The sequence below is a fragment of the Lottia gigantea genome, assembly GCF_000327385.1.
Source record: "Lottia gigantea unplaced genomic scaffold LOTGIsca_126, whole genome shotgun sequence".
Taxonomy (NCBI): Eukaryota; Metazoa; Mollusca; class Gastropoda; family Lottiidae; genus Lottia; species Lottia gigantea.
Window position 1 is genome coordinate 452,854 of NW_008707351.1, and position 72,089 is coordinate 524,942.

General features: G+C 31.6%; 4 protein-coding genes across 4 annotated transcripts in view; 2 read left to right on the plus strand and 2 right to left on the minus strand.

The window, feature by feature from the left end:
• Window positions 1–4,068: 4,068 nt before the first annotated feature.
• LOTGIDRAFT_172073 (hypothetical protein) lies at window positions 4,069–11,826 on the minus strand (the record flags this gene model as incomplete). Its single annotated transcript, XM_009048656.1, has 11 exons — window positions 4,069–5,453; window positions 5,748–5,850; window positions 6,138–6,232; window positions 6,590–6,738; window positions 7,091–7,206; window positions 7,421–7,660; window positions 7,847–10,211; window positions 10,657–10,698; window positions 10,888–11,210; window positions 11,531–11,561; window positions 11,801–11,826. 11 exons carry the CDS (start codon window positions 11,824–11,826, stop codon window positions 4,069–4,071), a joined length of 4,875 nt encoding a protein of 1,624 aa, XP_009046904.1.
• A 4,137-nt stretch (window positions 11,827–15,963) lies between these two features.
• Window positions 15,964–21,379, plus strand: LOTGIDRAFT_172074 (hypothetical protein; the record flags this gene model as incomplete). The annotated part of the gene is made up of 8 exons (XM_009048657.1): window positions 15,964–16,790; window positions 18,283–18,440; window positions 18,799–18,945; window positions 19,408–19,563; window positions 19,851–19,972; window positions 20,433–20,521; window positions 20,804–20,976; window positions 21,354–21,379. 8 exons carry the CDS (start codon window positions 15,964–15,966, stop codon window positions 21,377–21,379), a joined length of 1,698 nt encoding a protein of 565 aa, XP_009046905.1.
• A 3,150-nt stretch (window positions 21,380–24,529) lies between these two features.
• LOTGIDRAFT_63645 (hypothetical protein) lies at window positions 24,530–28,376 on the minus strand (the record flags this gene model as incomplete). Its single annotated transcript, XM_009048658.1, has 7 exons — window positions 24,530–24,612; window positions 24,792–24,912; window positions 25,932–26,048; window positions 26,299–26,349; window positions 26,943–27,043; window positions 27,465–27,703; window positions 28,264–28,376. Coding segments are annotated over 7 exons (825 nt in total), but the record flags the coding sequence as incomplete, so codon positions are not given.
• Window positions 28,377–64,949: 36,573 nt separating this feature from the next.
• Window positions 64,950–72,089, plus strand: part of LOTGIDRAFT_138446 (hypothetical protein) — a gene marked incomplete at both ends in the record, with an annotated part of 8,790 nt that continues 1,650 nt past the window's right edge. Inside the window, 3 exons of the mRNA XM_009048659.1 lie at window positions 64,950–65,112; window positions 67,589–67,685; window positions 69,673–69,797. Coding sequence (XP_009046907.1) covers window positions 64,950–65,112; window positions 67,589–67,685; window positions 69,673–69,797 — 385 coding nt within the window. The remainder of the gene's footprint in view (window positions 65,113–67,588; window positions 67,686–69,672; window positions 69,798–72,089) is intronic.

The following is a 72,089-nucleotide window of genomic DNA, read 5'->3' on the forward strand; positions in this document are numbered from 1 at the left end:
TTGATAATTTTAAGGCGTGGTAAATAATATTTATATATGGGTTACCCAGTTTCAATAGCAAGTTTATTTTATTATCATGTTTCAGTATATCACATTAATGATTTTGTTAAATTTGTATTCAATTTTATTCGATTTATATATGATATGTTTATCTAATATAGCATGAATTCATTGTTATTTTGTTTCACAGTGATAATGTGAAATATGACATTTATTTTATGTTGTTGTTATCTCTTGGTGATGTGTTATTTATCTGATATTAAATTAACCTTCATTCTATGTGTTCGTGTATTTGATAATCAATTAATTATCATTTATTGAAATTGAGATTACATGTATGGTGTATGTTTTTGTTTTTCTTTTTATAAATCTGATATTGAATTCAATTTTATTAAAAGTTTCATAATATATTTAATTTTGTTGTTATCTTTTCATGTTATAAGATATTAATTTAATATTCAATTCAGTTTATGTTTTCATGTCTGTGAACTTATGTTATGGTATTATTGTATCAATTGTTATTATTATATTCCAGACGTGATAAGATAGTAATCGAAATCCGAATAATTTTGTTGTCTTTTTATGTAATATTATAAAATCAGTTTGCTATAATTTCTGATGCTAAATTTATTTTATTAATATATTTTAATAATACTGCATTTGTATCTACCGATTTATGTAATTGTTATTAAATAATTAAAGGGACAGATGCACCGTTTAGAAAAATACTAAAGTATCATCGAAACAAAAAAATGGCGCATTGGTCCCTTTAATGCCCACTTTATGTCGTTGATATATATAACTTAATATGATTTTCATATGATATACATATATATTCATTTGTAGTGATTTGAGTTAGTTTTATTAAGCTTTTAACTATTATCGAAAGGAAAATTTTTAATTATAATCTTTTATTTATAATTAGTTCATTATTTAAAATTTGATCGTTTCGGTATACATATATATATTTTCACTTCAGTTTAAACATCTTACAACACTCAGTTGTGAGTGGTATTGTCGTCTGTGTCTAATAAGTGCCACGGGTTCGAGTCCCTTCGAAGTAAAATGAAAAAGAAATATGTAGCCACAGCCAGTGTTTTATAGAGTCGACCAATTCCACAGAAATCAGGAAAAATTGTAACAGACAGGTTTGCAAATCGCGTGTTGTGTTATTCCATGTTGAATCAGAAAATGGTGGTAAATCTTAATGGCAATTCTAGAGATATGCACGCACGTCAACACGTGTTATTAACGATATAATATGATGATAAAATAAGATGATTAGCAAGATATTAAAGTAATAATTTGAACAGACAATACCTAAATATAATCAATGGGAATCCAGACAGCCATTTTTTTTATCAAGCTACAACAAGGAATTGAAATTGAAAAGATCACAACCAAAAATTATACGTGTTTAGCAGAGATAATATAGAAAAATTGAAAGCACGAAAACTTAGAAAAAAAGTTTATTGCGGAATCTTTTCAAATTTAAAACAAATTATTTCCCTTCAACGAAATAGAAGTAATTTTTTGCCGGAGAAATTCATATTCTTATATGACAATGATTGGGCAAATCCGAGAAAGTAAGCAATTGCTTAGAATCTTTTGATATATCGTAGCTATTTACGCCCATACAAGTCTTTTTAATTGATAAGAAAAATTCCATTGCCCGAAGGAATGATTCTTTGCGTCAATTACCAACTTCAAACAATAAGCGACTGCCTTCAACACAATTTACATATACTTACTTACATATACTCAATAAAACCTAAAAAAAATACCGCAAATTTTGATAAAACAGTTAGAGATAATTTTAGAATGAAAAGCCTTTAGAATTTAACAAATATTGATCCAATGTGTACCTACCAAACAGGTAAAAATTACAAGCATCAAAAACTCCTTGAAAACTTCGCCCTTTTTCCTTGTTCGGGTAAATCCAAATTCATTTTGATACCTTGAAAATATTTGTTAACAAGCAAAAGGTTACCGTTTATGTCGTGCGCCAGTGAGACTGACAAACACTTTATTCGATCTAACAAGGATGTTGAATATTGAACCTTGTAAAAAGTCGAAGTTTTCAACGAAGATTTTCGATCTTTAGCGCTTGTCGCCATAATAAAACTGACACTGATATCCGTCTGTCAATTTTTCTTATTGATTGTCAATTAAAGGGAAATAACTACATTTTAAAAACACAACGGATTTTTATCGTAATACTGAGTTTGTATTCTTTCTCCTTCTACACAATGTAAAATATGTAGAATAGTTAAAGGGATTGTAAACAGCAAAGAAGTTTTCTCTAAAAAGGATTTTTTTTTGTATCTGGCACACTGATAGCATCAACTTCCAATTTTCAGTCAGACATCTGTGGTTCCTGCAATTCCACAAAATATAAGTGTTTGATGATGCCACTAATTGTAATATCTAAGAAGCCCCTTTGCAATTAAAGACTTTATAAAACACTTGGTTTTATTGTTCCTGTAATTCCAATAAAACCAAGTTTCATTTTGGTGGTATCCATTTTAGTCTAGACATTTACGCACTCAGATAGAAGCTTACCTCATCAAGTTCTGTAAGATGAAATACTAATCAACCTACATTGTTGAGTTTTAAAGGACTGATAGGTCAAGGTGGTGCCAGTTCTATTACTCCACAATAGCAAATCATATCCATGGCCCAGGGATTACAAGGAAAGCTATAAAACACATTTTATATGGTTCAAGGATTGTATTCATTTCATATACAAATAAACATTTACACAAAATATAAACATCATTATGATACTTTTTACAAATTGCTGTATGATAAAGTATAGTGATACGACATATATTAAACATTTTACAAAATTTAAACTGAATCCAAGCAATACACATACATTGATTGAAGAAGTATTCAACGGCAATTGAATAGTTCAAGTCTATCTGAAAGCTGATGTATAATTTATTCATGATTACAACTGGAATTATTCCTATATACTTGAAAAAAAGTGACTTCAAAAATAAAGATTTGAAAACTGTTTGACACAGTTCATAATATGAACATTTGACTGTAGAGTTTTTTGTTTTTTTTTGTTAAATGTAAATAGGACAAAACATCAAATTTTTCTCAACTCAATCTTTATGAGGTTTGTTTTTCAAAAAATAAATACAAGCACAATTTCATTTATTTACAATTTATTTAATCAAACGTTATTCTAAATGCCTTGATAAATAGATTATCTTGTTAAAAGTTTCATCTCTTAATTCATTTTGTTAATTAAATAATACCTTATTGCAAATTTTTTTTTTATCTGTAGATTTTCATTCTTGTTTAACATAATAGAGGAAAATATCCCCAATAGTTCCTTAGAAAAGCCTTTATGTCTTCATATAAAAATATATTTGGTAACAAAATAAATGTACATTACTTTTAAGTAGATGAAGCAACCTACTAACCATTTTCTTGTGTCTTTGTAATTTCAAACAAAATCATACCTAGTGCATAATAAAACAAAAAGTGATTCAAGTTTCTGAAAAACATTTAATACACTGGTCATTTTACATTATAGTTTATTTACAAAATAGATATCAAATGGTCTTTTCAGGATTTTTTTTTTTTGGAAACATCATACACAATGCAATTTTCTTTGGTTGATATTGTTAACATAAGATAATCAAATAAGATTTTAATAAAATATTTGATACAAGAATCCCAAGTTGTAGCAAGTCCATAGACAAAATAAATTCGCGAATGTTCTTGTATTATGTTATACAGATAATTTTAGTAATTGAAATGGAAATAACTGGACAAAGATTTAAAAAAAAAAAAAAAAAAGAATTGTTCATCCATGAATTTATGCCCAATATTTTAAATGCCCTTATTTATTTGTATTATCTTGATCTTTTTATAATGGTATTCTATTTTCAGAAAAATTTGTTTTTCTCTTTTGAAATATTTTCAACTGAACAATGTGACCAGGATGAGAAAACTGTCTGACAAGTTGATGACATGATTAATAAATTAAGATGGAGATCATAAGCACATAATGATGAAAGCATTGATAAAATATTTACAATCATGGAAAATTCACATCAAAATACTATTAACAGCAGCATCTAAATCAGTCTCATCCTCTTCATCAGAGTTATTTCCCTTCCTATGTTCTTCTTCACCACGAGAGGAGGAATAGCTGTCCTCATCTTCCTCCTCCTCTTCACTCACTTCCTGACTATTATAAGAGTTCGATTGACCAGCAATATAATCTTCAGTATCCTCTTCGTTGTCTAAGATGCTATCAATAGCACTCTGCATTTGATTGCTTAACAAGGCATTGGGTTGATCAGCTACATTGTCTGAACTAAATGACGTATTAAAATTGTCGTGTTCTGATTGGTCAAAATCAGACAATTCTGTTGATGATATTTGACGTTGATATGATGCACTGGATTGAGAAATGGACTGAATTTCATTTGGATTTACAGACAAGAATTCTTGAGATGTTTGAGAGTTAGTAAAATGTTCGGAGGTTGTATACGTCTCTGTCGTAGATATAATACTATTTAAATCACTGTTAGATTGAATTATAGTCGAGGGGTATGAATCAGATATCATTGCACTTTCCTCCTCACCGTGAAGCCCTGATAATCCTAAACTAGCTTGATATGCAGGACTTTCAGAACTATAGGTGGCACTTTCAACAGAGTCCACAATATCACCACGATCACGCCCCGACTGATCATTGCATAAACTTTGTGTCAAGTTTTCACCCATATTTATTGTCATACTATTTAATGTTTTTGATTCGTCTGAATGTCGATGAGAAGGTATCACAGGTGATATAGAATGATCAAGGTCTTCCACCATACTAACATCACTGATGTCAGTATGGGGCATATTAGTCATGTCGCGACTTATTAAAACACTATCTTTATAGTCTTCATATGATTCATCTGAATGCTGAAATGAAGTGTCATGATGAGGATCTGAGGAGTCTGTACCCTCCCCACTGATGTCAATATGTAATGGATTTTTCACATCCGAATTTTCCAGTTTAATTTTAGTTTTCAATGAAGCACGGAACACTGAGGAAGATGTTTTAGATATTAGAGAATCACCTCCATTATTACTTTCCATATATTCACAGTCCACTGGTTCAGATTTTATAGACACCAAAGGAGAGTTGGCTTTCTCACTTCCAGAATCTTCATTAGCTAAACTACTCACAAAACCTTGACTATGTTTTCTGATCAGTAACTTCATAGTTCCACTTGACGGCGAGTTTTTAAACACTGGTTCCTCCTGTTTAATATCAGGCACCACTATACTAGGTTCCGACTCATCAGACGTGTCTCTTACACTACTTTCATCTTCAAAACTTGATTCCTTCTTAACTACTTTATCTTCATCAAAACTTTCATCTGACTTAGAATCCTTGGACTTCAAATATTTCATTGGCATAGGTTCAAATGATTCTGCAATAATAATTATGAAAAATATATGTAATAATCATGAAAAGAAAAAATTGCTGTATTTTGAGTTGAATTAATTGAATGAGATGTATGTGTTACCCAATGTATGTAGTTGTCTCCAGATATTACATGCCGTTGCCCATCAAGAAATGCCATCCGTATCTCAGAAAATATTCAAATTGTCAATCTTACAGATATTGAAACTTGTCAGATAGTGTTGTCCATTGTGTTCAATAGCAAATTTCAAGCAAAGGGATGGGCGAGACAACAAGAATAAATTTTTAATTGTCAATTTACCTGGATCTTCTTCCACCTTCCTCTTATCTTCTTTAATACAAGCAGTTAAATCTTGGTGTAACATTCTCTGTATCATCACCATTTCAGCTGATGGTTTTTCTCTCTGATAAATAATAAATAGTTACAATGTTAATCACATTGCAGAACTTACAAATATACAATAACATTTTCTATTGTTTTTTTTAGATCTGTGTTCGCCGATTCCATAGACAAATTGATTAGTGAAATGAAATAGAAAATTTCATTCAGATTTTCAGTGCCATACAATGTGAATTGAGAGGCAGCAACATTGGCATACTCTTTTTGACTTCCGTTGTTTGAGGGATCTGTAATATACAGTGTACAAGAAAGATTCAAGATGCTTGTAAATCTAGAATTTTTAAACCTTACCATACTATCATTCAGTAGTAGAAGTCTATATTTATCCATCATACTTCTACTTTTATTTAATAAATCTTGTGCTCTTAACTCCATCATATGCTCAGCTAAGTAAACAAATAAATACATATTCTAATATAAATGATTGATAAAAATAATGCATAACTTTCAATATAAACCCTGAAAAGATTCTAGCTCACCGTCAACATTAAAGCTTTCAAATCCATGTGTCCAGAATATATGTGATATATAGAAAGACATATACAGAAACGGTGAGTAAAATTCCTAGTTTGGGATATTTTTGAAGGAATCGTGTAATTTTCGTACATTTATCATACTTCTGAAGACTAGTCACATATATTCAAGACTAAAATCAACCCCCCAAAATGCTGCACCTGTCCCTGTCTGTTTATTTTAGGCTCAGAAGCAATTTGCAAATATAGAAATATCAATGTTTTAGATACCTTTATCATGTTCCTCCTGTGATGGACCAGACCATTGAAACACATGATACCTCAATAATCTACGACAAGCTTCACGAGAATTCTTAAACGGTGTCTTTGTATCTGGGGCTACAGCATTTTGTTGATCTTTGCTCATTTGTTGATGAATTCTAGAACATTATATCACATAGTTTATAAAGCAAGATATTTCTAAAAAACATTTCAAGAAATTGAGAGAAAAGTTTTTTTCCTTTCTTTGGTTGAGATTCCTTCCCAGGATTTAGCCATTGTATTTTATAAATTGAGGCTCCAAACCATCCGAAAAATATTTTTACCCCATCTAAAGGTACTTTAAAAGCATTACAAAGGTATTTTCAAAACATGTTTTCTGTAAGCTTTACTACATACACAAGATGAAAATTAATCAGGAAACTCAAGATAATATGTCCAGGAGTGGATATTATAACCCACCTAGAGCTTAAGTAGGTAAATTGCAGAAGAAGGAATATATTGAATACTTACAATGATGCTTTAGGTATTTCTGGTGCAACCATTTTAACCCTATTAGCAGCTACAGGGGTAGTGGATTGTGGTTGTTGACCAATAACCTCAGATTTAATGGGTGTTCCAGACACTTGCTGTAAAATATAAAAGAATTACCTCAGGACAATAGATTTAATGGAGATAAACATAGTTTAACAAATACATTCAATCAGACTGGCTGGTTTAAAAATTATGGAATATATAAGCATGTGAGTATACATGCCAACTTGTACTCTTTTTTACTGGTACCACATCAAAAGTTACACCAGTTGTAAAAAAAAAATTCAAGAAAAAATTCACAACAGTTACCTGAACTGCCAAAGGAATTTTGGAACCACTTTGTCCAACAACAATGTTAACTTTTTGAACTTGTTGTTGAGCAGCAGCTGCCTGTAATGCTTGAATCTGTTGTTGTTTCTGTTGTAATTTCAGTGTTGACTGATGCTTCAAAAATTGTTCTTGTTGCTCTATTGTCATCTTTGATAAGCTCAATTGAAGTTTGTCCTTCTGTTGTGGTGTCAAGTTTAAAGTCAAGAGCTGATTACCAATCTGAAAATAGATGATGATTTTTAAATGCTGCATTTGTGACGATAATAATTAAAAATAAATGAATGTCTATTTGTTAACACAAGTCAACAGAATCTTCATGGACTGTATGTATTCAAGAATCGCTATTAAAAAGAATATGTGCAAAAGAGTACTACAGAATATTACCTATATGTGAATTCTACTAACCTTTATTTGAGTAGGGACAGCAAGAGTAGCATTAGCAGGTATTGGCAGTTTACCAGTGGGTGCACTAGCTACAGGAGTACCAGTTGACATTATTGGACGTGGAGCAGCCACACCATGAGCTGGTTGTATTTGTACCAGATTCTTTGAAGCAGGTATGTTTGATGTTACAAGATTAGAAGATAGTTGTGGCTGTGCAACAGAAAACTGAACAGCATTATTGGTAGACTGAAGTTGGAAGCCAGAGTTGTCTATTGACTGAAGATTTTGGACTGGTTGGAGGACATGTTTGACTGGTGTGACTTGCTGGACAGCTGGAGACACTTGAACAACTGGAGATGGTGCTGTTTGTGACTGGGTCATTTGAGCTATTGGTGGTTGACCAACCATTGGTAAGATCTGTTGTTGTTGGACAACAGAAGAATTCTTCATCTGATTCTGATTGGAATTCATAAGTTTCTGTTTCAGCATACTTAATCTCTGAAGTTGTTGCTTTTGCTCCATTGTCATTGATTTCAAGCCCATCAGTCTCTTTATGTCTGTTTCTATTCTCTGGAGATGTTGACTGGTATTTGTTGTTTGCTGGATGACAACATTCTGCTGTTGCTGAACAACTGTTGATCCCGACTGGCTCAAAGTGACCACTTGATTCAAATTTGAGGATTGAAATTGGTTACTCTGAATAAAGGTGGGTTGTGAAACACTACTCATCACCTGCCCTCCCAAAGATGTAGATGCCATAGTTAAAGAATTTGATGTCTGAACAAAAGACTGAGAAATGGTAGTTGTTACAATGGTGCTCTGAGCAGTACTAAGAGAACCAATACCACTATCTAAACCAGCAATGTTGGACGTTTTTTCCAAAATGTGTGGAAATTGGGATGCAGGTTGAGATGTGCTAGATACAGAAGTCACCTGCTGAGCTTGTTTCTTTGATTTTGATTTTGAAGGTTTTTTAACTTCAACAGGTGGTGGTGTTGGTGTAGGAGTTGGACTAGGGTCACTAAAAGTCGATCCATTTTCAGTTATTCCAGATAAACTCAGAGCTTGTGTCAGAGGGTCAATGGCTTGGTTTGATGATACCGATGATGAAACTTTTGTGTTAGTTTTAACAGAGCTGGAAATTTGCACTGACTGTTGCATTTGTTGTTGCTGTTGAGTGGGTTGTTGGATGATAAACTGACCACTAGATCCCATCTGAACCCCTTGCAAGTTGTTTGAATTAAAGTTAGCAAGCTGTTGAAGATTAAGATTTTGTCCAGCCAAATTTAATGTAACGGCCCCAGGTTGTTGTGCCAGCTGACCACTTGGAGTTACAATCTTCATTTGTTGTCCACCAGCTAATACTTGCTGAAACTGCAAGTTTTGTCCAGAAGGCTGACCAATGATTTGCTGCTGAATTTGTTGGGGCTGGATAGCTTGTGCTGTTTGACCAGGTTGTTGGAATATTATATTTGGCTGAACACTTCTCAGAATTATATTTTGAGGCTGACCAGGTACTTGTGCCCTTTGAATAAGTATCTGCTGACCCTGACCACCTCCCAAGTTGACAAAGCTGTAATTGGGTTGGGCAGTCTGTGGTTTATCTTGCTGTGGTGCTAATCTAATCACATTTCCTAAATTTTGCTGATTCTGAATGATGGGTTGTCCAACTTGGTTGGATTGCACAATATTCTGCATACCAGCCAAGTTTATTTGCTGTCCCTGAAGTTGGTTGTTTGGAATCAATATACTCTTTCCCTGGGCAGTCTGTATGATTGTTCCTTGAATATTCATAGGATTCTGCATTGTAACTGGAACTGTTTGAACACCTTGCTGTCCCATATTTTGAGAGTTATTACACAACACATGAGCAACGTTTAAATTCACAACATTGGGATTTTGAATCACTGCATTTTGAGTATGTACAATATTTGGTGTAAGATTGGACTGGCCAGTCATAATACTGTTTGTGTTTGGACTAGGATTTGGAATTAGACCCTGTATAGGCAGTGAGTTAGCTATCTGAACTTGTGCCCTTGACTGAAGATTGTTATTATTTTGATTAAACTGCATCATATTAAAGTTGGGTGCTGGACTACCAGAGTGACTGGGTGGTCGACTGAGATTATTAGCACTAACTATAGATGTTGGTGTCTGTATAGGAGTAATCGATCTCGAGACTAAAGGAGACATGGCTGGTGCTGGACTACAACTAGGAGTTACACTACGTGATGTTAATGGAGAGTTAGCTGAGAATGGTGAGGCAGCTGGAGCTGGACTTGATCTTGGTAGCTGTTGGACTGGTTGTGAAGGTTGAGTCTGAATGGTTTGTACCGGAGGTGTTGGTCCAGTACTGGAGGATTTGATGATAAACTGAGGCACTGAGCTAAAAAAAGAACAGAGATTGGAAATACCTGGTACAAGTAAAGATATAAATCTTATAACATTGCCATATTTTGCATTTAAAATTGTCTCAGCAATGAAAAAGAATTGGATCTTCTTTATCAGATCAAAAACTATACAAAAATCTACTATCAACTTTTAGGTTTTGATACCAACTTGTTAGTAAAAACCGAGAAAGAAAATTAAATGTGTAAATAATAATAAAAATAGTGTTTTGTTTGTGAAATTGTAAGTGATAATATCACCAAACAAAGTGCATTATAACCAAACCATAAACCTGTAAATTATCAATCACCGTGCAAATTTCCCTCAACCATGTGGAATTCAAAATAAATTGGAACTAATATTTTTGCCAAACAGCAATGATTGAGAATTAGTCTAAGACTGTTAACCAACCAAATTAGTAAAAATAGTTTACATTAACGTACTGAAAACCTTTTTTTCTGTATTTGGCATGACGAAATGAACACCTGTAAATCAAAATATGAAATGATCCTTAAAAAAACTAGGTCTGGGTTTTCCATTCTGTTACTAAGTATCTTCAATTCTTAACATAACCTTGAAATGTAAGGATACAAAGAATATTTGGTTCCAGAAAGAGAGCTGAGCATACTCAGTTGAGATAGAGAGTAAAACTTTCAAATGTTAAAAATACTTACCCTTGAAGTAAGCCAGCAGGATTTGAAACTTGACCTTGTCCAGCTGGTATATTAACAACATTTGGAAACTGTTGTACAAACATAGGTTGTTGACCAGTACCAATAACTGTTGTACTGGTTTGTCGTACTTGCTGTTGTGAAACATTAGCCGTGGTTGATACAGATTGAGGTACATGGTTTTGAGATACTTGAGCAATTGAGGATGGCAGAACATTGGTGGTTGTAGTGATAGAAGCTGAAGACCTATCTTGAAAAACACCTTCAGCAGATGAGATAAAGTCATCAGCCCAAGAAAATCCTTCTCCATCTCCAAAAGATGGAATCTACAAATAATCAGTGGAAACATTTGTTACACTCATGTCTACACATTTACATTCTAATTTTCTTTATATAAGCTTAGATAAATGTCACCCATATATTTCATGTGACAGTATGACAACCCCCATTGAAAATGTTGAAATTAATAAATATTCTAGAATGTTATATTATTGAATAATATTAATGCTACTAATTCACAATGGAAGTATCCTTTATATACACTGAATATCAATATAATTCAAGCTTACGCATTATGAACTAAAAAGTAACTATATATTATTGGCCAATTCAAAAAGAATATATCATTTATAATAAGTCTACTTACCGATGTACTGCCTTCACCAAAAAATTCATCTCTGCAATCAAGAAATATATCAATTAACTTTCATTTCATTGAATTAATTGAATTGACATCAAACATGCAAAAGATCTAAATGATCAATCATTTTTTTATCAATTCCTTAATCAGTTACATTTAATATAGGAAGGGCAGATAATATACAATTGACTATTTACTGAAATACTGACAAATTTTCAAGTTTAAATTGAATTCCATGTAATCATTACAAAAATATCTTATGAATGATTTACTTACATGTTAACCTCAAGGCCATCCTCCATTTCAGAAGGAGCTGAAAAAATTTAAATTTTAGCATGAATTATTGATTATTCTTCTAATGTATATTTTCCATAGATATTTGGGGGTCAGGGATAAAACATTTCCACAATACATGCCAGTGAGTCTTCAAATACATTTTAGAATTTAGTTCATGTTCAAATTATTTCTATTCACAAGGTCTAAATAAACAAAACTTACGCATCGGTTTTTAAATTTTGAACCTTTTGCTCCACGACCATACACCTCATTTTCTATACCCGCCTTCATCCTACAATGACCAACAATGAAAATATGGCAAATAAACCCCATTGGCATTTTGAACTTGGTAGTTGGAACTAAGAAAGCATTCAATAAAAGCTACAAGTTTCATATACACCAAATTGAGATCACTTATTGACAGCAGGTTATCGATAACAAATTAATACAAAATCAATGAGCGAAATATTTTAATTGAGAAATCTTCTGTACTTCATAAATAGCATGTCCACATATTTAATTCAATTCTAGAGTGTTTCGAACTACACCTCTTCACTTTTAGAGGTATATTCGTGATATTGCTGCTGACTGGTTATAAACAATAGGTCTTCCAATCGGAATTCATTCTCGTAATCAATTATCGGCTAGCACAGTAAAAATGGAGCCCAGGGGATTCTAAATACTCATGTAACTGGTGAAGACCACATTGTCACTGAGAATTGCTTAAAAGTAAAGCTTTATTGCCGAACGTGTTGTGTTTACACTGAATTTAACTAGTTCCCAAACGACTTTAGCCTCGATCACAAAGTCGCAGATTATTGACAACTCATGGTGTACAAGACTACTGTTTAGACCAGTAAAAAATGCAATAGACCAGAGAGCAGTATGCCCCTATTGATGGACAACATAAAGCTGGCTTTTTGTGTTTTCAGCTTACAGCCGGCTTTTTCCCTTTGTGGAAACACAGTTTATATATTGGCATGCAGTTTTATGTATTTAACGCTCCAAACCACAAATACTGATAGAAAAGAAGCAGAGTAACCCTTTAAATTAATATTCTAGTTTTTTCAATGAAAAACTTCTTTTAATAGTTATTGGCAAATAATCTGTGAAGTTCATTGAATAGAGCATATTGTCAACACTCTATTTAAATTATGACTAATATACTAATGACCTAGTGATGTTGAAAATAGTCTATTGTCATACCATTATGAGCTTATATCAACGTCACAATGTAATATGTCTAACCAATGTCACAATTAATGTCAACAGTCTAACCAATAAGACAGCTCGAAAGACAAGGTAACACACCCTTGTTAAGTCCAAAAAAGGCTTTTTGTTCATAATAAATTGTAAGTTTACTGGTATCAAAAGTGTCTTAATGACAATATAACAGTTAAAAGTAATTTTGGTTGTACTTCTGCCCTGCAAAATGTGGTCTAAATAGTACAAATTCCTTCAAATCAGACAGTTCAAATGTACTTTTATTGAGAGATCCAGAACACTAAGATCAACTGATACCGATACCTCTCTTTGAATGATACAGGAACGATAATTTAGTGTATCAGGAACACTGGAATTGCACCATTCACAGTTTCAGTCAGACATCTTGCAATTTCATTATTTTTCCCTTAACAGTTTGAAAGTAGCAATGACCATTAGATATTTTCAACAGCTTTTGCGATAGTGTCATCATACAGTTAAGCATTAAAAACTACCATGTAACAGGAACTACAGGCATTCCACAGAAATTTGGAATGATAACTAGAGAAACCATAAATAAACCAGATACAAAAGATCTTTTTAGTTTATAATTTTTCAACACTTTACCCGGTGACATAAAATTTCCATTACCGATAAAGAAGTTTTTACCAAGAAAAAAGCTTAGGTTAAAAGTTCCAAGGGATTCTGAAAATATAGTAAGCATGTTAGCCAAAACTTTTCTACCAAATACCTATTACAGCCAATTATTTCTGGATTCAGTACCTATTTATGTGTATAGAAACCTTAATAATGTTAAAAGCTAGATTAGAGGTAATTTATTGAAATAAAATTGACCTAGTAAATTCCAATATTGGTCTGAATAGTTAGGATAACCTTTATCCTACTTTACTGTATCAGTAGTATACATACATAGTTTCTAATTCATCTCCCAGTCAGTAGACTTTGGGTAACCTTTCCCCAATGCATTTAAATCTGCCTACTATTTGAACATTCACATTTATGTAAAATAAATTTTTTTACTTTGTCCTAAATATGATACTGGTCTTACAGATAAGTTTACTGCATGTTGTTCATATTGGCTATAAGACAGATTTTTCTATGCAACATAAATTTCGTTGCCTCTGGCCACTTTATGTTAGGCCTACTTTTAAGACAGAAAATGGTATATATTTAACAGATGTAGGTGGGATAACAATTATATTACAGTGGATAAATAATCCTTTGAGACTACACGAAGACATTATGAATGAAAGCATGAAGTCTGTCAAATGTTGTATTGTCATAGATCTACTTCTTGCTTGGCGGGATTTTTTCGAGTATTATCTGTCAAAATCTAAGATACTACGCAATTATAAAATTATTTTCTTATTAATCAATGAACACAAAACACATTTTACTATGAATGAATTAATAAAGGAAGGAATGGGGGTGGCTGGGCAAATTGAATTCTTTCGCACGATGGCGTCTGGTTTGTTAAATGCCAGACAAACTCTACAGGTTTTCAAGCTTGTCGTTCTCAGCTATATGACCTCATACACTATAATGCATTGATGCAAGAAATGGAAATGTCACTTCTACAGCTCTTTGTACGTGTCACGCTTGCAAAAAATGCATAAATTTCGAGTAAACAGGATGACAAAACTGTCATTTACTCCTGTTTGAGCTTGAGAACACGGCTTTACCCTGCAAATTTTATCAGCGAAATAATATTCAGAAAACACTCACCGTCATGTAACGTGCCAATGATTAACGGGGTTCTCATTTTACTGCGCAGGGGTAGATTTGACCTTTTGACCTTTGAATTGACTATTCGTTTTTTTCAATTTTTGAAATATTTAGCGATCGAATTTGGATGAATCTTTGTACAAGTGATCATTAGAGTATATTTGAGAAATCTGTCGCAGAATTTATACACGAAAAGGCTTGGGACAAGCAAATTCGAGGTGAAAATACCTATGAAATGAATACGCAAATATGTGTGACGTCATATGGCGTGACCTCAATCGTGGTGATTTGACAAGTGGAGGTCCAAAAATAGAAACTAGAAGGTGGACTTTTCATTTTGTCCCTCCTTATTTATTTTGATCATTTATACATTTATATCGACAAAATAGACACTCAACGAGTTTATTAAGCTTTCATAAAGGAAAAATAAACGTGATAAATGGTTAACCGTGGCGATTCGATGAAAAGTTTGCGGATATCTTAGTAAATACGCATGATTTGATGACGTACCCCGCATATAAATATTGATTGATATACGCCTGTTGACATAGGTATACGGCCATGGTATATGGCCTATAATATGACATAATCTCATATGTTCGTATATTTAATAGTCATAATTAGCAATAATATTTCCAAACATGCACACGTAAACTAGTAACGTAATTGCATAGAGCCAGGTGACTTTGTTATTAAAATTACATAAAATATGATTTATATTAAAGCTGACATGCCCTATTAGAATCAAATTCAAAAAATTTGCATTTTTTTTTTTGCTAAGTGAAGCTGTCACCGAAAATAAGGTTTCTCTTATGAGACAAAAAATTATGCCCATCACATTTAAAACAAGACAGTTTTCAACTGATATTCAGAGCTAATGTAAGGGGATACGGCCAATAACACTAAAAATTTGAATGCATGTCTACCCTGTATGCTTATGTGAAGACTGCAATAATTTTCCTCTTTTAATTTTAGGCTGTACCATGTAGATAAAATAAATGAATTAAATGCTGTGTCCATTTAACAACAGATAGTAACATAATAGCAGTGAGTTGCCATTGATACCAAACATAGCAATCACCTACTTCTACAAATCAGCTGAATCACAGCCAATAAATAATTTGTGATGAAATGTAGCTATTCTTACTTTATTTACAGAAGTTAATGGTTTCTGCTAAACGGGAAGTTATTACCTAGTTCATACCATATACATAATGACCTATAATGAATATAAATCAAACTGTATGATATCAGTGTATTTATATTCTGATAATAAGGTTGATGGAAGCTGTAGTGGGGTGATTCTTGATAAGAAAAATGGTTTAGTTCTTACAAGTGCTACTGTTCTAGCTCCATTGGCAGCTAAAAGCCCAAGTTTGATATCCTCACTTGAGTCATCTTATTTGCCAGCTATCAATGAAAATCTTCTCACAGTTGAAGTTTATCTAGAAAAAGAACAGTTACCTAAAATGCAAAATACTAGTGTCCAATCAATTAAGAAATCAACAAATCAACCAATTCACCAATCAAATGATCAATCAACAACATTTTCTATATGCAATTCCAATACACTTGACAGAATTACCTGCCACAAAAGTAAAATAATTCAGATATTTTCCTGTGATAATTTTGATAAAGCATTTAGTAGTTTGTTTGGTGGTTCCTGTTGGACCTTCACTTCTGAAGATGACAAAAAAGACAGTTCTGCTATCCAGGAAAAGGATTTAAACAGCATTCAAGAGTTGCATCTTAAATTTATTCCTAAATTCATCTTGCTCAAAATATCCACTATTCCACAAGACTATTATTTAGCTGAGGACTATCTACCCCAAATTAATCAAGACATTCTAAACCCCCATGATCTAATTAAAGTTTGTGGCACTCCTTTTGGGAACCTTAGTCCAGAAGTGTTTATGAATTCTTGGAGTAATGGAATTGTTAGCAATGTGTATGGGAAGAGGAATTGCCTTTTACTCACAGATGCAAGATGCGTTCCTGGAACAGAAGGGGGTGGAGTTTATACCATAGAAAATGGAATAAGGTAAGGGAGGACTTTTTAATAAAATTATGATTTTCGTCAACATATTTATGTTTTAGATTTATTGTGCGATTTACTACAAACATCATAATGTACATGTTTTAACTTTATGTGATTTACTACAAACATCATAATGTACATGATTTAAATTTATTTTGTGATTTACTACAAACGCCACAATGAACATGTTTTAGATTTATTGTGTGATTTACTACAAACATCATAATGTACATGTTTTAACTTTATGTGATTTACTACAAACATCATAATGTACACGATTTAAATTTATTTTGTGATTTACTACAAACACCACAATGAACATGTTTTAGATTTATTGTGTGATTTACTACAAATATCATAATGAACATGTTTTACATTTACTGTGTTATTACTACAAACATCATAATGAACATGTTTTAGATTTATTGTGTGATTTACTAAAAACATCATAATGTACATGTTATAGCTTTGTGTGATTTACTAAAAACATCATAATATACATGTTTTAGATTTATTGTGTGATTTACTACAAACATCACAATGACCATGTTTTAGATTTATTGTTATTTACTACAAACATCATAATGAACATGTTTTAGATTTAGTTTGTGATTTACTACAAACATCATAATGTATATGTTTTAGATTTACTGTGTGATTTACTACAAACATCATAATATACATGTTTTAGATTTACTGTGTAATTTACTATAACTATCACAATGAACATGTTTTAGATTTACTGTGTGATTTACTACAAACTTCATAATGTACGTATTTTAGATTTACTGTTTGATTAACGGTGTTCTCAACGAGTTGACTTGGCAATGTTGTAGAGGAGTTAACTTTAGTTGACTAGTTAACCAACAAAATTTTGTTGACGAGTTGACATGCAGATGAGTTGACTGGTAATCTGATTAACTACTGGTACATCATCATAATGTACATGTTTTAGATTTAATGTGTGATTTACTACAAACATCATAATGTACATGTTTTAGATTTTTTGTGTGATTTACTACAAATATCATAATGCACATATTTTAGATTTATTGTGTGATTTACTACAAACATCATGTTGTACATGTTTTAAATTTTTTGTGTAATTCACTACAAACATCATAATGTGTATATTTGAAATATATTGCGTGATTTACTATAAACATCATAATGTGTAAGTTTGAAATTTATTTGTGTGATTTTTAACAAACATCATTATATTTATTATTTAAGATTAACCTTGAGATTTACTACAAACATCATAATGTATATGTTTTGGATTTATTGTGTGATTCACTACAAATATAATGTACATGTTTTGAATTAATTGTGTGAATTAGTACAAACTTTATGTAGAGGGCTCTGATTGATTGTATGCGCTGTTACAAGAAAGGTGGCTATTGAGTCATAATAAGACACAGTTCATAAAAACTTGAATTTGTGAAGATGCCCTTATATATGCTATCACTGAACCTCATCATGTTATATTTTGTAGGAAACTAAGTGGAGTAGTTGTTTGTTCTCTATGTTGGAAAAATAATGAATGGGTTGGACTATCTATTATTTGTTCTATACAGGAGATACTAGATACATTGAACAGAAAGCTCAGTGTGATTATTCCTGCAAGTTCAAAACAGTCACTTCAAAGACATGGTAATCACCATTTTTATTGTATCTTTCTTTTTCTTTGATATGCAAAAATTATCTAGTAGTATGAATGCAACAATAAACTGGGACTCTGTGTGCACATTGACAGCTTGAAATTATATATGCCACAATTCTCTTGCTGAACTGTGTACATTGCTCATTCCATGGTGTTGCCTACTGTCATTATCTCCATGAGTGGTAGAAAAGACTCCCTTTTCACTTCATTATTTCATTATTGCAATCATGGTGATAGCTTTTTTAAAATTCAGTTAAATTCATAGATGTGGACATGACTTTAAGCCAAGCTCTTCAAGGCAAAGCTCTTCAAAATAATATGGTGATCTCAAGAGGCCATTTTTTTCAGATCTCAGTAATGCAGCAGTAAAAGCTACATTAAAAAGAATTGTATTAGTTAAAGTTGGTACTTCATGGGGTAGTGGTATTTTAATAAATATTAATCCTGTCTTAGTACTTACTTGTAATCATGTTGTCAAAGATTCATCATCACCAGGTAAGATTCCAATTCATCATAGTTTATTTTGAGGAAATTGTAAAGGTATCATACATGTATTGTATACAGAAGTGTTTAGAGGCTGCAAAGAAACTATACACCAAGATATATAGAAATGTGTCCCTTAACGTATCTGAAAATTTTAAATAAAAATATCCAGCCGGTAACGCCAAAACTATTTAAAACATTACATACGTTAACATAAACTTTAAAAGTTTATGATTTTTGGAAGCTGCAAGAAAAATTACTGTACGGATTTAAGTACACTAAACACCTAATTGTAGAAAAAAATGTCTCCGATGTATTCGTAAGGTTTCGACTAATAATATTGAGCAATTATTAAGCCAAACCACAAAACTCTATATAGGTATATAAGTGGCTTCAGTTATTTGAAATTCAGCTCTCTCAAATATTTGGATGACTGCATTCCTTAAAATTGGTTATTTTACTTTTTGCTTACAGTTCATGTAAAAATAGGTATTAATTGTCCGCTTCTGAAAGCAAATATAGTTTATCAACACCAACAGGGAGTACAGTTTGATGTAGCCTTATTACATAAACAAAAAAAATGTAGAATATCAAACCAAGAACAGTTGGAAATAGCTTCACCTACTGAAGGTATACATATTTTTAATTTTAATTATTTAAAACTTGAATCTGATGTGATAAATTTTTCAGTTTTTCAGTTTTGATTCATGTCAAAGTATTTTTGCATTAATTGAATAGTGCTGTTATAGTCTGGTCAAGTTTCCTATGGGTAACTTGATCCTCAGAAATTGGGCGTGTACAAGGGATTGGACTCCTCTGCTTAATGATCCCTTTCGAATTTAGCATCTATTGTATCTATGTGATATATACCTGAGCAGCCTGTAAACAAAATAGTTGCTGGTGATCTATAATTACAGGGGAGGCAGTATTAGCTATAGGATATGGTGTATTTAGTTATGATTATAATATACAACCTTCTATAACATCTGGTATAATATCTAAAGTTTTATATTTTAACTCTAGTCCAGTCCTAGTACAGGTCAGTTTAAATATTTTTTGTTGTTTCATTAGTGGTGGCGCCATTGGGGGTATGAGGAAAATATATTTTTTACCCCCAAATAAAATAGGCCTTTACTTCATCAACGAAAAATTTCTAATTATGGTTCAAATTTTTGCGCTTTCAATTTCTCGATGTCGAGACTTGTCCCCTCCCATTTAGTCCGTCTACATTCTATTTGCAACCACAGGCTGGAGCTGCCTCTGTTTATCCTGTGTGGCATTTATAACCTTAACCTGCATTTGATTTGCAGTACGATCAGCTGCGTATTTAGGCTGTATTTTGGGGCCACCCCTCTCCAAATCTGAAATCCTTCGGCTTCTGACCCCCAGCCAAAAGGAGCTCTGGCCATTAGGGCCCTGTTTTAGAGATACACCCTCCCTCAGGTTTTTTCTATGCCCCTGAGTACCAATTATTGTCAATATAATCTTGTCTATTCTAGACAACTTGTGCCATACATCCTGGAGCTAGCGGTGGTGCCTTAATCAATCAATCAGGACAATTACTGGGTATCATAGTAAGTAACACTAAGTAAGTATTTAAAACCAGTTTTAGAAAGAAATTTTAGTGCAAGGTCTCTCAGTCATTGAATATACAAGTTTAAATTCAGAGATTTTAAATGCTTTAAAAATAGCATTGTGTGCCAATAAAAAGCTTATATTTTGATAGTCGTAATTTATAAGGTTACTTCCTCTTTTGATATTAATGTTGCAACAAAAATATTAACAAGAATCTTTATATTGTTGAAGGTTACAATTGGTTTTTATGAAGCTAACATATACTTTAACTAACTTCAGTCTGAACATTTTTCAGAGATATAGAAACAGGAGCTAGTTTTCCTCATATTAGTCTATGTATACCAGTAATAACAATCTGGCCAGCAATAAAACAATATCTTCTAACATCTGATATAACTAGTTTAAATTCATTACAAGTAAATAATAGATATATCAGAGATGTGTGGTCTTTAGAAACACAGAAAAAATGTAAGTTTTATATCTATATTTTAATTTATAACTAGTGCTCAATAGAGAAACTGGTTATTGGTTCAAATTTAATGAAAATGACCTAGGATTTTGACATCCTAACTTGGGCCAATCATGACAGTGAAAGCAGGAAATCTGTTCAAAGTTTTATCTAAGAGTAAAATTGATTTTAGAATATAAACGTATATTTACTTGTGTGTAAGTTAGCTATTTGAGCACAACATTATTAAGTAATATTCAATTAGCATTTGAGAAGAAAACATACTAGCTTTCTATTACTACTCCAAATGATAAAGGAGGGTTGAATTCTTTTGACTTTGATATATTTTTTACTATTTTACTTTTTTTTTGATGATGTTTTGTGATATACATTTCAGATAGTGTAGTTACCAGTAAATTATGAGGATGAAATGTTATACTGTTATATTAAATTTGTTTTAATTATTAAGTTGTTTTGCCTTTGCTGATGTAATTACAGCAAACTTCATAAAATAAGACAAAACTTGGGAAATGGGAAAAGAAAAATAAAATATAATCTATTTGATAAATAAAGATTCTCCATATAATTTACAATGATAAACAATTTATGTTAACAAATCATATAACATTATATGTATATCAAATCTATGCATGAAAATTACATTACTTTAATAAGAGATGGTTAAATCATCACAATAGGTACCAGTAGTGTAAGTCTTGACAGCACAGCTCATATTCCTGTCCCCAAAACGGATTGACCACTCAGATAGATAATTGATCACATGGCTTGTACATTAAATGACCAGCCAATTGAATTTAATGACTTGTTCATAAATCATGCAGCCAACTGAATTAAAAGGATTGTACATAAATCATGCAGCCAACTGAATGAAATGGCTTTTACATAAATGAAGTACAAATCATGCAGCTAACTGACTTAAATGGCTTTACAAAAATCATGGAGCCAACTGAATTAAAATGCTTTACATAAGCCATGCAATTTAATTAAATGGTTTGTACATGATTCTTGAAAGTTGAAATCAACCAAATTATATAGCTTCAGAATAAAACATGTAGCCAACTGAATTAAATGGCTGATACATAGAACATGAAGCCATCTGAATTAATGGGTTAACTTATATGAAGCAGTTAATGTAATTAAATGGCTTGTACATAAATCATGCATCCAACTGAATTATATGGCTAGTACATAAATCATGCAGTCAACTGAATTAAATGGCTGGTACATAAATCATGCAGCCAACTGAATTAACGGGTTAACTTATATCAAGCAGCCAATGTAATTAAATGGCTTGTACATAAATCATGCAGCCAACTGAATTAAATGGCTGGTACATAAATCATATTGCCAACTGAATTAAATGGCTTGTACATAAATCATGCAGCCAACTGAATAAATGGCTGGTACATAAATCATATAGCCAACTGAATTAAATCGCTTGTTCATAAATCATATAGCCAACTGAATTAAATGACTTGTACGTAAACCATGCATCCAACTGAATTAAATGGCTTGTACATAAATCGTGCAACCGTCTAAATTAAATGGCTGGTACATAAATCACATAGTCAACTGAATTAAATGCCTTGTACATATATCATGCAGTCATCTGAAGAAAGATGACTTGAAAATGAATTATGTAGCCACCTGAATTTAATAGCTCCTTACTTTTAGCCAACTGAATAATATGGCTTGTACATAATCCATAAGGCCAAGTGATCTATATAGCTGATATACATAAATCATGCAGCCAACTGAATTTTATGCCCGGTAAGTGGTGACTGACACATCATGCACCTGATCTAATGAAATATTCATATGACCTTTTGACACAGAAATATCTAATTGAGGTCAAGAACCGGAGCTTAAATCACTAGTTGACTCGTTACTGGAGGTCTCCACTACGTTACGCTTTAATTTTTCACGTAATCGTAATTGTGGTAAGTCTACTGAACTTGCGCGTTGACGTATAGCTTTATACACATGAACAGAAGTGACAGTATTTCTGGTATTTCTAGTCCCAACTTCTTTACCGTCTGTTGTTTTTACCACACGAGTTGTACTGGTTTTAAAACTACTTGTCCTACTAATGTCCTTAGCCACTATGGGAGGATTCACTTTTTTAAAGGGTAGCTTGGAAGGACTTAGTGGAGGTTTTGGTGGGGTAGCTTTTCGAGAAGTATTATATAGTTTAGATTTTATCACAGGGACATGTGAGGTTGTTTTGCTTTTTTCTGTGAGTTTATCTGAAACTTGAGGTTTGATAGTTCTTTCACTTGGTTTTTTTAACTGTCCTCTAGATGATCCTGCAGAATAATTTTGTGTAGTTCCTTTCTTTAGGGGTGGTTTACTTGCAGCACTATTTTTAGCTGGATTATACAGTCTAACATTTGCCCGTCTGAAACGCTGGGGTTCTGAAGAATCAGAGGAGCTGCTGTTAGAAGACGTCTCACTTTCAGAACTGGAAGAGGAGCAGTAATCCTGCAGATTATATTTTGCGTTCTGGCGCCATATAGCATTAACGAAAGTATCTTTAATAACAGTTTTAGTTAGAGATTTATTTTTTTCAATTCCACTTGTACCAGATGAAAAACTGGTTGCTTTTCCCTGTAATAGAAAAAAGGTAACTGATAACAAAGAATAACCTCAAAAGATCAAAGATCAAAAGGTCCTTTGCTACTGTGTCAGTCAGTCAGCATCCTTTCAAATGAGTCAATAAATATTAACATTGACATTATCAAACTTTAAAAAATAAGACTATAGCACTATTGATTCAATGAAATTTATAAAAGCTGATCCATCTGACACAACATTCAGATGAATATCAAACAGGAATTTTTTGGAACCGTAAAATCAAAACATATTGAAACGGATGTAGTGCATAGGTTTAGATGTGTAGCAAAATAAAAACTGCACATAAATTGAATGAAATGCTTGCTATATTGGATGATACTCATAAAAAACATCATGCCATGCAGTGCTTCATTTTCGCCCTACAGTTAAATGTGTGAAAGGGTAAGTTCTGTTGGAAGTGAGATGGATTGTCATCTGCCAAGCAAATTTTTCATTCAAGGCAATGCTGTCAAGATAAAAAAGTGATTCTCAAACCATGCCTTCATCCTCCCCCATATTATATGCTTTCTCCATAAATATTTTTAGTGACATTTAAATTAAAGTTTAAAGCTACATAAGATTTAGACTGATTGGCTGATACATGCATTTATACTAAACCAGTATAAGAACCCTTGACCCTAGCTAGGTAAGTGTAAGCGAGCATAGCATATAGTGTAGTCACCTTTATAACCGTTTCCTAGGTTTGGGCTTCTGAAGAAAGAAATGATGACTTGTTTAAAGTTTACTATGGAAAAATGCATCATGAATTCCAATAAAATTGTCATATACATAATACCTTCATTTGAATATGAACATTGAATCTTTATCAAAAGTGTTACAGATTTAGATAGATTGAAATAAAGCTGAAAGAAACTTTCTTGAAGGAAATGCAACTTCATATCTAGAAATAAAAGCAATACTTACAATATTGTAGTCCCCTTCAGATTTGACTATTAATTCTTTTATTTCCTCTTTCCAACCAATCATATCTACAAATTTCTGCATAGTTTCTAAAATATCTCCTATAGAAATAAACGAAATCTTGTAAAACGCCATACCATGTTATTGAACTATGTTTCATTTTATCTTTAAAATTTCGCCTGATAGAACAAATATTTCAGTCCAACTCATTTTCAAACAGTGACAAAATATTACAAAATCTGAAACTTCTTAGATATCAAAATTCAAATCTTTATCTTACCTTCTGCTACAACATCTTTACTTCTACGTTGATGACGAAATGGTCCTACTATATCTCTGTTAAATAATATTCTAGGGACCTGCCATCTTACAGAATCTATAATACCAGCAAATGGTTGAACCTGTTTTAAATATATTAATAAAATAAATACATTAAAATACACTATGTGAATTCCGTGACTCAAAAACCCTTTTTGAGAGTTCACTGATAATTTACTTTCTTGGGTATCTTTAACCAGTTCAAAATCTGTCTAAGTGACATTAAAGAAAAATCAGCATTTCACACTCAACTCAACAATTTTGTTCAAAGAATGTCATCCTAATTGAATCGCTGACAAAAGCCCCTACAGACAAAAGCCCATACGCAATTTTTCAATAGGACAAAATCCCCTACGGAAAGACAAGACAGGTTTTGGCAGGTGCTGCTGCCAGAGTTCCGGTTGAGGTAAACTTAATTATTATATAGTATAAGGAGTATAATGAGAGCAAAACGTTCTGCTCTTCCAATTGAACCTCCGTTCTATAAGGATCTTATCATTGATGAAGATTGGACTACAGCAGGTGCTCCTAACTCTGAGCCTTTCCTAATCTATGACAGTGGTCCCAATGCCAAGAAATATAAGATTGTTGTGATTGTCCGATGAGAAGTTATATGTGCTATCATGTTTCCTTATTGACATAAATGTGCCCCAATGTGCTATGATGTTACCTTATTGACATATAAATGTGCCCCAACCTTCAAATAGGTTACCTTTTTTATGACTCAATGTGCTACATTAATTTTGTTTTACAATGTTAAGTTTGTTTGATATATATTAAAAGTTTTAAATAATTTGATTTTTTTTGTAGGGGCTTTTGTCGTCTATCATTCTAATCTGATCAAGTGTTCTTGGAATCTACATTAAAGGAACATCATAAAACACTTAGTTTTAGTAGAATTTCTAGAACATCAAAAGTCTGATTGAAAATTGGAATATTGCAAATTGATGCTACCAATGTCCCGATACACATACAAAATTTATAAAACCTTTTAACAATCCATTTAAATGGGATTTGTATCTGTAGAAGCAGTGTTAATGATAAATTAAACTTTAACGTTTGAATCTGTTTTATGTTTAGAAGATTTATTGAATCAACATACCTCTAATGATGTTCCCATAATTAAAATGATATCAGCTTGTAACATATCTTTAAGATGATAATAAAATTTTCTCGGTAAATCTTCACCAAAAAATACTATATCAGGTTTGACCATTCCCTTTTAATAAATAATTCAAGGTTCAAAAGAGGTTAGAGATATTCATACACTAACCTCTAACAGCAGCTTTCTTTCTATAGATCTTTCCAGAATAAAAAAAAACATCCGATTCTCAGTAATTAAACACAAAATACCATAGTAATTAAGACTCTTGGCAATTCAGGGACGTGCACATTTTGATAAAATAGAAAACAAAATAGCATAAAAAAAAATAGAAAATACTTATTTATAACATTTTTGATATACTTACAGGGCAAGAGGTTTTTTTACATTTAGGCAATTTATCATCTAATATTCTATCCTACCAATAGAAAAATAAAGATTACTTTAAAATCATAGATTGTAGATTGATAAATTTTCTATGGTTACACATACCTATATCTAGTAATCCTTTGAGTGACATTAAATTCGATCTTTGACTACAAACTAACTTTTAACAATAGATTTGATAGTTTTCTATAAAACATTTTGCCAAATTTTATTCAAAATCAACAATGGAAATTTCATGAAAAATGCCACATTGAGGTTCTAACTATTTAGTTGGAAATAGTCCTTTATTCACTCATCGGCCATACTGAATCCAGAACGAGGCTCATAACGCAAACCATGGAAAGATAAGGCTTTGTCACTGCATAAAATCCCCACCTTAACATATTTAAAGCCTCCTTCTCCAATCCCACTAACTCAAAACTAATCATATTTTACATCATCAAAATCAGAACTGATTAAGCTATTTAGTGATACTTTTACATGAATTTTACCTTCCCACATTATCTTTATTAATGGATGATATAATTTGTGTTGTGAACCTAGCTTTCAGTGTCTCAATAACAAGCAGTGAATTCTCATGATTATCTTTTTAACACTTTGAATTGCACTTTTCAAATGTCTTACCTTGATGTCATCTCCATCACATTTATGACCACAGAGTATACATGTTGCTGTAGCAAACGTTCCATGTGCTTCAACTAATTTTGAGGGTGGAATTCCAGCTACTGAAAATAAACATGAACTTGTTTTTATTAGAAATAACTTGGAAACTCCCATAAAAAAAACATTTATTATAAAACTTAAGAAAAATAATTATATGAATATTCTTAAAAGAGAAATAGTTTTTGCATTTAACCATTAGATAGAATTGGTAAAGTTTTCAACTTTGTAATAATCTAGGTAAGTTTACAGCTGAAAATTATTTACATCTAGGTCTTTGAAAATCACATGAAAACATTTTGGATTTACAATGTCCTGGGCAAGAAACAATGTAAAAGGTAACCTTTGGAGACAAATTGATAATGTTGTCTTTTCAACAGCAAAAATTTATTTCCAAAGTTCTTTTCATATTGAGATTTTTGGACTCTCTGTTACTTATCAGAAGTACAACACATAGCTTATATTTCAGTCATTAGGCTTACTTACATCTCTCTAAACCATCAATATTTTGTGTATACATTCTCAGTAGCATTCCTTTTTCATGTAAAATTCTCACAAAATAGTGGATATAATTGGGTCTATAGTTGCCTAAACTTGGGAACAGTTCTTTGGCCAAGGTGAAGAAAGGTTTAGGGTTTCTGTGGAAGTAATCTATATCAAATATAGCCTCAGGATATGGAATCTGGTACTGCTGTAAATTGTCATATAAACCAGTTCCTGGTGTCCTGAAACAAAGAGAATCTCAAGATATTCAAGATTTCTAGCCTAATTAAGTGTGTCAAGATACTTTAAATATATTCTATTTGCAGGATTAAAATTTCCTTTCACGCTCAGTGTTTCATTTCCAAAGGACTAGTTTATGATTATAATTAGTTAAATTGTGATGGCTTATAACCCTTTGTGGTCATGTATTTGATCACAGCAACATAGTCTGTCAATCTGATACACATTGTCCCCATGGGCTTAATGTTAAGACAGGACCAAGGTACAAGTATAAGTTTACTATTAATTGATCATTAAATGCACATATGCAGATGCTTTATTTACTTTCTATGTTTAATTAATCTTAAGGTGGCTCAAGGATCAAAGGATGTTTAAACCTTTATCTAGCAGATTGGTATATGGTCTATAGACTGATCAGTTCTTGATTTTATTCTGGTCAATCTTTTTTTCAAAATGGCATAAATGGAATATTGTTCTGTTAGTTCAAAGGCAAGATATGCTAATGACCAAAATGACCAGTGACCCTAGCTCAAGATAGCTTTCTAAAACCAATTACCAGTACCTAAAGTCTGGTATTCCACTTGGTGTACTAATACCAGCTCCAGCCACAACAACTACATTCTTCACTTGATTTTCACTGAAGATCTTGGCAATATCCTGTAAACTTTTTATATTAATTCTACCACTGTTACCAGTACAGAATCCTCGTCTATAAATTAAATAATGATACATGAAAGCATTGCTGAAATCTTCTAATTAGAGGGAGAGGAGATTAGAGAGGAGCATATCAATTTTCATATAAGCTTACAGTGTTTTTAAAAAAAGAAAAGAATACTGTTATTATTTAATTACAATGATTATAGGAGAAAGATCATCCTGGATGGCCATTTACATACCATATATTAAAGTATCATAAGACATAGAAATTAGAAATATCAAGTAATCATAAGCTTCTGTCACCTCAAAGTTTTCTTGCCATGCTCAATTTCAACTACCTATAGTAGTAAGCTTACCTTTTACTAATCAGTATAGTATTATAGAATTAGAAATTATTTTATTGGTTATACTACTGTATAAAAGAAATCACAAACCTTACTGGCCTGGTAGTTGGTGGTTTGGGTTTTTCTCGTAGATTTAAATTTCTTAAGTCTGAGACCAAGGATGTTTCTGACTTTGTTTTATACACTGGACTGCTCTTTGACTGCAAGGCACGAATCTGGGCTTTGGTGTTGGTCATATTTTTTGGAGAGAAGACTGTATTGAGTAGTTTTTTGTCTGTAAAAAAAAAAAAAAAAATATTAATTATATCTAATATGATGAATTGAAAAAATTAAAGGACAACCGGAGAAATTTTTCTTATATAAGTTATAAGATTAACCATTTAAAAATCCTTTCAGTCACATAATTAAGCTTATAAGCTTACATAAAATATATATAAAAACAGATGGTGAAGCTCATAACTTTAACATCGTACCCATTAAGAAAAATCTTTATAAGTGTTCGTGTGGTCCACATTCACATTGTCTCCTAATAATGTTTCCAATTTAGGAATTACCTGGTGTAATTTCTGTTGCACTGAGATCTTCACACTGTGTAAGTGTATAGCTTATTAAATCTTGACATCTAGACTCAGGCTAAAAATAGACCTAGATCTATTTTATTTATAGAATTAGCCACATATCAAAGTTTTGCATCCTTTAATTTAAGTTTTTCATCCTCTGAATGAAGCCTACATTTTCCATGCTATGACTACTACTAAGTTTTCTGATAGTCCTGTGATTATGTTAGATTGTGGTTGCGACTAAGGCAGAAAGACACTGACACTGACAGAAGTGACAGGTAAGTTTGACTTTGAGTTTGACAGGTGAGGAAGCCAGGTATATGAACTTCATAATGAAGTAACTCGAACTTTCAACGCCAAGAAACTAAAACAACTCCGGTACCTTTGGTGTTGAAACGTGATGAAAATGACATAATGGCTTTCCTTATCATCCTGGATTAGACGAAAAAGCACATATCAGAAGAAACGGTCTACATCTGATTAATTTCTCTGCTGTTATTTTAACACAGGTGAGAAGCGGCCATAGTTACATGATAGACTGAATTTAACTTCGATCACATTGCTTGAAGAGTTTGATTCAGGGGAAATAATCCTGTTAAATTGAGTCATTTCCCATGAATTATAGCCGGTTTTTAAAATTTCGAAAACACAAACTTGAGGTATGACTAGGCCATATACCATGAATTATCAATAATCAATATGTGTAAAGTTCGCCAGTCAAGCAAGACTGTCTGTAAGAAGAAAATGCACGTGCGTGTAAAATGGATTAAAACTAAGGTATGTAGTCTGTAACTTTCGTCGTCTGCTAAAGATCGAGACTACTAATGAAAACCGGAAGTGTTCATTTGACAGGTGTATAAATGGTTACAGATATCTTATTCTTCATTTTTACAACAGTAAAAAGCACCATTTTGCACTTGCCTACACCTGTAAATGATTGGTAGTTGGTAAAGAGGAAATTCTCGTTGAAAACATCTTCCAGAAAATGTACCAAAATATCGTGCGCATAGGCACTGCGCATCAATAAGAAGATCGCCATCTTGACACATTGTTTTGGAATAACCGATAGAATTAAAATAGAGAGGTGTCAGATCGTTGTAACAGGATCAGTTATCAGGTCCTGAGTTAAGCTGTCAAGCTGGATAAGCTACCTGAGTATCTTCGAGATACGATGGATTGGTTTATGGGGTAAGTAGAAAGCTTACTTTAAAACGATGAACATATTATAGAGAATACATGGAATGGAAATGGCACCATCTCGTCAATTTACTTAGCCATCGAAGACTTCTTAAATGCTTTAATATTAGCGACAATCAACGTATGTATGCAAAATCCAATAACCAATGTTATTGCATCAGCTATTACCAAATTGAATTTAAACAATAAATGATAATATTTACTTACAATCATTATGCCTATCCGATACGGTAATTAAATAAGGTACCGGTATAAAAATTTATTGATTGATAATTTTTTATAGACTTTAAAATCATACCAAAAATGAAATGCAAAATATGATTTAAAAACCTATGAAGGTTTATTATTACTGTACTGTAGGAGTAGGCCTATCAAGTTATTGTGATATGTTTATGAGTGTGATATGGTACTGACTGACTCATAATAAGTAGGCCTACCAGTAGTAATAGGTACTAGTTCTAGTACTGTCAGCCACTACTATTTTATGAATTGATCTACTCTGCCTTATTATATCTGCTTTACTTTTTAGTGAGACATTGTGTCAGCAGGTTTTTAAGGTAGGGTATCCAAACTCTGATCTGTAAGTCAAAGGTTGACAAAGTCGATGTGAGGTCTGACATGAAATAATTTAAAGAGTCCAAGTAACTATACTAGAACTGGTTCATTCAATGTGGAACATTCTCTACTTACAACAAGAGTAACAACAAGACTGTGTCTGGAAAGTGCCAAACTTTTCTCTGGTTCTTTTTTCCAATTCTATTTTTCTTAGCTCCCCAAAAAAACCTACAAAAATGTAATGTTAAATGTTTTAAACCCACAATCAAAATATAAGCTTATAATTATGTACACAAAGGTCTAATAGAAAAATCTATATCATGAATAGAGTTTGGAATTCCCAAATAAATTAATTTACATAGAACTATCCATGGTCATTGCACAGGTAGGCTTAAATATTAATTTGATGAAATAGCACATAAAAAAAAGCTTTAAACAAATTCATAGGGGCCACTAATTTACTGTCCAAACAATTCGTGTCTGTTTTATAAATCTTTGTTGAAAGGGGAACCTGTCAGGAGTGGAGTGAGGGGAGCAGGTAATTCAGATGGCCCCAGTATTCAATGAATATTCTTTGCTTTAACCCTGTTAAATAAAATGTCTACCCTGAACTCCCAAGTAATAGAATAAAGCGTTTGATGTCTATGTAGTGTGACATCACTTTGTAACAGCTGCTTTGCCTGATTGTGTGGCCGGTAAACTGGCCGCTTGGGTTTAAAGGGTTAAAATTGTCGTGATCTTACTCATATTATAAAGCTTGCCTAAAGTCAAGATTATCCCCCTCAAGATTGGATAGAAAATCCATTGATTACATAGCTAGTAAAATTCAATTATTGGAATTTCTATTTCACTCTATATTGATTTCATCCAAGACAGATGTTGCAATGAATAATGTAAGAAATAAGAAAATAATCCTCTACTTCCACTTTATCATAGTGAATGTACAGGCAATTTCCTTGATCAATAAATACTAACTATTAAGTCAGTTTATTAAGGCTGATATCACGTTCACAACTAACCAAGTAAAACCAGAGTATACACATATAGACAATCCAGATGTTTATCATAAACTTATTAAAAATATCGATTTTGACTTGATACAAAATTTACATAAATCAGAACATATGTATAATACATGCATCCATCATAAGTTTGCTTTATTCTCTAGAATAACAGATAGATACCATATCAAGTATAAGCTTACAATATTGTATTATTAAATATATGGAAATTGCATTTGAAAGTAAGCAAGAAAATAACGGTTTTAATTCATTCCACTGCAGAACATCTATTAAAGGTCATGGTCCACCATTTTCGCAGGTTAATTGTACCTTGGTCGCCAGAACAGCTTACAGTCGAAATTTTAGTCTTCTTAGCCATATGTATCCATAATTTTCTGTGTTTTAATTTACCCATTTCTAAACTCTGCCTTGTTGTAGAACAGTTAAGGACTGGATAATTAAAAATTGTCCTTCTTACACAATATCTTTTTATCAACAAGACAAACAATTTTCAGGCAATGGATAAACTAATGATGTGAAATTACTAGATTGAAGAATTTTTGAAGGAATTAAATGATTTTCCTACAGTTCTAGTACATCTGAAGAACGTGCATGTATTCAAGGCTCAGATCATCCCTCGAAAATGGTGAACCATGACCTTAAAGATTAGGAAGTTCAAAGTGTGTCCATCGAGAATCAGCACATTCACCTTGAAAGATAGTGATTGCGTGTAATGGAATGATAAGAATTTGAGCTATTGTGTTATAAGAAGAACATGATATTATCTAGAGTTGATCAATATGTCAAGCTTTCACCATTCTAACTTTAAGCTTCTACTAGACCTTGACTTTACATTCTTTTATTTCATATCAATAATGGATCTCTGCTATTATTTCTATATTACAGTGCTATGTCATTGATGATAGGAACACTGGCTCTTAGATGTCTTTGTAATAATTTATATCATTATTGGCTGTCAGAGGCAGTTTAAAAATGTATTTCTTATGTTATATTGTGAAGAGCCCTTATTTATATTAGCATTATATTTTAACATTTTGACCAAGTTGGCTAATTGTGTAATAAAATAGAGTTCTGTTTCATATTTCTCTGCTCCCAATCATGAAGTAATGAAGGCAGACAATCATATACGTGCATGGTGAAATTAAGGGAATTTTACTGGAATATTGCAAAGATAAGATTATTGAGCTGTTCCATTAAACTTAAATCTTCCTAGATCATTGTATCAATGAAATAAACTTTACAAAAAATCTGTTCTGGAAACTTTCAGTTTTCTCTTTTGTATCATTGGTGCCCTCGCCTGATGATGTAAGTTTTAGAATACAGTAAAATTATATGAATATTAATCTTACCTTTCATGGCTTGCTCGTCTATTTCAAACTTAAAATCATTCTTGCTCAGACTATTGCAGAGTTATCATTGCATTACACAGGTGTGTTGTTAACTGTCATGGGGGGTATCATTTGTATTATATAAATTTCATAAGAACACTGTCTAGAGATGAATGATTTAGTATTGTTTGATATATAGTATTGAATAATTAATTATACTTCACATTCATTCACATTGTGATTACTCAGTGATAGAAGTCTAACTTAGCTGCAGGTAAATACTCAAGGTTATGATTACCTCTTTCAAAGATAAAAAAGAAACATAAAATTTTTACTAGGATTAGAATTTAGGTTCTCCAAACACCTCTCCGCAAAGAGTTTCCTGTCTAATCCTCTTGGCATTGTTCTTCCCTGATTTTCAGCACCTATTCACAGCTCGGTCGATTGGAAAATTGAGACTTGTTCAAGGTCATCTAGGCTGTTGCATGCCAACGGAGATCAGAACTCATGACCACCATTTGTTCCATCTAATCTAGCAAATGAATTCATAGTGCTCTGTAGTGTAAGCTAAGCTTGCCTAAATGTAACATCATGAGGTCTATCATTTAAAGCTAATATCATAATGTTCTTTTTTGTATGCATCAAAGTGCCATGAGGTCATTAATTTTAAGTTTGATCTTACTTAATCAAGAAGCTTACTTAGTTGACATAAGCTCATATAGCTTCTTTTGCATATTGAAGAAGCTTATTACCCAAAAGTATGTAAATTATTATTAAACTTTCAAGAATAATATTTCTGAAATATGTTATTCCATATCACACAGGTTAACAGCCCTGAAGCAAATAAAATATAATACTAGACACATAGTGTGTTTATTATTAAGATGAAATGTCCGGTATTAACTTATCTCTGTTAATAATGAGATATGGTAAGCTTATATATGAAATGAGGCAGAAAGGGAAAATGATGAAATAAATAAAGTGTTTTGGCTATGTGTGTAACAGTGTTGATCACACATGGTGAAGATATTGTTTATGATGAGATGGTAATTATAACAAGGTATGATGGTGTTAGAGGTCATGTCCTTTTCACTTTCATCCCACTTTAAGTTTGTACATACCACCTACTTGATCTTGAGGTTAAACGAGTTTACATAAATAAACTATCCACTACTATTATCTTGTTCATCCATCTAGACCTATCCAATACTGTTACCTTGTTCATCTTTCTAGACCTATCCACTATGGTTATCTATTTCTAGACCTATCCACTACTGTTATCTTGTTAAACTTTCTAGACCTGTCCACTACTGTTATCTTGAACATCTTTCTAGAAATATCCACTACGGTTATCTTTTTCTAGACCTATCCACTACTGTTATCTTGTTCAACTTTCTAGACCTGTCCACTACTGTTATCTTGTTCATCCCTCTAGAACTATCCACTTCTGTTATCTTGTTCATCCTTCTAGACCTATCCACTTCTGTTATCTTGTTCATCCCTCTAGAACTGCCCTTTTTTGTTATCTTGTTCATCTTTCTAGACCTATCCACTAAGTACTGTTATCTTGTTCATCTTTCTAGACCTATCCACTACTGTTATCATGTTCATCCTTCTAGACCTGTCTATTGTTATCTTGTTCATCCCTCTAGAACTATCCACTACTGTTATCTTGTTCATCTTTCTAGACCTATCCACTAAATACTGTTATCTTGTTCATCTTTCTAGACCTATCTGCTTCTGTTATCTTGTTCATCCATCTAGAACTATCCACTACTGTTATCTTGTTCATCCTTCTAGACCAATCCACTACTGTTATCTTGTTCGTCCTTCTAGACCTCTCCACTATTGTTATCTTGTTCATCCTTCTAGACCTATCCACTACTGTTATCTTGTTCATCCTTCTAGATCTAAGTACTATTATCTTGTTCATCCTTCTAGACCTATCCACTACTGTTATCTTGTTCATCTTTCTAGACCTATCTACAGAGCTATCTACTACCAGGACTAATTATTAGGGAATGTATTTAGAAAGCAGTGCTTGATCATCTTGGTAGAACTACACTAATGTAATTTTTGGAGTAATTGTTATTATTACGAATTGAAAGGTTTTAGATCCCCAACTGATATGCTTTTTATTGTAAATATATAATATTCTTAATGTTACTTATTGACTAGGTCACGCTACTTGTTATTTTACAAAGGTACGCTGACTATCGAACTTACTATAGAAAATTTATTGTTGACAGATTTAAGTACAAATTTGTAGAAATATGGCCCTTGTATTATTGAAATATCACCTACCCCACTTATTGTCAAACAATATTAACAAAACCCTCAAATATCTATTTTAAGTGTACTGGAGAAAAAAACTGAAATATAGTCATTTTGCATGACTCATGGATATCCTAGAAATTCTGAATAACTACTAGTGAAATAGGAAGTATAAGCTTAAGTATTGATCTTATTAAAGTCAAATTATGCTATTGATATAAATCCCCTGGAAATAAGCAAAATGGTTGATTTATATAGCTGGCCTAGCAAAATTGCCCTCATTGCACATAATACTCTTTAGAAGCAAACAACCCTAACATTTGGTATGTGTACAATTCAATGAGACATTGATATAGGTGAGCCTATCTAATTGTGTAAATTTTAAATAGCTATATTAAGCTGTTGTGTAATTTTTCCTCTGGGTCTATTTGTCTAAATATATGCTGTACCACTTAATAATACTCTTTAGAATCAAACCCTAACATTGTATAACTACAATTCAATTAAATATATTGACAATACTTGTATTTAGGCCATGTAAATGTTAGAGATTATGTTATTGGTTATATCTATGTCAATAAGTCCAATATTTAGATGATTATATCCCTTGAAAGGTACCTTGATGTGGTTTGTATTAATAATCTGTTGGTTGATATGACTATTATTTATTACCTATACAGGCTCTTTTATTCTCTCTATGTTTATCAATCTTTATTTATAGTAGGAAAAACATCAGACCACATGTTAACTACAGGTCATAGGTAAAAGGTCAAAGATCAATTAACCCAAATTACCCAACCAGATTGAAGATAAAAGTTCATGACATTAAAGAGCCAATCAGCTGAGCAGATATAGAGTGTTTATTATGCTAATATTGTTTAACGTTGAATGGAGACTATCAATGATAGTATTAAGACATTGTGTTCAAGTTTTTAGTTCTTGCAGTGTGTATATAGTTACTATTCTATTTAGATGAGATAGACAGTGAGTTCCTGTACTCGTAACTGATTAGATTTGAACAGTTTTACAAGTGTTATTTGTTTTTTATGTTAAGTGTTTCATCATTGTGTTAATGTGTTAACTTTACAACACTTATGACAGCGATTATATTATCAGTGTTAAAAAGGTAACATCTTTTTTTTACAGCTCAAAACCAAATTTTAAAAAGTTTATCTTTATTAAGGCTATTTTAAGAAAAAGCATCCTATTTTAATGATAAATTTCACAAAAAAAAAATATATTCATCATTCTTTCTTGTCAAAGTGATTTTTTTTATCCATGTTAAAAATTTATTTATTGCTCAATTGTGGCTGTAAATCAATTTTTTTTAGTGTTTTTGATTTTTTACAATTATGAAATATTTTTCAAGTAAGCTTGAAAATAGGTTAAAATGAATTGGTTGTTAATTGGATCACTCTGATATATGATCAACAAGTTGTCATATGACATGTCATTGTTAACATGTCAAATATCTCCTGATTATGATGTCACTAGGTATAGGTTGGGTGTTATGTAGTTCACTTGTATTTGTCATATATTCCATGTCAATTTTTATAATTCAAATTTGTTTATAACTCAGCACTGTTTTAGGAATAGCTAGTAACTTTATTTCCATTGAAAGAATACTTTGATTGTTTTGAACCTGTCTATTTTGGTAGTGAATTTTGCTAATGTCAAATTGTGCCAGGAGGGAACTGTATGAAATATCATTGTTATAGAATTTATGGTTAATCAAAGATTTCCACAGAAATGTCTGCTATTAGTAATGAGCTTTGGATTTGCATATTTCGGTTTCGTTTTCGGTTCATTTTAAGATGTTAGTTCCATAGATGAATGCTTGAGTGGATTTTTTTATGAATGTTTGCCATCATATAAAAAGAACTTTATGGTTGGCTTGGTATACGTTACCTTGAAACAGTTTCAATGATAAAATATTTTCACTTAGGATTGAAATTTCTATGAATTAAATTTGAAAAATCTGATGTTAACAATTTTCATTTCCGGTATGAAATTTTATTGATTTATGAATTATTTCCTTGATGAAGATTGTATACAAAATTTTTGTCAAAATTATTTATGTAACAAAAGAATTTCCAAAGTCAAATTAATAATTTCATTTTACTTGATTGTCAGATATTGCTTAGCAGATATTTGCTAATGAAGTTATGAAAAGTATTTTTGCACATACTAAACTTTAAAGTAGTACAGAACTGGGCTGCCATTACTTATAAGGAAATTGAAGGAATAACTGTTGCAAAATCTCCATATTTTGTTATTACTAGGCATGCATCTATTTTTTTTTTTGCACTATGGAAAAAATAAAAAATTTGAAGGATAAGCTCTAATATCCTGTTTGCATATTGATTAAGTCTATCCTTATGTTTTCCCTGAAATTTGTTTATAATAAAAAAAGAATTAGATAAAGGTGTGTTTGAGGAAAAATATTAAAATTAATTTTATGCGGTTGGTTTAAAAATGATATAAAAAATCTTCTTGACCCAAGTATAGACATTATATCAATTTTCCTTATTATATTCAATTATTTTGTAACCATATAGATATATGATATTATTTCCTTGTATAGGCTGAATGGGCATACATTCAATAAACAATTCAACTTGTGTAATGGTTTGATTTGTCTTACTAATATTTACTTCATATCTTCGATGGAAAGTTTCGTCAAAACCCTGTATATCTGTATAAAATTAGATAAAACTCGGATATATTGAATGTTTCCTTCCAATTTTTATAATGTAAGCTTTCATCAGTATTTTTTCTAGCTTTCCGAAAGCAATTTAATGAAATTTGTTTTGGTCTTTAGGAATAATGTCCAGAATTTCCCTTCCAAATATACAGAAATTGTAATGTCATGAAATTGGTATCAAAATTGCAATATGAGTGATATATGGAAAAAGAAAGTTATATTGGTAAACTAGAAATAATGGCCATTACCCATAAAGAAGAATAAAGGTGCTTATGTTACAAGCTAGCTGTTCTGGAATACCAGAATGTTCAGCTGACAGAGAATACCAGGATATAGTTAACTTATGATTAATAGATGTTTTTCTTATCTTTTATCTCAATGCACTTCTTGTAGGTTTATAAATGGGCTGATAAGTCAACAGGAGTCTCTGTTTGAACATAAAAAGATTTAGTTTGACCTAACAGTTAATCTAATTCAACCTACACTCTGGTTTTTTCTACCAGTTTTCTTTGAAATTAAGAGATGTCTGCTGCAGTGTTTATAGACAGAATGTCAATGAGTATAAGATGTAAACTTATTTAATGAAGTTAAAAAGATAGAAACACTAGGTAGATATAGCCATGGAAATTGTAACCATGTTATGTAATTCTGTTACAGAATTTTGATCAAAACTCTTTAAGAATTTTGAATACAGATATTGATTTTAAAAATTTCTTTTGTTCTTGCCGTATGTTTTTGTCCTTAATTAGCTTTTTTTAGTTTTAATTGACAAACTGATGTGCATTTTTAATCTATGACAATTAAGGAGCAGCAGAGAAAAAAACTTTGGAAATACTTTAAAACTGAAACACTAATTAAAAAAAATCAAAGAATTGGAAGAATTTTTTGAAAAAAATCTTGTGTTAAAAATGTGTGTAACTTGCTTTTTTCATTAATGACTCTATTAGTGTTAAAGAATTGGAATGTCCCAAACAGAAGTCAAAGGTATCTCTGATACTCATAAAAAGGCTAGAAACGTCTTGACAATCCCTTTAAGTTAGTTCTCTTTTTTTGTCTGAGTTTTTGATATACTGAACCAAGTGGTAAAAGTTGAATGTATTTTTTTCGTAAAATAATTTTTGGGGTCTTAGATCGCAGACAGTGCCAATTTAAGCTGAATAAGGCAATGATAAAGCTATTTAAAGAAAAAAGAAAAAGATGCATTGGTTTGGAGTACAAAAAAAAAGAGGAAATTTCTTAGATAATGGAGATTGAGTTTGTTAAGCTAATCAAATGATCATTAATCTTTGACAAGGGTTCTCTTCTAAATTGACTTTGTCATTAATTACATTTCTATAGCTAGACATAAAGTCAATTTTCATCATCATTACTTTCAGAATGATACCATATTACATTACGCTATCATCTTCATCATCAGTGTTTTACAATCATATTGAGGTTCAATTTACTGATTTCAACCTATTTGCCTCTCAAATCTGGCCTATTGATTGTGTGTAGTGATTCTAATTCTAATTCTTAATCTACAAAATCTATGAAGACAGTTAAGAAAAAAATTTGGGTTTATTATTGAATCTGAAAATGTAGTTACATTGCAAGAACTCTATCAGTACACTTATTCTAAGGTTTAAGGAGTTTGCAGAAGCAAATGATATTTTATTTAGATCCCATATGTTTGAAGTTTATTGTTTTTACTATTTTGTCGTCCTTTTGTTTGTTATTGTCTTCTTTAGGTCTGACCTAGACACACATTATCATCTTACCTTGGCAAAATTTACCCTTATTGCACACTGTATGGTGACAGTCATCTTCATTATACAATCTTTGTTGGAAAGTTAAGTGTAATTCTTTGATTAAGTTACCACATGAAAACACTGATTGTGGAGTTAGTCAGCCTTGCTTTACTGGAATCCTTATCTTGCCTTAAAGCCTAATGCGCCTGTCTGAACCACAAGGATGTCAAAAGCCTGTCTGAATCACAAATATGTCAAAAAACCTGTCTGAACCACAAAGATGTCAAAAAACCTGTCTGAATCAGAAGGGTGTCAAAAAGCCTGTTTCAACCACAATGAAAAAGGCAAAATAAACTAACCATAGTGCTCTACTATAAAAAAGGTTGTATAAGTTGACCATCTGGATGCCATTGTTTTCTCTTCGTGACTTTATAATAATAAAATATCATGTCTTGGTGCTTCAACTGGCTGGTCTGCCAAATATTACTCATTCCTTCTCTATTTTTATTCCTTCCGTTAACCTTCTGTATGTCCTGCTTGGTAACAGTTGACTAGAATGATCTGATAAGTTCTGAAAAAAATCAGGAATGAATTAGTTGTCAGAGGTCTAAGAAATTAATTGTATTCCTTCTGCTTTGATGTTTCTTTATTCTTGATCTTTGATTTGTTTAATGATTGCAAACAGTGTGGTAGCATTTGACGCCATATTGTAATTGAGTTTAACTCTTGATTCCTGGGAAGATTACATATAGCTAATAGAAATAATGCTACTTTGATACAATTGTCCTACATAAAAATGATTTATGAACTTGTTGTTCAATTTTATTTTTAATAAAAATTTCAGAAATCTAGCAAAGTGCTTTTTAACCTATTTAGTTTTATGAGGATTCATCTTTGATCATAGATTAGTACTATCATAGGTACATACCAATTTATTACCAAACACAGGTGTATGTGGGTGGGGGGCTTAAGGTAACAACAGGAAGAAAATTTGACATAAAAGGTTACATTTCCTCTGTTCACCCCAAATTTCAATGTGTAACATATGAAAGATTTCATTGGATTCTGAATGTCTCTGGATCTGATGAAATGGTTTAAATAATTCCACAAAAACTAAATTTAAATTTGAAGCTTAGCTCTTCTCTGGTCAGTAAGCTTATGGTATATTTTCCTTCAAAACCCTTTCAAAAGAACAGTTCATGTATTGCATCATTATAACACAAAGATTGTTTATTTTAACAACATGTATGAGGATAATAAAAGACTATATATCCACACCTTTATGTACATATAATATTGTTAGTAGTATGTATTGACATGAATTATGATTTATTAAAGGATGTTATCATCCTATTTTGTCAAGCTCATAGATTGAAGGCAGTATTTTGTGATATCTTGGTTAACAGTATTGCCAATTTTCAAATTACAAGGTAGAATCACAACATGGATCAATGCACAGACCACTTGATTGGTCTGGATGGAAGGTTCTGGCATCCAGCTTAGCTATTTATGACACCTTCTACAATTGTCTATCTGGTTTCCCTGCAACAGCTAAGCCCATCCATTAGCCTAAAACATGAGTGTCATAGCTAGGGCTGGGTATTGTTTACCAAAGATTAAGAACATGCCAAAATTGTTTAATTCAATGGGTTATAGAAGTGTATATTCTTGCTTTAATATGTTATTATAGTTTATTGTGGGTAAGTTATGTGCTGAGATGAAATGAATGAATTTTTATGTCCTACTTTTCTGCACCACATGGGCTTATGAAGATGGGCTATGCCATGTAGGGTGCAATGAGGGAAATTTTTCCAGGACAGCAATATTGGCTTTTTCGATTTCTGTCATGGATCTTTAACATGCACAGCCTGTAGCACACAGGGCCTCAGTTTATTGTCCCGTCCGAAAGTTATATGCTGAAGGGTACTTATGAGGAAGAGATTATTACTTGTTAATGGGTATAGTGGAGAAAATGTAACTCCATGCAACATAAAATCAATTATGAAATTTTATAATTGAAAATTGAAATTGTAAATTTGTAGAAACATATCTGGCATTTGTGCCCCTTTAAAACCACAAACTTGAATACCGGATGTATTGTGTATAGATGTACTTGAAGTTGATAAGGTATTTTTAGTGGTATTGCTTCATTCTTTAGTTAAATACAAAGCTATATTCTTAGGTCATTTAGATACCATTACAGATACAGGAAACCAAACTCAACTATAATTATTCTGTATTGATAACAATAGATACTATTACTTTTTAATATTCATTCAGTTGTCATTGATATTAATTAAATACAGTATTAGAATTATTCTTCTGGTGTGTTTTGCCCTCTTAAAAAAATTGATATGTTTAAACATATGTTTGATATTGCATGTGATTTCAAATGAAATTATATAGAGGCCCATTGCTAGCAAAAGACCTAATTTTTTCAACTGACATTAAGTTTTTGGACTATTCATTTATTTCCAAAATTCTTATGAAACATGAAACATAGCTTTGTTGCTGTGTTGGTCGTTATTATCTTGTCTGGCAATCAGCTATCACATAATCATGGTCAAGACAATAAAAGTGATATTAATATTAATTGAAGTTACCTCTTCTGGCAATAGACTATCACATAATGCATGGTTACACCTCTCATGGTCAAGACTAATATCTGGGAGCTGGAATTGAACTAAGTGAAATCTTGACAAAACCTAGATTGCTATGTTGGTGTTTGTTACCTTGTCTGCCAATCGACTATAATGCATGGTTATACACCTCACATACTCACAAGGATAAATAATACATTTTTTTCAAAAATTTTGATGAAACCTAGCTTTGTTGCTGTGTTAATGGTTGTCTGGCTATGTACAGTTTTACATGGTCAGGACAAATGATCTGGGGACTACTAAGATATAAGTTCTAGCTTTGCAGCGTTGGTGGTCATTACCTTGTGTAGCAATGTCTTATCAACTATTGCATGGTCATAAACCTTACATGACCATGATGAAGGTTGAAATAGAGTTTTTGCTGGTTTTGAGATCATTAACCCTGTTATCACAGTTGTTGGTGGGGTCTAAAGGGTGAATTAATCTATTAGTATGTGAGTAATTACTAGCTGTAATCTTACCACCAACCTAACAAGTATCACTTGAGGTTTTCAAACTATCTCCCATCAGATATAGTCTTCTTATCTTAATCACACCAATCTCAACAACAAGTATTTTTATCTCTAGAAAAATGGTTTCTGTTTTGTTATACTATTTTTAACTGGAAGTATGATATTTTGGTACAATGTATTCAAGTTATCCCTGTCACTTACCAGAATGAATTTTGACAATTGGTAGGTCTGCAATTGATTAAAAGTTGACCGACAGAAATGACATCAGTATATAGATATTATTCTTTCTTTCTGTTATGACTGCTGTGACATTTTTTTTCTAATAGCTTCATTTTTGACGTCAACAATAGGCATGCTAATTTGTAGAGCTCTTTTTGGTGAAGTTGCTTGCAGTCACTCACATAAACATCAATTGCAATGAATATGACAACAGAAACTAGAGAAGTTCTGTTACTCGACATATGCAGTAAACGGTGCTCAAAATGGTTATCATTTACCCTACACCAATTTCTGAAGTCCAGTGTGAGAATTGTACAGAAGTTTGCCTGTTTAATGTACGCAAAATTCAACATTTATTTTCTGAGAACTGTTTTGAAAAAGTTTAAGATAGCATACAGTTCAAATTAGATCAAATTTTTATATTCATACTGTACTGTAAAAACCAAGGTAGTGTTTTTTGGGTTTTTTTATAAAAAATATATTGAAAGTTGAGATAGGTCAGTGACTGTCATATAAGATGTTTTTAATGAGGGTTTATCAACTACCAAGAATCTATTAAAACTTTTAATGAATTCTACTACACGAGGATTTGTTTGTCTGTGTTTAACAACTGGTATATCAAAGAGGTCAATTTGTGGTCTGATCATAAGATTAACTACTTTCAAGAGAAATTTGAACTGATTTTGCTAATGCAACTTCTAATTGTGATGGTTAAAGCTATTTCAGTGCCCTTTTTTTATAAAAAAAATAATATTTTACATTGATGTCCTCAGAAAATTGCAAGTTTATTAATCTTTTATGTCCAAAACGTTTTGGTATCGTATGATATGAAATCTACCTGGGATGCTACTTTTTAATAATAATAATCCTATGCCAGGTCACATGTTCTTTATGTGTGATGTTTTACATTGTTATTAGTGTAATGCAATAATTGATTTCTAGTAAACTATTCTCTTTCAGTCTGAGCCTCTAATACACTAAGTAAAATAAACATTATCTAAATATTTATATAGAGGAAAATAACTGAATTTCATCTCTGATATTGAATAAAGTTAATAATATGGTTCTGGCTTTTATCTTCTTCTGTTAAAAAACATAATTGCATCATACATGTGTTAGATTCTGTTAGTTTAAAGTCTCTGGCAGACAAGGAAAAAAAGTAAACATCCACTTTAATAAAGGGACAGATATGGCATTTTCGGGCGTTGATTTCAATCTTGAATATATGTTGTAAATAGTCTTCAGATGTACCTTCAAAAATACCTCAAATACCTCTATTTCTATGTCTTTTCTATATTATATGATAGTCGTCTTTTGAATGCGGTTAATTTTGGACCTACTTGGATTGGAAAGCTAGAATTTGGACAGTAAGCTGTGAAGCCTAAATTACTGATTGGATTAGCTTAAAAAAATCCTGTATCTGAGACTACGGTACGATTGGTCAAACGGAAAGAAAACCTGTCCCTTTAATGTAACAACTTGGGTTCTTAAAGGTCATGTCTATCAGCTAAATGGCATGGGTCTTTCTCGAAGTATTGGTACCCATTTACTTCTGGGACAACTGGAATAATGAGGACAGAATTTTACGAAGTCCTCAGACTTCATGATGCTGACCAAGGTTAGAACCCATGACTATTAAAAAGAGCTTCTAATGAATATTTTGCTGAAGCTAATGTATTTAATGATTTTAATATTGTTGGCCTCAGAAATAGTTAACTATGGACAAATTTAACTTTGTAAACAATCTTTTGTTCAAAATATAAAATATTAAGATTTTTCTGTTACACCCTCGATTATTAAACAAATTTTATAGAAACTGAATGAAAAAGTCCTGAATATTGTGAATTATTTTGCAATGTTAAAATTATGACGGTATATAATTGGTAACAGCTGTATCCAATAGGTAGACAATGGTAATAAGGTTAAAACACCATACTTTAAACTTCAACTTGGTTGACTCAGTATTATTTAAGTCAGTAGAAAATGGTCATTAACTGTGAAAATAAGCATTGGATCCAGATTGTCAAGGTTACAGACATCAATTTGGATTGTTGTGAAACCAGATTTGAATAAACATTGTCTTGTAATGTAAGCTTACATTAGTGATAATGACATTAACTCATGCATATGAAATAAAACCTGAAATGCTTAGTTACCAAACATTCAGTCAACAGCCATTCAGAAATTGAAGTGGAATATGGTGTTTGTAAGGAAAACATTGGATGTGAAGGAATTTTGAACAACGTAGGCAATTGTGTGTAATTTTTTTTTGTCAACAGATTGTGATACAAATTGATTTTCGAAAAAGTTGTTTATGAAAATAACTAGATATGTCACGGAATTTGTTAGTAAAGGCATTTGAAAGTGGACTCTTTGGATTATGATATCTTTGGATATCTGTAACAGCAGATGATGATATCTTTGCATATTTGGAAATGTAGATAATGATATCTTAGCATATTTGAAATTCTTGATTAGGTGGTATTATTGTATGACATCAAAGTTCGGGCACACAACAAAAATATATATATCAGTTTCAATGGAATATGGATTGTTGTTGGTTAGGGTCCGAAAATTTATTGATAGCATCTTTAACAGGTAAAATAATTAATTTATATTCATCATTTTTTTTTGACATTTGACCTGTGGCAGGCTGTTGTACATAATCTATAAATCATAGGTCAATATGTACAGTTATCATGTACTATTTCAAAATATTATTATAAATTGTCTTCTTCTCTTGAGTTCATATTTTTATATTATGTTAGCAGATGCCCAAAATAGATATAGAGTATGTAAGATAGAACAGCATTGTCCTGTAAATAACTGTCAAGATACTAAATGAAAGTGCCATTCATTTCACCTCTTTAATCAAAGTATAAGATTAACATAGATGTGATGACATTGCTTATATATATTGTAATGCCATTGGTAGATAAACTGCAGAACATCTTAGAATTTAGCATCTTTGTTCATCATTGAGCAAATTCAAAATGGTGGACTGCCTGTACTGACAGGAACCTCTGGTGAAAAATTCTGAAAATTTCTGTCTCAATCCTCATTGGCACCTCCAATTTGCCAAGCCCTATAGATTTTCACACTATACACACAAATACATGATTCTCTCTTAAATATGTTCTGATCAGTTTAAATATTAAATATTTATTTCAATCACATACAACAACACAATTTATGCCGGGGTAAATTGACATTTAAAACGTGCTTCAGAAATACTTGAAATGTGGTATTGGAAGGGTTAATTCAATACATCTTTCTGGAATCTCGATTAAATCACGAACATGCTCCAATTGTAAACTGATAAATAAATCTTTTACTGTAGGAGAATTAATGAGGTTTCATATTCATCAAATTATTAAAAAATATTTCTAGATTGAAACTGGGATAACAGAATCAATCTTTCTATGAAGTTATCAAAACACTATTTTGTTATCTTGAATCTATCACTTCTACCTCACTGAATTATAATCATATCACAGTGTTTTATTTGTGAATGGGATCAAGTTTGTGATTTGATGATATATGTAGGGACATGTAATCTATAGATCTATTGATATTAATATCATTTGATTTCATTCTGAAGGCTCTATACAGTTTTATGACTGTAATTTCTCTGCTGGATTGCTAGGGAGGCAAGACATGATTACTTTTGTGAAACTCTCCATGTCACTCTGTGTTTTGCCTTGTCACCATTTTTGACAACACTTTGATAGAGTCCAAGTATTACTTGGTATATGTTTCATATTCTGTAGGTCTGTCCACATACCATATTGTTTACAGTAGTTCTAAAGAAAGCCGCTTGAGGTTCCCCAGTTTCAATATAGAGTCAGTAAGTGTGCGCTGATTGCACACCGCGTTAATTTGTATTCTGTTACGACAAAAATATTGTGTGCAATGGCCTTAATGTATCCAATTGTGTTAAGATATGCAATGTGTTGATGCCATTGGAACAATCATTCCAATCATTAAAAGCTATCTTTCAACCAAACATATTTGGTGTTTGTACACTTTGAATAGCAAACTTTTTCCATTAATTTTTGGATATTGTCATCCACACATTCTATTCATTGATAGAGCTCACAATCAGCTATCTGTGTTACTTTTTATAAAGGAAATCTAGTATTTCAAATAAACACAACTGTGAGAGTTAGGATTGTTGTGAATGCCATGCTGATAATAATACTAACAGGTAGTTACAACTATTATGTCATAATATCTGACTGCATATGAAAATATTATTACAACCTGTTTGTAGTGGAGCCAGATGTTATATTTCGATTCTAGAAGTGCTAAGCTGAAATTAAGATCTAAAAACTAAAGCAAATAAATGGATTTGTGTATTTTAACTTTTAAATACCATTCTGTTTATTATGCAAAAAATAGAAATAGAGATTGATTTAATGAAGAGTTTTATTTTGAATCTATCGTAGTTACAGCAATTCCAGAAAATTCAAGAACCTATGTACTAATTCTAATAAAAAATTCTCGTATTCACCCAGTGACGTCAAAGCTGGCTGAATGAAAAACATTTCTATTGACTCTAATATATTGACTTTTATTTCATCTAATTTGGCTTTGATTGAACAAGTAATATCTGTTTGACGAGGGGGTTCCGTTCATATTCTAATCAATATTTGTTTATTATTGGTCAAGCCAGCTATTTATGGTCTGATATTGACATGCGGTTTGGCCAAAAGGTTACAATTAAGTAACTTCATCAAATAAAAGTGATGAAGCGTTGAAGTAAATCATACATGTATGAGAGATAAGTGATAATATTTTTGTCATATCTGAGATATTAAATATCACCCACAGTTTATAATGTCAATACTACAGCTTTCTTTCATTGCTTTTTAACAAGTTGCTTTTAATACATCTTAATGTTTGCCCTCACTCTAAAGATCATATCTTAGATAGAGATCTAATGGCAGTTGTTGTTGCTTAAAAACAAAATTATGTTTTGACTCTTGTAAAATCATATAAAATTTGAACGACATTTGGAAGTGAGGTGTATAAGCTTATATATAACAAACACTAGACAATGTTATGGAATAAGCACACTTCATTAATAAAATATTATATTGATATTGTCTTGTGTTTGTTATATATTAAAATTATATGTAAAATGCTCCTGCCAATTTCAATTGAAGAGACTAGACATTCAGATGTAATAACTGAGGGAGGTCCCATGATAGATACAGTCTGTGCAGTTAAAAAAATCCTTCAGCATGCTAGTTGGAAATGACAAAATTGTATTTTCTTAATATTCCCTATTCCATTGCAATGCATCTTCAACTACATTAGCCCAATAAGTAGAAAAGTACCTGATTTTAAACTCAATTTCATTAATTTGAGGAAGATAAAGGAGCCAAATTGAGACAAACCATGCTAAAGTATCTTTAAAATTGTTCATTTAGTTACATTGATTGATAAAAAATTCATGGTCAAAGATCCCACAGGGTAGAGTTGACATCTTAATGTGTTTGGTGTTTCTTCATATAATAAATATCTAAGAAAAACTGTGTTAAATATTCAACTCTTCACTATTAAGTGTGACTTAGGAGTTGAAACAGGTTGAGGTGACAAGTGAAGGTTACTATAAGGTGATCTAGCCTGTGCTATAGACAGTCATAATATTAATTTCATATTGTGACAATTATTTATGGATATATAGAATTTGCTTGTCAAAGAGGGGGCTTAAATGGGAATGAGAAGAAACCTTTGTTGTTTTTCAACACTGTACATGTTGAATTTGGAAAACAAACACTAGGCATATGAAAACCATTGGTCTAGAATACTACATTCCATTTATACAAACTAAGAGTGCTAAAAAATCAGGTTATTTGTCAAATATTGAATTTAGTATTTAATAGTAAGGCCCTGTGATATGATTTAATAAGAATAATGAGAAATGTTCTATTTAAAGATGTTCTGTTAATTGGCACTTTTATTTGAAAGAATTTTTTCCAGTGGTAGTGTGGTTAGCAAAAAATCATTATTATAATTAAGCTTACTCTCTATAAACTTACTTCAATGTTTCTCTTCATGTTAGAAATATTTGAAGACAGGAATTCTAAGACAATGACATTCTGAAATATACCAATGCTCAAAGCTCTATAAATTGTATTGATTAAACTTAATGGTTTTTGTAGAGGTAGATTACTATAATTAACAGGTGTCTTCTACAAAATGGTATTTAAATCTATTTCTGTATGGTCATTTTTTATAAATTAATTTGATTATACTGGCAACCAATACACCAATATCATAACATAATGTCTGGAATTGGCTTGAAATAGCAGAATTTGTAATATAGTATTTCGCTGTATACAGTTTTTCAAAGATTGGAGTAAAACTGTCAGAATTGAGGTAATTCTGATAACCAGCTGGATTAAGTTGACCTGAGTGAGCAAAAAATGGCTGAATTTATTACAGTAGTGTTTTTTTTTAAAGTACAGAATTTATCAGAGCATAACAGTGTTTTTATTAAACAGCAGAATTTGTTAAAACCTTAAATTTCTGAGTAAACAACAGCAACTCTGCTGAGTTTTCTTTGAATAACAGTATTTATGGGCTCCAGACTGTGTTCTTTGGATAACAGAATTGATTAGACAACACCTCTACTGTTCATATAGCGTTCACCTTGTATTTGTGATATTTTGTGCCAAGTTTTTTGACAGAGCCTTTATCAACAGCCGTTCCCTGCTAAATATATTCTTTGAACAACAGCATTTTTCTGCTAAATATATTCTTTGAAAAACAGTATTTTTCTGCTAAATATATTCTTTGAACAACAGTATTTTTCTGCTAAATATATTCTTTGAACAACAGACTTTCTCTGCTAAATATATTCTTTGAACAACAGCCTTTCTCTCCTCAATATATTCTTTGAACAACAGCCTTTCTCTGCTCAATATATTCTTTGCAAAACAGTATTTCTCTGCTAAATATATTCTTTGAACAACGGCCTTTCTCTGCTAAATATATTCTTTGAAAAAACAGTATTTCTCTGCTAAATATATTCTTTGAACAACAGCCTTTCTCTGCTAAATATTTCCTTTGAACAACAGCCTTTCTCTGCTAAATATATTCTTTGAACAACAGCCTTTCTCTGCTCCATATATTCTTTGAACAACAGCCTTTCTCTGCTCCATATATTCTTTGAACAACAGCCTTTCTCTGCTCCATATATTCTTTGAACAGCCTTTCTCTGCTAAATATATTCTTTGAACAACAGCCTTTCTCTGCTAAATATATTCTTTGAACAACAGCCTTTCTCTGCTAAATATATTCTTTGAACAACAGCCTTTCTCTGCTCCATATATTCTTTGAACAACAGCCTTTCTCTGCTCCATATATTCTTTGCGTTTGCTCTATAAATAACAAGGAGCTGCGGTCGCTCAGTGAGTTAGATTATACCTTTGTATTTTTCTACCCGGTTTCCCCCTGTCAGTGATGCAGGGCTGAAATGGAAAAAGCGTCTGGTTGTTCGGATTGGACTACAAACAGAGGCCCCAGGATGTGTTAATGCTGTCCTGGCAAAATTTCCCTCATTGTACCCTGCATGGCATTGCTCATTTTCATTAGCCCATATGGTGCAGAAAGGAAGGACGTAAAACTCAATTCATTTCATTTCTTTGAATAACAGATTTCTAAGGCTTATTTCTGTAGGATAAAATTCTTCTTCTGTATGTAAACATACAATCTTTCGTCAGTTTTTAGGATTTAATTATCATTTGCACATCAGATTAGATGGCACACATAATAGACATAACCTTTTACAGTCAATTTATCTAATGTTTACCTTGTATACAATCACTAGATAATACCAAATACTCTTTCAATGTATCTAGTAAGTCTTCAGTTTGTTTTGTGAATCAGTAGAAAGTGTTTTAACACTTTATTTTATTCGTTTATAGACCAGCTTTTCTCTTTATTGACAGCCATCTGAACTCTGATATTTTTCTTTTCTATTTTAGCATTTACAACTTCATCTAGGTTAAGTGTCTGCAAAAACTTGTCAATTTTCATTAAGCAATGTTTTCTGTGTAATTTATTGATTTTGATGACTTTATTGACAACAGTCTATAGACTACATGTAATTTCTATATCTGCTGAGGATCGTATAATCTTGTAGCTGATTAAGGCATTTAGATGCATTTCATACCCATTGATTCTTTAAAACAAGATTGGTATATTCACAAATGTCATTGGAGTGAAATGTTGAATCGAAAATATCAATTTAATAAAAATACTCACTGCCAAATGATATCAAAGTTATTTCAGAATTTGTGATTTGACCTTCAGCAAACCTGAAAAATATTAAGAACCAAAACCAAAATATTTCAGGAGTTTTGAAAAAGGTCCAATTAAAACCTTTTTTATGGGTCCCATTAAAATCTCTTTGATGCATCTACTATGTAATGTGCCCATGATTCAAAACAGATATTGAAATTCTGGTATATAATTGCTGCATTCTGAAACTGTGGTAACAAGGTGTTATCTGTTGTAGACGGAAATTTCTCTAGAAAACAGAGTAGTGGACTGACATATGGTGAGCAATCAATTATTATCTCAGTTGTTTAGTATGATTATGATTATCTAACCTGCTTGATATTTGATGGTCTAAGTTGATTTTGTCTGTAGTTTAGAAATACACGGTCCAAATGTTGGATACAGTTTTAGTGTAGGTGTACAGTTGACCACATGTTCTTATCTGCCTTATATACTTACTTACAGTTGTTATGTTCACAGGTAAAATCAATGAGGACTAGCTAGTAATGTGCTGGGAAGATACACTTCGCTGTTAGAGTTCTTCAATTTATCTTTTATATTTTTAATTGAGGATTAGTGAAGTGGATGTTTTTAGCTCAATGGATATGCATTTTTAGCTGAATGGTAATGTGTCAGTTTTTGTCCAATGGATGTGCATTATTTTTTTAGCTCAGTGGCAAGATTTTGGTTTCAGATAAGTGGCATTAGTTCAAAATTATTGGCTGTTTTTAGCTTGGTGCATTGTTCTCAGTGGTAATTTTTAGCTCATTGTGTTTTAAACTCATTGGCTCTTATTTTTGTTGCTCATTAATTGTGTTATTCAGCCCAGTGCTTGTACTGGATTAAGCTCATTGTTTGTGTGGGTGTTTTTTGTTTAATTGACAATGTGTTGTAGCTCAGTTGATGTGTATATCAGAGGCTATGTGTTATCAGTCTTCCTGTTCTGTAAAAACACCTGCTGTCACTCGTTATTGGATTTGTCAACCTTTTTTCTCATCAGAGATTCATCATAGGGTTTTAAAAATCAGCTGATAGAATGACTACAGTATGACTCTGTGTGAGTATGTCAATAATAATGATATAGTCCAATGACTCATTCTACTATCAATAATATCCTGAATGATTACGTAATGCTTAGTTGGTACTGCCTATAGTACAGCTCTGTCTATTCCAGTCTTTAAAAACCTGTCTTGAGAATTGTGTTTTAAATTGTCCAAGGTTTATAGAAAATCTTGAATTATTGAATGCTCTGTGTATATATATTGATGTGAACTTACTATAAAAGATTTGAAGGTAAATTTTGTGAATATGATTTAATAATTTAAGAATTCAAATATATCTTTTTAAATCATGAAATTGTTCAATTGGACTTTTTTGTCAGACTTATATAACACAGATTAACGGACTTTGGATTTTTGGCATGCTTAATAGAATATCTTATCTAGATTTATGGATATGACATGCTTTGTGGACTTTTATGACCCAAGTTTGAAAGATTTTAGACATGTTTCATGGCCTCAATTTTACTTGCTCAATAGACTTGACATGATTAAATGCTAATTATCAGTAATCATTTCCTGAATTGGATTAAAGGTATAAGCTTACTACCTCTAAGGATGACCAAAAAAATTGAAATTTTAAAATTGGTTAGAATGAGTCTTGGTTCCAAAGTGAACTTTCCTGGTGTCAAAACAAATTCTGTATAATCCAATAAATCCATAAAACTAAGTAATAATCATTAATAATAAACTTATTAATTTTGAAACGAAAGGCATGTTTCAATAATTATTTAGTTTAATGGATAAATCAACTTATATAGAGATTCTATTCATTAGTATGGTACCTGGCAAATCAAATTGATGAATAAATTGTCAACAAGTGTATAATATTTTACATTTGTTGACAGTTTGAGACTTAAATTTGTATGTCCATTCTAAGAGGTAGTATGCTTTAAAGAAATACGTCCTTATTTTCAAGCTTATCAAGGTTTCATACATCTAATAAGTTCCGTATATGCTTTGACGCATTGTCGTATGATTATGTCCATTCTAGGAGGTGGCATCCTTTAAAGAGCTGGAAAGATATTCTAATAATACAATACAGGATATACTTATTCCTTTCTATATCAATATCTCAAATAGTTCCTTGTCCTTGTTCTATAGTGTTAGATAGTAGACATGCACAATTATTCAGCTATTTTCAAGTTAGTGTAACCTTTCTAGATTTGTCTTATATCATTTTTTGAGTTCATATATATATGCAAGTCGCTTTTTATTGGGTTTATAAAAGGTGAAATAAAAAGGAATGATAAGTAATTTCAGAGTTCAAAAGGTTTTCCAAGGTGAATACTCCTGACTTGTAAGCTAGAGATATAATGATAACCTTTGTGGTTTCTCCTCATTTTGTGATATAGTAATTTTGTTTGAAGTAGTAGCAAATTGTGCATGAGTGAAGGATTATTATTTTTGAGGTTTAGGCAGTGAAAAGTCTCTATGTGCTATAACTTATGAAATGGTTTCAATTTATAGTAAGTATGATGTATCATGTATATTGTGCTTGAAATTTTTCAAAGTTTGAGATATTTTTTATTCAAGTATTTTACATTGACATATCTTTTGAAATTTTGTGGAACATTTTCATGATTTTGGTTTCAGAATAGGGTGATTATATATCAGAGTGGTCCAATTTTTAGTGCTAGGTATTTATATTAAACATATTTGTTTCAGAGAAACTGTGCCTATATATAAAACATTGCCATCTATTAGACTTTTTTGGCAAATCTTTTGCTTGATATTGAACATTAACTGCCTTACAAATAAACTGCAAAAGTGTATTTAATTATAGTGTTTTTAATTGTGTATACATACATAACTTTATACCATATTGTGAATATAACGATATTAACATCAAAATTGTGAATATAACTTTACAAATAGTGAATATAACTTTGAACAGTGTGAATATAACTTTAATACCGGAATTGTCAGTATATCAGTATACACAAAAATTGTGAACATAACATTAATTTATACCAAAAGTGTGAATGTATTTATATTTTATGCTGAAATTGTGAATATAACTTGATATAAACAGTGTAAGTTTAAACCTATATTGTGAAATACAGACAACTTTTTCCCGCCGAAAGAATTTTTTTGTTCAGTTTATTTGATATTCAATATATCTTGGGATGAAGCTACCATAGTTAAAATTGGAGTATAATTCAGTCTTTATATTATATTATTGATAAGACCACCACCATTAAAACTGGATAATTTTCTACCTCTCAAGTTTAAAAGACACAGCATGACCACAGGCATTTTATTTGTCCTGAATTTCTGGTAAGTTTCTCTTACATAAAAACCACTATCATTATTAAGATCTTAAGTTATTTTTGGATGATTTGACCTACTAATATGCCTTTATCTTATATCTTAATATAGCTTGAAAACAGTGTGTCATCTATATTTTTATGCTTATATCTTGGATGCTAATTTTCAGTCAGTGGTTCTGCAATTCCACTATTAATACTAAGTACTTGTTTGATGACATCACTAACCACAAAATATTCTTTATCACACAAGGCCCTTCTCGATTAGTTATTTTAACAAACACTTAGGTTTAGTGGAATTGCAGAGACCACAGACATCTGATTGAAAATTGGAATGATGCAAATTGATGCCAACTGTGTTAGTGCTGGCACTGAAATTGTTAGAAACTATTTTTGAGACAGTGAACGCTAACCACTTCTATCAACTATATTACCAAATATCACAGTTATAAAGTTATCAATTAATGAAACTTTGAAGATGAAATGTTAATTTTTATCCCATTACCCCGTATTGCGATCGTGACATGATTGACGTTACCCAGCACTAATCTGTGTCCCTGATACACATGAAAAATTCAGAAACTTATTTACAATCCCTGTGTGAGGGTCAGCATGCCTTTTATCTCTAACAAATACTAACTGATAACTTTCACAGAGTTATCTGGTTTTATCAGATATTGCCTCCATAATGTAATATCACTTGTAAAAGGTTCAATCACATGTTTTAGATACAGAAATAGATTACTATATCCCACAAGTACCCTTATAACATCATATTCTGTCAAATTAATAACTTTCAAGGTTATCATGGATTGTTGTTGAAATTCTATTTGCTCAATCATATTATAAACTTATTGTTCTAATAAAATTGGAAATATTACTTTTAATTTCTTTAACCTTCCATGGTTTTAAGGACCTCTTTCAAACTTCAAACATTTGAAATGAGAAATGTAAGCATCATATGTATTTTCCAGGGTTTATTTCCTTAAATAAAGGATGATGTATCCATTATTTGTATGAACTCACTTTAAAAGCTTATAAAAAGAGCTCTAAATCATGACACACTTTCAAATATCAAATTTCCAAAATTATACAAAGGATGTGGTCGTTTACTTTAAAGGGAAATAAAAGGCATATAATCCTACCACTAAAGCCATTTGTATACTATTATTATTTTATCTCTAAATTTAGGGGTGAGCCAAGCGTTTTAAGATGTCTCGGTATAATAATCACAAGTGATAGGGGATGGAAGGATTTTACCTTATGTAATACAACCTCTAACATAGATTCATCATTCCTTTGTATACAGTTTCTAGACCTTTTCTTTGTATACGGTTATTTTATGGCTATTATTACTGTTTTACATTGGGTATTTTTTGCCCTTTTATTCTTTTATGAGCCACTGTTTGCTGATATACAGACTACATTTTCTGAAAAATAAAACTTTTGAAAGTTGAAAATCAGTCTGTCTTTGACAAAATTATTATTAGCAAAATAATTTAATTTAAGTTTTCAATCTAGGATTGCTATATATTTCAAGTTTCAAGTAACTACCACTTAGGATGACCAACAAATTAAAATTTTTATACTTGGCCAAAATGAGTTTTTGTTCATCAGTGGACTTAGCTGGTATCATAACTATACAACAGAATTTCTATAATCGAATAAATCCATAAAACTGAGTTATAATCCATTTAACTAAGTCATTTTGAAACATGCTTAGAAGTGTTTTACAATAATTATTTAGTTTATTTAATGGGTATTATATTGTCATGGCACCTGGTAAGTCCACCTGATATACTCTTATAGACCAAGTTTGAGACTTACTGATGCTCAAATAAAATATAAGTTTTCAGTAATAAAGCTTGCAAAACAGATAGTGAAATTGCTCTTTTCAAGGGCTTAGCTGATGGAAAAATTATATAATCCTTAAAATCTACTAAGGAAGACCTATATTTTATCTAACAATTTCTACTAATCTTTATATTGTAATATTACCGAGATAAAAGTAACCTTCAGACAACCTGTATTTATTATTCATTTATCATGGTATTATCAAATTATCTTTCATATTAACCTCCAATAAACCTGATTGCTGTTGAGGCAATTCCAGTGAAGGTTTTATGTTATAACCTGATTTAGACGTGTTTCTATATTTCCCAAATGTAAGAATCTGTTTTTGGTCAAAAAAGCCTTGATATTTTAGTAATTTGTAATTCTTGATTAAAATTTATTTATATAATTTTTGAGAACTTATTGCTAAAAACCATGTACTAACAATCTGATCAGCAAAACCAAACCTGAAAACGACATATTCAAGAAATATAGTAATAGCTAGTGAACCTTTCAAATGAGGAAGTATAACAGTCATAATGCTATTCCTAAGGATAAGATTTTGATCAGATCCTATTTAAAATAAGGTCATAATTATTCTTGCATTTTCTTAACGTTCAGTTAGGGTAGTTGGGGTAGGGTGATTGGAACTTGATAATGATTCCAAAATGGGTCATTTTACATGCACTTTATTATTATATTGTTTGTTGTTAACACACAATCAACCTTGATGTCTGCCTCAGATTCAGACCATTATCAGATTTGGTATGTACAAACATAGGGCTTGATAATAATCTGAAAATATATCTGTCGTATAACCCTAATTGAAGTGGCTATATTAGAAATAAAAACTAATATAAAAAACGGATCGAAAGTTTAGTACTGTTTTAGTGCTGTTTGTTGTTTACACACCATTAAGTTCTCTTAGTACAGGTGATCTGAACTGTCTATACTATCTACAAGACTGATATGTGTCTTTAATCAACTGTCTATAAAGATATAAAGTGTATCATATTATATAGCCTACAGGTCATAATATTAAAACATGTATTGAAAACACACTGATCAATCATATCTCTACTTTCATTTTCTCTTTGTAATATTCATAGTTCTTAAAGGGCAAAACACTTTCTTTTGAATGTGGCTAATATAAAACGACAGTAAAAGTCAGTAGGATAATTGGTGCTTTTGTTAAGTACTTATGTTGATCAATAAGTACCTCTGAATACTTTGTAGATTATGTGAAATTTTAGGGGTTTTTTTGAAGGGGGTATTGCAGGATATAATAAAAGATGTGCAATAATGTATGCTAAAACTAAAAACCTTTAATAACTTGTATACACTTTTGATGCATAAGCTTATACAATAGGATTAACAAGATAATAAAAAACTGAGCTCAAAGTCGGAATTTTGTACACAGTTTTATAAAAAATTGGTGTTTTGTGAACTTCATTTCCATTGAAAGTTTTTTGAGAGCGGTTCAATTTCATTGGGTATGTCCATTCGTGTATGAAACTTTTCTTCATATGTAATATATCTGTGTAAAGTCTTAATTGGGCAGATTGTATGTTCTTCTTTCTCTTAATTGATTCAAGACGTAGTTAATTAAGGTTGGTAGGTTCAAAAATGTATGATTATATAATATTTCATTTACATTTTAAGGACAACAAATTTTTTCTAAAAAACTACAACTACAGCTGTGAATTATTGAAAGAATTCCATTATAACTTCAAGCATCCTGGAATTTGTCCAAGATGATTCTTTGAAAAATGTCCACAACACTCCTACAATACAGCTAATATTACTTACACCTTGTATCAAACTATGTCAAGGGTATTGTATTATTGATTACTATGGAATTCCAGTCAGATTTTCGGTGGTAATTAGGTTCTTTCATTAGGATTACAAAATTTTTTCCTTATTGTTATAGCTTTAGATTTATGAATAGATTTTTTAATTTATGTCATAAGCCAGAATTCTTGGAGCATGATTAATAAGCTTATATGATATATTGAGGCTGTCTTCATTGATTTAATCTGCATCATGATATTTGTTGCCGATATTATGGAGCTGCCATATCTTTGAAATTTATGTTTCTTTACCTGATGCTGTTGTTATTATTGAGTGGCCACTCCATTAAAATTTGTTAGTATCAACATCTATTGCTGTATTGCAATTGCCACTCGGTTGTAAAATTTGAGTACTGCACCTTTTGCTATTATTGCTAATTTGCCTGCTGCATCTATTGAAGTTATCATAGTCCACATATAGACCTATCTGTAACTTCCCTTATGGCCCTTTTCCAATATTTGCCTGTAACACGCACGCACCTCCATCTAAATTGTTACTGCACACCAAGAATTTTTTTCTGGCAGTTCAGTTGTTACCTGATACCGGTAGTGGCATCTGAAAAATTGTCTTTTATTAATTCCTCTTCGCAATTAATTATGGGTTGGGATATGGTTAACACCTATATAAACAACATTGTTCCAGGAATCTAGGTGATATATAGGTCCTAATAAATACCATGATAAATTAGTCTGCTTCCAATATTACAATAGTTATTTTTACCAAGGAATTTGTTTATTTGACTGTTCTGACCTCTACAGTCTGCTACTTAGTTGGATTTAATAAGGATGAAGCATGGTCATGATTTATAGTTATCCACTTGTCTCAGAACCAGCTACAAAACACTAGCTATATAATACACGCTAGAGGTAGTGACATGATATATATGTATCAATATTTTTTATGATACAATGCATACAAAATGATAAACATTTATATAAGCTGACACATATTTAGATGTCATCCAAAATGGAAAGTCCCATTTGAAAACTTGGCGAGAATGTTTTGATGAGTAAAAAGTTTGTACCTTTGGATTGTCATAATCAACTGATTTCATATGATAGTACCTCAAGATGTTGTGTAAGGATTCTGAACATAACAGAACAGCCAGATTTATGCAAAAAAATTTATCGATTAATACTGCACACAGCACACAAATGGTTTTGGTCAGCTTTTTTTGTCATAGACTAGAATCTTGTCAAGAGTTTCACAGACTTGCTGGCACATGAAGAGACACAAATTCATTTTCCCTATCTGTGTATAAGCTCAAGACACAATTCAAGTGAAAATGAATCTGATTGGAAGATGACACTCTGAGTCAGTCTTTTCTCTTCGTGAATATGAAGAAAAGAATCACTGACTAGGAAAAAATCTTAAAATCTGAAAAAATTAAACTGGTTTGATGATCAAAATAATAATCTTGTATTGGAAACACAGACACATGTGAGATTTCACTCAAGATTTGCATCTGTGACAAATATCAGCAACAAAAATTGTGGCCGCTATAGTAGGTGAAATACTTGAAGTCAAAATAATGTTCATGTTGCTCTTAACTGCATAAAATGTTGATGTTGATATGTTGAAGAAAGTCAAGCTAGATAGTCTGTTCTAAATCTTGTAACCTTTGACGTCATACATCATGTACATATCATTGTATTAGCCTTGTTAAGCTGACAGCTCTGGCTTAATAAGGCTTTAGTTCCAGATAGTCTGCTCAAAGGGATGAAGGATAATTGATTTGGCAATGTGAAGAGGAAAATCTAAGATAGAATTCTTTGAGGAAGAAGGGAGTTTTTAATCATAAAAACCACATATATGTAATGCTCACATGAATATCAACTTGGAATTGTGTGGAATTCTATATTTTATTATTATTTATATTCCCTGATGAATCAGCTTCCAAAAATATATCACAAGAACTTACAATAACAAAATCTTTCACTGTTCAATTTTTTGAACTGATATGCTCTTTTAGAATTGAGGCTGTATTAATTTTGAAAAGTACAATGAATAGCTTAAATTGAGCTTAATTAGCTGGTAAGGCAAATATTTCTACAATTTGCTATGCTTATTTCTTAAACTATCAGGAAATCCTTATTGTTAATTCATATCCTTCAACCTATCTTTAAATACCAAGAATCAAAAGAGTGTCAAAACTAACAGAGCTTCGACCTTCTGTGACAGGATCTGGTTGTATCTCATGATGTTGACCATGTAGTGGCGGGCTTACTCTTCTTGAAACATCTGATGGCACTTCCCTTTAGATGAGTCAACCACGATACAACTTTTACTCTTGATTTTGCCATCCTTTGGACAAGATTTTGATTATCAGAATTGAATTGCTTGTAGGTATTTTGATTAAAAGTCTATGGTTATTATATCATGTGATAAAATGAGATAATTGGTACTACTAGACAAACGGGTACTAAAGTTTATGTAAGGAAATTATTTAATAGGATAATAAAGCAGTAATAAATATTAGGAGATTATTTGTAATAATGTAATAAAGCTTGACAGATAAGGAAAGTCCATATAGTTGTATAATTTATTGCTTTTATTCTGTGTATTGTGTAGGCCATGCCATATGTTTATGAAATGTTGGTTACCAGGAAAATGAAGAACCAATCTCATTGGCAGATAAAATTCATTTGGATTTGTTTGGTTTGGGTATAGTTTGACCTTGTGACAAATTGAGCATCTGCAATTTCACTGACTTCCTAAATCATTTGTTAGGCTTGTCTATTGCAGGGCACACTGAGTGAAAAATATCATTATTGCTGTTAGTTCCTTGTTTTTCACAAAAAATTAAATCTGGTTGTCAACCTGAGCAGTCAGAATCTCTTACCAGCTGTGAATGGGAGTTGTTATCAGTTGTTCAACTTTTTGATTATGCTGACTTTAACTGATCGCATGAGAAACATGATAACACTACCAGTAATGGCTATGTGAACTCTCTAAAAGATGCAGAATTCTTAATCATGAAATGGCATCAGAATTATAGTTAGCCTGCCATAATTTGTTGGTAAAACTCAAATTGGTGGATTTAAAAGTATTTTGGGCCAGCAGGGTTGTAACCCAATGAATTTGGAAGAAAAAGTATGACATTAACTTGTAGACTCTCTGGAATTACCAGTAAGAAACTTTTTGTTTATTTAATTGCCATAAGGACAGAAAACTCTACCCTAATTGATCAGGCTTAATAGAATTCCATTCATTAATTGCCAATCATAGTAATGATCAAATGACATTGTTTGTTAGAAATAATTAAGTCTATTTCCATGACATTCTATTTAAGGTCATGACATGCTCACCTGACATTTGTTGACATGTCAGTCTGTGACATATCAAAATGTATATAAATAAGTAATTGTATACTTGATTGATAGGTAATGATAACTGATAAGCAACTTGTTTTGACGGAGACATAATTTTAGATCTTGGATACAGTTGTTCCATTGTTGATTGGTGTTATCCAACAATCAAAGGAAACCAATGGATATCCTGTTAAAGATGGTAATGTAAGAAATTGTTCCTTTGAATTAAATAACAGTGCTTAGATACATACTTATCTAGATTCACAATAGTATAACATAATATGGGTTCTGGGTGGGTGGATATGGCAGGGTGCAAACAAAAATGTTATATATATGCTAATGTTAGCTTATATTCATTATTCATTAAAATATAAAGCATGTAATTTCATATGAAGTTATTTTAACCAGTTGAGACAACTTTTTTTTCATTAAAATAGAGTTACTCAATCTCATGTATTATTCAGAATATTTAAGAAGCGAGTGGATTGTTAAAAGGTAACTTCACATTAATATATGTCTTATTTGATTTAATCCGTAATAGAGTAGACATCAAGGGCAAGATGTAAGAAATATGTTACATTGACAGAGATATTGAGACAAACTTTATAAATGCAATCAATGTACATACATAGATATATTTTAACAAAAAATTATCTCATTAGTTTTACTTTTATTTCTAATTTCGGTATTTAAGTTGGAACACCTAGATTTGGTTTCTTAATTTATATTATTTTTTCTAAATTTGAAAACACACGACTTTGCATAATGAAGCTGGGTGGAGTATTTGATTAGATTAGAAAATTACATTTCATACATAACTTCACAGATTATGCAGTCTGTCTTTTTGCCTTATAATGAAATTAAATTTCAAACTATCATGTAAATTGGCTAAAACTGTCTCAAATAATTAATTCCCTTTTAGAAAGTAAGGGTTGGTTAATTTAAAGAAATTTTAAAGTAGATTTGTTAATAAGTACAGACATTAACAAAAGCTGGATTATTGTGTATTTCCTCTTCTATTTTTAACATATCCAACATTACACACTGCATCCTACTACTGTATTCCATTTACAGGCACCTTTAGTTGTGCAGAAAAGGATTGAAACTAAACACTGAGCAAGCACCAATTGTGGCATCAGAAATATTTCATTTTGAGGAATTTGAATTAAAGGTATACTACCTCTTAGGATGACCAAAAAATTAAAATTTTTAAACTTGGCCAAAATCAGTTTTTGTTCATCAGTGGACTAACCTGGTGTCATAACTATACAACAGAATCCCTCTTTACTTCAATAAATCCATTAAATTAAGTAATTTTGAAACATGCTCAGAAGCATTTTTCATAATAGATATATCGTCTTATCTAGAAGTTCTATTCATTAGCCATGGCACCTGGTAAACACAACTGATAATTATATACTCTTATTGACGATTATTTGAGACTTAACATTTTTTAGTCCATTAAGAGGTAGTATACCTTTAACAATATCTGTCAGACAATTTAGTGAATACTTAAAAAATTGCGTTACAAAAAAGTAAAGTTTATGGTTTGTTAATGGAATTTTTTTTGAAAAACAAATAAAAGTAAAAGAAAGCTTATTACTAGTCAAATAAACATATTATACAGTGTGATATAAGTTATTGCCAATACTACTGTGTACATTAATGTCAATAACCAACAAAATCTTTATTGACCAAATTTATTACCAAATCAACATGAAGTCTAACACAGTCCAAAACTTACAGTTATCATATCAGTTCAAATCTCTTGGACCACACAGTCTAAAACTCTTAACATACCCTTGTTATTTATAATATCATATTTTGTTTCATCTTTTGCCAACTTTCACTGGCTTATTGGGATGTTTTGAAATCTTTGTGACCAAATATCAGTTTAAGGAAGAGCTTTAAATTTTGGTTTCCATCCTGGGATATGAGTACCCCCAGCCAGGGTTACCAGAAGGCATAGTAAGAGTACTTAGAGCAAGTACAAGAGTCTCAAAAACAATTTTGAAAAAGTTATATTGTAGCTTAGGTGCTAATAATTCCTATGTCTGCATCAACCTACCATATAAGCATGCATTTTGTTTATGGTAGGTAGGCAGCAGATCAGGGAATATGGAATACAGCAATAAACATTAAGGTTAAGGGGATTGGAAACAATTGGAAACTGCAAAGCAATTAATTGAAATAGGTTTCCTTCACAATGACCAGTGTTCAGTGTTTTTGGAGGTGAAGATTTTGTTTGGACTTTAAATTTAATACCATCAAAGTAATTCTGCCATATATTGACTTGGTATCCATACTCTGATTGTGCACTTGTAAATGTGGAGATGATGACAAAATATTGTGTACATGACAAAATAACATTAAACCATGAATCTACTTGATATTGTCTGACAATTTTTACAGGACATAGACATATTGTTTTGTTACTCTACATACAAACCCCCACATAATCTCACTTTTAACACTGCAGTACCGTACTTGAGATAATATCAGTATTGCTGGTAAACAGGTACTTTCACAAAAAGAATCAAATTTAAAGCCACATTAGAAAAGTTTACTGATTTAGAATGACAATGTGGATTTTTTTATAAACATTCGCTAATTAAATAATACAAATTAACAAACAATAAGCGATACAAAATAATACAAATTTACAAATGATATTACATTTGCATACAAAATTATAAACATTTACAGATAATTGCGATACATATAGCAGATGAGGCACAGAGAGAGTTTAGAGATCTGTGCACCCGCTATGAATTTTATAGCCATGTAACCATTACTGCAGACATCACTGTGTTCATAACAGCTTGCAAACAAAAACTGCCAAAATTGTAGACAAACTGAAGATGATATCATATTTAAAAATGTTAGTGATTGTTTTCTAGTAAACATTGAATATTATATAATTTCAGGAAGGGGAAACGAAAGGATAAAGATTCACCTACTCCACCAGCCACAGAAGAACAACGTGAATATTTAACAGAAGAATGTGTTAAAGAAAGAATAACAGAAGTTGATCTCTTTAAATTAGCCTCATTACCTCCTAGTTTAGATTATAATGAATGGTTAGCTACACACAGTGAGTAATAGACTTCTTCTTCTCATTTATCTTCTTAAACCTTAACAGTTTCCTTTCTTCTGATCTGGTATTTAGAATGGCACCAACTCCTTTCTGACCTTGCCACTTCTTTATTCCTGGGTTGGTAGTAGAAAGACTTCCGACTCTTTTCTTGCCTCAATCGTTTCCTTTTTTGTAGACTTGTAGTTAAAAAGGTGCTGACTCTTTTTCGGCCTTGTCTGACTACAATTATATAGTTTTCTTAACTCATATCGATAATTCAAATTTTAACAATTTTAGGCGTATTTATTGAATTTGAATATTATTCTCAAAACTGGTCAAAGAGTTTTATAATGAATATGCGTTAACAAAAGTGAGTGAAGAGACACAAAGAAAAACAGGAAAATAGCTACAGTTGGTTTAAATCTGATTCTGACAACCAAAAAAGCACCCCTTTTAAACACTTTCAAGGAAAAAAAGCTTTAATATAGGTCTGTCTCATTTAAATTTATTCACAACTTTGTTGATTTTGGTGTAGTATGATGTAAGCTGTTATTTAGTCAGAATGAACTTTGGCCTTGTAGGTTCAAGACTAATTTGTTAAGAAACGAGTTCATTCTTTAGTATTATAATGTGGCTTGTTAACAATTCAAGTCATTTGTTAGAAAGGTCTTTCTCCACCCAAAATAACAGACTAGTTAAGGTTGGCTTCAATTTATACTTAGATTCGTTAGTTTTTAAACTTTATCTCTTATGTAGTAGATTAAATATTAAAGGATATTTTTGTCATAGAAGTTGCTTGATTGAGCTCCATTTCAGCTATCAGTGACACTTTTCAGAATCAAAATCTAACATCAGGTTCTCCTACAATATAACAAAATATATGATGAAAGTATATTAATTCAAGTCTTTTTTTCATGATGAGAGCTTAGACCTAAGCATGTTCACATTCTATAAGATTAACTGATCCTCTGATGCAATTGTTTTGTATGTACTCTACATCTGTGAATATTTCCACATATCTAATATTTTGATTCTTTATTGGAAATATTTATAACAAGCTTGAAGTAGTCTCAGTGCACCTAATGGTCCTGATGGCAATATTCAACTAGTTATGTTATTTGACTGCATTTCCAATCTAATAGTAAAAACAGAAGACTAACCAGATGTGATATCTATCAGTATATAATTGTGAAGTATTTGGGTAGACAATTACAGATTATTACTTCAATAATAACATGTGGGCAATATCAAACTATTTTATTCCAGTCTATAGTTTGACATATCATACAGCTGAACTTCTGGCTAATTCCATAGATTATAGAATCATTTTTTGGACATCAGTGAGTTTGATGACTTTATGCCAAATCTAAGACTTTGTCATGTGGGCTAATGTCTTCCATCTTACCATCTGTTTTTTCCAATCACAAAAGAGTATTGACACTACCATCAGCATTCAATTACAAATGGCGGACCATCAGTAGCTGTTAAAAATTTCAAGACTCAGTTTTTAGGGTAAAAACTACACACGATATACACAAATAAAAAAAGACATAAGGATGTAAAGTTTTTCAAAGATAGATTAGGAGTTGACGTTCTCAGACATTAGGTGATATTAGGTGTTCAGTACCTTACCAAATGTAATCAAAATAATTATATAAGGGTTATAAATTGATAGCCTGTAAACCTAATTCTCTGATTGTCTAATATATTGATAAGACTAAAGATATTGAAAGAATGAAGATGTATGTTTCTAATCACCTTACACCCAACCAATGTAAATAAGTAATGTGTTTGATGTCTACTATCTTCTAACACAGTACATACCGGTACCTTTTAGTCAATAGACATTTATTATTGACTTAATTCAAGGCTACATTCCTCTAGTCCAGATTACACAGTCTGATTGAAATCAAACCCTCCCTTCCCCAAAATCAAGTATAATTGAGTCTGATTCAAGTCTGATTTAAATCCAATTTACATGAGTCTTATTCTAGTCCAGATTACACAAGTCTGATTCAAGTCTAATTTACATTTGTCTGATTTAAATCCAATTTACAGGGGTCTTATTCAAGTCTATATGAGTCTGATTCCATTTTAAATGTGTCTGATTTATGTTGTTTGCATGTGTCTGATTCAAGTCCAATTGACATGTGCCAGATTTCCAATTGACATGTGCCAGATTTCCAATTTACATGTGTCTGATTCTAGTCTAGTTTACATGTGTGTGATCCTAGTCCAATTAATATGTGTCATAGTCATGTCCAATTTACACAACTTATCTTATTCTAGCCCAGTTTACCTTTTTTTAGTGCACATGTAACTTTTACATGAATCTGAATCAAGACATTTTTAAAGAGATAAACTCTTGATGGTTTTTTTCAGTTCTCTGTTTTGCTTGATGTGTCTTATATGAGTCAGACTCAGTGATCTTTCAAAGAGACTTTTCTGAAAAATATGATTTCATTATTATTATATTTTCCATTATCTATTTCAGCAATAGCATTTTTTGACCATGTTAATTTAATGTATGGTGTAGTATCTGAATACTGTACTACAGAAGTTTGTCCTGCCATGACAGCTCCGGGCAATGTGTAAGTAGCATGTATTTCATGTCTAGAAAAACATAATTATGATATGAATGGAAGTATGTTTCATTTGCCTTTGATACTGGGAAATGTTTTATGTTTATCAAATACCAAGAGCTGTTCAACCACTGAGTGATATATAAAAGTAGAGCAAGGTACAATCATAAACATTTTGGTTGTAGTGAATTTCAAACATTTTTTATCTTTACACACAATTTTCATTGACTGAGTTACCTGAAGTTTGTTGAGGGGCTAGCCTTAACTGATGGTTTGATCGACTAACCAGAAACAAAATTGGGCTATATCTGTTCCTCTGCCATCTTACCAACTTCAACTACTAGTATAATACTGCTTTACCAATACCCTAGCCTCAATTAAGCCTCAAACACACTGAGTTTCTCTCTGTTAGTCTATATCTCCTTGATTATCTGATTAAAATACAGATTATCTAAATGTTTTGTTTATTGTTTTTTCTGTGGGTGACTATTTATGCCATCCATGATCTGAAGGAATTGTTAATACCGGTACGATGATTTTTTGTATATTGATATATTTAACCAATGAAATAACTTATGAAAAGTTTCAGTCTGAGATTATGAAAATAAAACCACTATGAACTAATCAGGACGGAGAAACCTATAAAATCAATAAAATGAAGCACCTTTTCATGTCAAATAAGACATTAGTAACATTACACATTAGTTGTATAACAATAGAACCTTTATAAAACACATCATCAGAAAAAATCAATAGTACTGCCTTAATTCATAGAACAAAGATATTATTTACTTATAATTTTATATTCTGAAGTCATAAAGATAGTCTGAAAACAGGACGTTTTATTAAATAAGTGGTTACTGCTTTTAAACATCCTTTGTTGGATTCTTTATCTGTTTTGCTAGTCATTCAAGCAATTTCAGCTTTGAGACTTTCTCTTAACAAAATGTAAGTTTGAAGGCAATATTTAAGCTGAACTTAATGTTATGAACAATCTGAAGTTTCTAATAGTTGTGAGCAAGAATTCGAGTTTTGATGAAAACCTTTAGTCTGTTATTACTCCATGGTTATTTTTCACCTTCACTTTCTTTGTTAATGATATCGATCAAACAAACTGATTTGTAGATTGAGGGCACTGTCTGATCCTTGAAAGTTAGAAATGGTAAAATGGTCAGTCCCAATTTGATGCATGCAAGACTTTATTTGGTTTCACTTTCTTAGGCTTAGATCATACAAAAACATAAAGATATTGAATTTTTCATACTTTTTGATTTATGACAAAAGAGAATGCGAGATGAAGGCAAGGATGAATGCTTTTTCATAGAATTAGGTTACTCACTGTTTCTCGTGTGCACCAAGCATTATTTAATAGTCACTATAAATCATTATTTTGAAAGCTTTCAATGAAAGTGTAGAAATAGAAAAGAAGTATGGAGCAGTGAATGAATCATATAATCAAGTTACGAGACAATTATTCTGTCTTATTCAATGATTCATGTAGGAAAATGAAAGTAAATAAAGTACAGCTCTAGATATTGCTCTAACGTGTTCTTTTCTGGCCGGTTTAATATGCCATATATCTCAGTATCCTCACATACAAGCCAGCAGACATGTACACCGCACCAGGCAATATAAATGAAGCCTTTAAACATTTAGTGCCTATCTAAAGAATAAAAGGGATGAAGAGTGGATAAATTTGTGTGTGTTAGATGTATCCATTCATACTTTTAGAATACTACTGTGGTTTCAGTACAATCTTATTAAGATGCTTTTATTTCTTTTTTTTTTTTGTGTTCCATCATCCACAATCTCTCCGAAATTTTTCTTTTATAAATGTTGCTCAGTTGAACCTTGTCCTGATTTCATCAAAATCTGTAATTGCTAAACAGCCAAAAACATCTTTAAAATTGGGCATGCAAATCTATGTTTAACAACAGACACTTTATTTACTATACAGAGCATTTAGTAATCCATATTTTATCTTGTATATTTGTAGGCAATATTATTGGTATGATGATAAAGGGAAGAAATATAAATATGCAGCCTCTCAATATATAGATTATGTCATGTCCTATATCCAGAAAACTATTACCGATGAAACTGTCTTTCCTACAAAATTTGGTAAGTAGAATGTAGAGCAGAACATAGTATCCATTCTCTTTTCTAACTTACTTTTAAATATTTTATTATCAAGATAGCAAATGAACTTAATGAACCTAAAATGACATTCAAGCATTCTTTCTTATCTTACTAAAGTTTAAAGATAAGAAAAGAACTCTAAAAAAGGTGCAGATTAGTAACCAGTATAATTGATATATCAAAATGTGGCATCTCAGAAAGAGATGCATAGTTGACAGCCCTAGTCTGATAGTGGTGTCAGGTGTTATGGATGAATGAAATCCTTTTTCTCAATTTAGTCACAACCCTAAGAGTATTAATAATATATAAATTGAATTAATATTGTGGATTTAAACGAGATAAAATTCAAAATGGTATTCCAGAAGAGTAAGCAAGCTCAGCCTACCTGACAACACTTGTTACATTTAGTGTAGTTTAAAGATCATATCAAACAAACCTAAATTGACAACATTTTGTGACCTTACTTTAATGAAAATATTATTTTAGCGTCAGACATGGAAAGATTTGAATAATTTTACTCTTAATACTATCATGACCGCCATGTGACCTTCTTCAATATTTTCTTATTGTATTGACTATATGTTTTGTTAAACGAGGGATTTACCTAAACTCCAGTTCACTGACATGTTCATTTACCTGTTGGTCTAATCAGGTGAATGTTGTTTGATTTAGGTTCTTCTGGCTACATTGTGACAGATTTGACAGTTAATTACCTTATACAAATGTAGAATTTAAACTCACTGAGTTACTCTCTGTTAGTCTATTTCTCCTTGATTATCTGATTATCTAAATGTTTTGTTTAGTGTTTTTTCTGTGAGTGACTACTTTTGCCATCCATGATCTGAAGAAATATATTACCAATCAAATCCTCTGTTCAATGACAACTTAAAATTTCTCGCTTGTAAGCTTATTGTTCAATTATACAAAAATTTGATTTAATGAGCAATTTCATTAGATTATGGATGGTTCAAGTAACTAGCAAAAAACAATGAGTCCTATAGCCCCTTTTACACTAGGCCGCTATAAAGCGCTCCGTTCTCGGTCGAACAGTAAAGCTTTCTCAGAAGGTTAATGTTTACATTACACCAATCTATCAAGTCCGAGACCACCTCCTCTTGATAGACCAGAATTGGAATGGTTCTCAGAACTCTCAACCGTTTACATTACACCAATCTATCAAGTCTGAGACCACCTCCTCATGATAGACCAGAATTGGAATTGTTCTCAGAACTCTCAACCGTTTACATTACACCAATCTATCAAGTCTGAGACCACCTCCTCATGATAGACCAGAATTGGAATGGTTCTCAGAACTCTCAACCGTTTACATTACACCAATCTATCAAGTCTGAGACCACCTCCTCATGATAGACCAGAATTGGAATTGTTCTCAGAACTCTCAACTGCTTACATTACACAATTCATTTGTTCCATTCCGTTCTAAAAATGGAATTAATTTTGTAATGTAAAAGGGGTTTAAAATCTGCATATAATCACATTTCCTCGATCTATAATCAGTTACCATACAGGTGGCAGTTGATATGCTGTCATGACAATACGTGGTATCTTACGAAGATCCACCTGTGGTTTTATAAGCATATATCATGTATCAAACACAGATGCATCGTGTAACTTGATCATTTCATTCCCATTGATCTGTTTAATATTATAATCATCTTTATGATCACCCATACATTATATATAATCTCAATAAGCTATCATATTGATGTAAGGCCTTGATAAAAGGACTTGAGAATGCCACAAGAAAAACAAATATGTAGCCTACTTTTTGTGCAGAAGCAGATTTTATTGACTATTTAGATGAAAATAATATTGTCCATTGATTACAGATTAGGTTTAAGCAGAGAATAAGCTTGACTTTGTTGACTTTTGCAAATAAAATTGTAATTGAAAAATCAGGGAATTAAGTCAGAATATCCTTTTGTTTGTTTTGTAGTGGTTTGAGCCTGTTTGTCTCTGATAGAATGCCTTAGGTTTTTAACCACAGGGACATGTTCCCATGTGGGGAAATCTGTACTTTTCTTTGGGGACATTTGATGTGTCACAGGCTATGAAGAACTATCCAACAACATTATATATAACATCTCATATGGCTACATTATCCACGGCTAACTCTGAGTACACACTGAGTACTCTGGGAATTATTTGCAGAATTTTGTACTCCATACCCAAGACCTTGCCTGATACCCAATCCTAGTTTCACTTTCAATATTTGGGAACCTCATTTTCAAGCAAAATATCATTTTAGGACAC